Source organism: Erythranthe guttata, chromosome 9 (genome assembly GCF_056151865.1).
Source record: "Erythranthe guttata isolate IM_541 chromosome 9, IM_541, whole genome shotgun sequence".
Taxonomy (NCBI): Eukaryota; Viridiplantae; Streptophyta; class Magnoliopsida; order Lamiales; family Phrymaceae; genus Erythranthe; species Erythranthe guttata.
Genome location: NC_142541.1, coordinates 9,865,431 through 9,930,647, shown reverse-complemented (window position 1 = coordinate 9,930,647; position 65,217 = coordinate 9,865,431). Strand labels below are relative to the sequence as shown.

Sequence of the window (65,217 nt, the reverse complement as noted above, 5' to 3'; positions counted from 1 at the left end):
TGATTAGCATTAGAATTAGTGTTAGGGTTAGGATTACCATTAACATTAGAAGTAGAAGTAGAATTAACATTAATATATTAGCATTAGCGTATTAGGATTAATGTGAATAATAGCATATTAGGATTGACATTAGTATTAACGTATTTGGATTAGGATTAGCATTAACACTAGCATTAGGATTATGATTAAGATTATAATTGGTATTGACAATGGTATTAGCATTAACATTAGCATATTAGGATTATCAGTAGCATTAGTATTACTAATAGTAATAGTATTATTATCAGATTAGTATTAATATTTGTAAAGGTAAAGGTAATGGTAATGGTAATGGTAATAATATTGGTTTTGGTATTGCTATTTTTTTTGCTATTGGTTTTAGTATTAGTACATTAGTATTGGCATTAGTACATTAATATTAGCATTAACGTATTAACATTAGTAGTAGTATTAATATTAGTATTAGTATTAGTATTAATATTAGTTTTAGTATTAGTATTAATATTAGTATTAGTATGAGGAATATGATTAAGATTAATACTAATAAAATAATTGGTATTGATATTTGTATTGGTATTAGTATTGGTTTTGGTATTGATATTTGTATTGATATTGGTTTTAGTATCAGTACATTAGTATTGGCATTAGTACATTAATATTAGCATTAAAGTATTAGTATTGGTAGTAGTATTAGTATTAGTATTAGTATTAGTATTAGTATTAGTATTAGTATTAGTATTAGTATTAGTATAAGTATTTGTAATAGTATTAGTATTAGTATTAATATTAATATTACTATTACTATTAGTATGATGATTATGACTAAGACTAATACTAATAAAATAATTTTGAAATTGAAATTTTTTGACATGCTTATCCGTGATTCTGCAGATCCATTTTTTGATCTTATAGAGTTTGTTTACCTGGATATGGTGAGCAACCTGTTCAATCCTGAGTATTTTGAGGCCATAACAATTATTGCATCGACTAATGAAAGTGTCGGTTTTGTGAATGATCATTTTTTGTCGCTCATAACTGGAGAAGATAAGGTTTATTTGAATTCCGATAGTGTGTACAATGAGGAGTTAATATCATAGATCCGAGTTCCTCAACACCATATCGTGCTCCAGAATTCCACCTAGGTTGCATTGAAAAGATGTATTCCCGTTATGCTCATCAAAAATATTGATCAGGCTAGAGGATCGTGTAGTGGAACTAGGCTTCAGGTTATTAATATGGGAAAACACGTTCTCAAATGCAAGACACTACCCGATAAACATGTTGACCATATAGTTCGTTCATTGCTCAAATGATATTGGTACCGTCCAACTCTACATCGCCTATTAAATTTTAGCAACGTCAGTCTTCTGCGATGGTTTCCTTTGCAATAACAATCAATAAAAGTTAAAAGACAAACTCTTTCCCATGTAGTATTGCACTTGCTCAGACATGTTTTCAGTCATGGACAACTCTATGTCGCACTCTCGAGAGTTAATAGTTGAAGTGGCATAAGGATTTTGATCACGTCGGAATCTGGCGATACAACCAACTACAAATAATGTGGTACAAGTATGTTTTTCGGCATATATGAAGGTAACTATATAAAATCTTATACAATTTTACATAATGACCTTTATTTTGTATAACTTATATGTTTTGGCATTCCTCATTTGTAGGTTAATTTGCATTGTACTAGGAACTTGCTACGGGCTCCACTCAATATTTTTATCAAGGTAATTTATTGTAGAATGATTTTATGTCATTAAATATTTATATTTGTATTATTTTGGTAACGTTTTACTTATTTTGTATAATCATTGTACAAAATAGCAGGTCAATTGCATTGTATTGGATTCGTTACATGCGTTTAGGGATATTGTAGCTGAGACACGCTCAAATAAGCTTCAACGAATCAGTGAGCTCCATCCTCTTTACTTGCCTCTACAGTATCCTCTTTTATTTCCTTACAGGGAAGATGATTATCGAGACGATATCTGTTTGAGAGAATCTTCGCTTGCTGATAATAGAAAATGGAGGAAGGTAAGCATGCGAGAGTTCTTTGCATATCTAATCCAGAAAAAGGCGTTGATAACATTTGTTACTTTTGCATTTCAAGAAGTTATTTCAGCAGTTCTGTGTTGATGTATTTTCGATGGTAGAGTCACAGAGATTGAATTGCATACGGTTCAATCAAGATCAACTTAGGGTTGGCATGTACAAGGGTATCGAAGAAAATATTTTTAAAGGAGACACAGGGGGTAAATCAATTGGACAACGCATTATAATTCCAGGGTCGTTCACCGCAGGTCCAAGGTATATGTTTAACAACTTCGTTGATGCTCTTCAAATATGTAACTGGATTGGATCTCCAACCCTCTTCATTGCCATCACATGCAATCCTCAATGGCCAGAAATACAAAGGGTGTTGAAAGATACAAATCTCAGGCCGGAGGATCGGCCAGACATTCTTTGTCGTGTGTTCAAGATGAAGCTGGATAGTATGATGACAGAAATCAAGAAATGTTGTATATTCAGACGTATTACAGCATGTAAGTATTTTATTAGATCTCAGTTTATAATTATACATTTACTTCATTCATATAAATTATAGAATTTTCTCATGTGTGAGTTTAACTACTTATTGCTTTCTTAACTAAATTAATGCATATTTTTTTAATACCATATGTTTATATTTTCTATGCAGATGTATGCTTAATTGAATTTCAGAAACGAGGTCTACCGCATGCACATATTTTATTATAGTTTCATAATGACGATAAGCCCAATAACCCAGAAGAAATTGATAGGATCATATGTGCTGAAAATCCTGACGAAGTAAAGGACCGAAAGATGTACCAGTTAGTGGAGAAGTATATGATACATGGATCGTGCGGTCAGGCGAATTTGAAATCTCCATGTATGAAGGATCGAGTTTGCACGAAGCGATTTCCAAAGCCATTTGTGCAGCGCACTGAATCAGATGCAGATGGTTTTACTGTGTACAGGAGAATGGAAGATGGCAGAACAGTTACGAAGAAGAAGAAGACTACTCTTGACAATTGGTTTGTAGTCCCGTACAATCGTATATTGTTGAGTAAATACCGATCTCACATTAATATCGAGTTATGCAACCAGAACAAGTCAATCAAATACATGTTCAAATACGTAAACAAGGGGCATGGCCGAGTTACGGCGGCATTTTATGAAACACGCAATACAGATGGCGGTGCTGAGATTTGTGATGAGATAAAGATGTACTACGACTGCAGATATCTTTCGGCATGTGAGGCAATGTGGAGGTTTGCGAACTTGGGTTAAAAGAGGATTCTCGAACTTGGGCGCCAAGGAAAAAAAGATTTTCTATTGGTAGGCTTGCGAATGTTCCCCCTGGAAAGGGGAAAGACTAATACCTTAGATTGCTACTTAACATTCAGAGGGGATATACGTGCTACGAGGACATCAGAAAAGTTTTTGACACCGTCTACCCTACGTTCAGGGATGCATGTTATGTGTTGGGTTTATTAGATAACGACAAAGAATACATATATTCATTAATAGAAGTGAATACTTGGGCACCGAGGAATTATATAAGAAGGTTATTTGTAGTTATGCTTCTTTCCAATAGCTTAAGTCGGCCCGAACATGTTTGACAAAGTTGTTGGTTGGATTTGGCTGAGGGTATTGCTTACAAACAACAAAGTCTTCATACTAATCCAGGTATGGCAATTTGTATAACACATTATTCAATTAGATTTTAAATATTACTCATCCTTTTAATATTATCGTTTTGAACTAAATGCACATAATTTATCCATTTTTTTTTTTGAAAATTTACATATATCGGATGAAAGCTTGAAGAACTATACTCTCACCGAAATAGAAAAAATATTGCAAAGCAATGGTAAAAGCTTGCGAAATTACGCGCCCATGCCAGTTCCAATCGAATTCTCAGCGGATGACACAGTAAACATATTGGTGTTAGATGAACTGGATTACGACCGCTTTGAAATGGGTAGGGAACTTCAACGGTGTCTTGCTTGATTACAGACGTGCAAACAAAGGTTTATGATGTAGTCATGGATGTTGTATCCAATGATTGTGGTGGAATGTTCTTTCTATATGGCCATGGTGAAACGGGAAAGACGTTTCTATGGGTAAACTCTTTCGGCTGCAGTTCGTTCCAAGGGAGAGATTGTAATTAACGTTGCATCGAGTGGTATAGCATCGTTATTGCTCCCCGGTGGAAGAACAACTCATTCTCGATTCGGACTACCCATAAATGTACACGAGAGTTCCACCTGTAGCATATCGCAACAAAGTCCACAGGCGGAGTTGTTCATAAGGGCAAAGCTTATTATATGGGACGAGGCTCCTATGATGCATAGATGATGTTTTGAAGCGCTTGACAAGACAATGAAGTCAATATTACAGGTTGACAAACTCTTTGGTGGAAATGTGGTTGTTTTTAGATGAGATTTTAGGCAGATTTTACCAGTTGTGCTCAAAGCATCAAGGCAGGACATAGTACATGCTACGATAAACTCCTCTTCGCTGTGGAATTTCTGTCGTGTCATGAAGTTGACTAAGAACATGAGATTGCAGTCATGCTCTTCTCCATCTAACGTGGATGAGGTAAAAGAATTTGGAGACTGGATACTGAAGGTTGGTAGTGAGGATGTTGGGGAACAAAATCTTGGTGAAGCTTCGATAGTGATTCCTGATGACATGTTGATTGGTGATTCAGAAGATCCATTCAGAGACCTACTGGATTTCGTTTACCCGGATTGTTGAGTAGCATATATGATCCTGATTATTTTCAAGGGAGAGCAATTCTTGCACCAACTAATGAATGCGTCGAGTTTGTGAACGATCACTTAATGTCTCTCCTTCCAAGAGAGGAGAAGGTGTACCTGAGCTCAGATAGTATGTTTAGGGACGAGCAAACAATGGAGGATAGTGCAGAAATTTATTCGACTGAATTCCTCAACACAATAAGATGCTCCGAACTTCGTTCTCATGCGTTGAAGTTCAAGATTGGTGCACCCGTTATGCTAATAAGAAACATCGATCAAGCTAAAGGATTGTGTAACGGGACCAAACTTCAAATTATTAGAACTAGCATTCACGTTCTGAGTTGCAAACCTCTTTCCGGAAAAAATATCGGTGACATGGTGTTCATTCCTCGGATGACTTTAATACCATCTACCGGACTGCCAATTAAATTTCAGAGAAGACAGTTTCCATTGATTGTTTCTTTTGCAGTGACGATCAATAAAAGCCAAGGTCAAACTCTTTCGCATGTTGGTTTGTATCTTCCTAAGCATGTCTTCAGCCATGATCAACTATATGTTGCACTGTCCAGAGTTACGAGCAGAGGTGGCATTAAGATATTCATCAAGTTGGATTCGAGTGAACTCACCAATGTTACTAGAAATGCCGTGTACAAGGAAGTATTTCATCGAATTTGAAGGTAGAGAATATTTTCATATTTACCAATTATTATCGAATTTGAAGGTAGAGAATATTTTCATATTTACCAATTATTCATGTAACATGTCTTTTTTTTAACAACTTATTCTTTGGCATGTGTTTCTTCTCTATATAATTTCCCCCGTGCGATGTTATTTTCAATCATGTCCCTAGGATGCTCAGTGCAAATTTTATTATCTTTAAGATTTATTTTTGACAATATACTAATATTTTAATATTATTCTTATGATGTAACTATGAAGAACATGATGCTTCAATATTGCTGGTCGCTTTTTGTATTTAAATTCAATGAGCGTAATAATTTATATATGCGTAAATTTATTTTTCAGACATGTATTTCCAGTTGAAAATATGCCACCCCGTGCATCGCACGGGTGAATACTAGTTTGAAATAAACTTACAGAGTCTTTTTGTTCTATTACGTTTTATAATTCCTATTTTTTGTTTTGACAAAAGGATCACGTATAGGGCCGCTTTGGTGAAATACCGACTACGAAAATGTTGTTTTGAATTGTTTCAATCTACCAACTACGAAAATGTTGTTGGCGATGTGTATCACGACTTATATTTGTCTTAATTAATAGTGTTTGAGAGTTCTATTCATCTTGCATTCTTGCTATATAGAAAAAATATTTTTTAGAAATCTCAACAAACATGATCAACAGATGAGTATCAAAAACCAGAGAAAATAAACACTAGGGATATATATATATATATATATATATATGTATACACATGTATGTATATGTTACGAATAAGTACGTAGCACAAGTGAATGTTTAGACATCGCGAACGCCCATAGGTTCAGTAAGCATTGATTGGCTTGCGTGAGATTGTCACCTTCTTCTCTACAACATGTATCACTATGGACTCCAAATCTGCATAATTCATTAATAATTACTTTGTCTATGAAATATTAATCTTCAATATATATATATATATATATATATATATATATATATATATTACCATTAATGTTTTGAGTTGATAGTAGGTGTGCTACTCTGTCTTGGCAGTTGATGCATCTTAAATCAGCAGCCAACACAACCTCTGAGATCTGATTTCAAGAACCATTATACATGAAGTTAGAGGGCATTGTAGAAAAAAAAAATCTTCTTCTTTAACTGCAAAAAATTTTATTAAATTAGCACACAAGCACACAAAATTCTATTAGATTGTTTTTTTCTGTAATAAACACCCCGAAAAAAATAGAATTTTGTAAAATAAAAATAAAAATATCAAAGGGTACTTGTGATTTGTAATCTTGAATTTCTTTTCTTTTCTCTTTTATAAATAGACTAAACTTCAAAAGTAATTAATGTAGTTCACCAATAAAAATATTAATACTAAACTCCTTATAACAGAAATCAGAATATGTACCGGGGAGAGAGAGAGAGAGAGAGAGAGAGAGAGAGAGAGAGAGAGAGAGAGAGAGAGAGAGAGAGAGAGAGAGAGAGAGAGAGAGAGAGAGAGAGAGAGAGAGAGAGAGGTGCTGACCGGGGATGAGACGGCGTAATTCGGTGGAGTTTTTAATGTAGTTTTAGGAGGCAGCAACCTCTTTGGACTCTGATTTTTTAATCTTGCCAGCTCCTTCTTTGCCCAGGAAACCAAACTCATGCCTTATGTGCCTGAAATAACGAGAGAGAGAGAGAGAGAGAGAGAGAGAGAGAGAGAGAGAGAGAGAGAGAGAGAGAGAGAGAGAGAGAGAGATGGGGCAATTTACAATCACATGCTGCATATATAGATTAGACATAGCTATTGGAAACATGAAAAAGATGGTTAATTGCCATAGTGAACCCCACAGCTTCTTTACCAATGAATGTTGCTTCTAGTTCTAAATTGTCACCCACATCCACATGGGGTCTATAATCAATTCCATCTTTAATGAAATGATGACTTTTGCAAATTAACTATTGGATTACTTAATGAATTATATTACTACCTCTATTCCATAATAACCACTGTTTTGAAAACCGGACCGGACCGGCCGATCCGACCGGTTCAACCGCGAACCACCGCCATGTCCGGTCCGGTTATATGTGAAAACCCAAAATAGTCAAAAAAACCGGGTCAACTACCAAAATCCGGGTTCGACCGGTAAAAACCGGAAAAGTGGAAAACCGGCCCACGAACCGGTTTTTAGCTCAAAAGGAAATTTCTTGGCCGGATCTGCAACGATGGTGGTCGTGGGTGACTGAATCTTACCGGGAAAGGTTGTGGATAAACGGATCTAGGCGGATTTGGGTCATATGTGACTGAAGAAAATAAACGAAGAAGGTGAAAATGAAAGTAAATAGTAAAACGAAAAAAGAGGTAGACTTTGTCTTTGTCTGTGAGAAATTAAAAGAAGAAAGAACAACAAGAGGTTGAAGAAAGAAAGCAAAAGGGAAGAAGAGGAGGGCACAGGGCTGGGTTGGGGGGGCTCTGCGTGAACAAGAAAGAAGAAAGACGGAGAGGGGAGAAGAGAGAGTAGTGAGGATTTTTTTTTTAATATAAAGAAATGGAGTAAGTTGTACAATATACTCAAAAAAAAAAACCTGTACAATAAAGTAATGAAAGTGGGAAGGAAGTAAAAATATATATATATTTAAATTAATAAAATATTTATAAAAATTAAAAAATTAAAAAACTCGGTTGGACCCCGGTTGAACCGGTTCAACCGTGACCCGATAGTTTTATCGAGTCAATGTCCGGCCCAGTTTTGAAAACATTGAATTAATAACTGTCTCTTTTTTAAAAGGGACAAGTACAGATAAATCCCCAACTCAAAACAAAACATACGGGTCAGTCCCCAACATCGTTTCACAAGCGGGTCAGTCCCTAAAGCATACATAAACATGCAGTTCAGTCCCCGACCCCACTTTTTTTCACTTTATACACTCTCTCTCCTCTCTCTTCTCTCCTATTTCTTCCGTTTCTTCTCTTCTCTTTCTCTCTCCTCTCTCATCTCTCCTTTTTCTTCCATTTTTTCTCTTTCTCTCTCCTCTCCCTTTCCTCATATTCTCTGTTACTACCGCGAAAAAATACTGAAATTTCCCACAATGGCAGCAAATGGTGAATCAAACCCCATCACCGCTGGTATTATTGGAAGTTGTCGGTACAATGATTATTTGCACATCATTTCCATTAAGAATGATTCGACTTTAAAGGAGATTTATGAATCTATCTTAATGAAGTGGAACGATATACACCCCGACAAATTGGTGCTCCAATACCTGGCTCCTCGTGAAAGAATGTTTGTCACACTGACTTCTGACGAAGACGTGGTGAATATGGTTACATTGTCTTTGGTAATGCACATGAGTGTGGTCGACATTGTGGTGAGCCGCACTGATGAACTTGATGGGCGTAGAATGAGGTCCCCCAGCCACGGGTATGCACCCATTCTGTTTTGTATGCATTTTCAATTTGTTTATGTGATCATAGCATAGAATATAATACTACATAGTATCGTGTTAATATAGTGATAGTGTAGAATAACTACGCTCGTAGTATCATATAAGGATACTGATAGTATGGAATGATTGTATGTCAAGTATCTTATAAATTGAGTTCTCGTATGCAAGCATTCCACTCAAAGTACTTATTTCAATTGTTACAATTTATTTGTAGTCCACTGTAATAATCCAATTTGTTTCATTGTTTTTCATTTTTCAGTGAGTCTGTTAATTCCAACAGTCTGTTGCAAATTGAGTACAATCCGGTTGGAGATTCAATTAATGCATGGAGACATTGCATACGTGGGGAGAATCAAATTTTCAAAGATGCTAATGATATTAGGTTTATGCTAAAAAATTACTGCATTTGCTAACAATCGAACCTTTAAGTACAAGAAAAATGATCAACAAAAGATCATAGCCGTATGCATTGTTGAAAATTGCAAATGGAGGGTTTATGCATCAGTTCATAAATCAGACAAGTTATTCGGCATTCGCAAATGTATTCTTGAGCACAGTTGTGGTGATGCTACTCTTCGTACAAGGGGTCATCCCAAAGCCGATGCTACGTGGATTTCGCAACTTATGAAAAAAAAATTGAGAGATGAGCCAGGTTACAAACCAATTGCTATTTTGAATGAGGTCCAAAGAAAGTACGGTGTGGAGCTTAAGTACTATACGGCGTGGAGAGGTAAGGAAAAAGCAATGTATGACATTCATGGGGATGAGTCGAGCTGTTATGATAATCTAAGATGTTATTGTCGTGCATTAAAACTGAATAACCCTGGTAGTTGTGCCAATTATGAGATTGACCCTCAAATTCAAAAGTTACTTCGGATCTTTATTAGTTTTGGAAATTCTATTTTGAGTTTCCACCGTGGGTGTAGGCAAATGATATGTTTGGATGTGACTCGTATTAAAAATAAGTACAAAGGTTGCTTACTTTCTGCTGTGTCCAAAGATCCAAATGATGAGTTATACACATGAGCCTATGCAATTGTTGATGCCGAGAATGATAGAAATTGGGAGTGGTTTTGTAATAAGCTGATCCATGATCGCTTCAGAATTTAACAGACTCATGTATATGTCGATATGCTCCCCACTCAGATGCTGATCGAACAAAAGATCGCACATATGCTTTCCAGTCAATACATTTGGGCCTCTTTCGATCACAATTGCACTATAATAAAAATAAACATGCACTATTTGTTTAGTACGCCGATACTACATAAGAAGTTATTATATACCAAATGTTCAGTAAGTTAGTGATTTTACCTCAAATCAACATCAAGCAAGTACCCATCCAGTACTGCCATCTCTACATCAGTTAGTTCATCTCGACATACATAGTATGTTCTCCCCTGGTACGTAGAATTATCTACGACAACCTATATCCAAAGTAATCATTAGTGATAATAGTAAGAATAATAATAATAATAGTTATTACTAAATTATAATCATAATAACTGTTGTGGGCAGTTTAGTAGAGACTACGATGCGTTCTTGTCCTCGGCTTTTTCCCTCGATTGTCTTATCTTGCCTTCGACCTTCTTTCCCTCTCCATGTTCAGTACTTCTATCGAGGTTTCTTCTTCTTCTTCTTCTTGTTCTCCTTCTTGCTCTTTTTTTCCCTCATCTCCAAGTTCTTCAACAGCATTAAAAAATTTATCTTCCTCCTCCACTTCTTTTTTTCCTTCATCTTGCTCTTCTATTTCCTCTTCCTCATCCTCCTCTTCAAAAATAAGAGCTTTTCTTCTCTTCTTCCCTTCTGTCTCTTCCAATCTCACATTCTTCCTCTTCACTTGTTGTGCATTTCCAAAATGCTGCTGCAGTTCACATAAAATAAACAATGATTAGTGTAACGTTGGTTTACAAATGGGACATGTCCATCTCATTAATAGTACTCTTCACTTACATGCCTGACTTTCACTTTTCCACCGACCTCCAAAGCTGCAGCAATAGGACCAGATAGTTCTTCCACAGGTGAAACCAGAAACTTTTTCTCTTCTTTGTGCACGGAGAATGATATAACCTAATAAATATATAAACAAATTGTACATTTTTTTATTAGGTAAGCAAATAACACAATGAAAATGAATAAATCAAATTGTTACTGTTGGGTGCTAAATACCAACATGCAAGTGCACGTATCGCAAACAAGTAATAAAGTGGACTCGTGAGAGTCGGATGTCGATCCCACAGGGAATACGCAAATTACCTAATCCTAAGTACCAAATTCTAACAATTATGATTTTTATCCAGCCTACGCAAGTTTGTCAAATTAAATCAATTAAAAAACTAAACTAATTAAGAAAGCAAATAACACGGGAAAATATCAATTAAAACGGACCTAGGATTTTATCTTCCCCCTATGCAAGAATTGCTCACCCGAAACCCCTCAATTATGCAATATATGATTCATGATTATTAACCCGAGACACTAATTTACTCATAACCCGCTGTCGCGTGTATTATGAGTCTATTATTCATAAACGGTTCACTATATGTCTATGCAAACAAATTATGAATAAAGCATTAACTAACAAGTCTCGTAAATGGCTACCTAAGGTGATATCTGTATGTCTACGACACCACATGCAATTGACACACTCATCCGGTGAAAACTACTCGAAGGCTCTTATACTTACCGTCTAATTATCAAAATAGCTCTGTCGAGTCAATCCCAATAATCACAGATAAAGCACATAAATTGATCAAGTTCATGCACTAACAATCATAACAAGTATAAGAAATAATTATAAAATCATAATTGCATAATCTCAAGAAAACGGGTTCACCATCCCCACATAGGGTTCCAACAAAATCCTAGATTAAAAACTTAGCTACGCATGTTCTCTACGAAAAACATAATAAAAATATAAAAAGAAATAGATTAAGAAAAGATAGGTGAAAGAAGAATTGTGATGAAGATTTGTCAATTCTCCGTCTTCGATTCTTCGTTCTCTCGCTCCTCTTGCTCCAAGGTTGTGTCCAAAGTCCTTTGATTCGTGCTTGGTTTGGGATTAAATAGATGTCCCAACTTGGTAGATGATTCTAGGTTTCCTTGTGTGTTTAAAAGTCCAAAATTGTCTCCAGCGTGATTTGGCACGGCCGCGCGAAAATCAGTGCAATTCTCGCACGGCCGCGCGAGAATCGCCGAACCTTCTGCCCAAATTCAGCATTTGGCACGGCCGTGCCATTTTTAGGTGTAAATTTGGGACGGCCGTGCCGTGCCAATTCCTTCAGATTTTTGATTATTTCACTTTTGGCCCATATTTTCTTCAAAATTGCAGTTTTGACCCCAAACTTTTCCAATTCATCAATTTGTACCTAGAATTCCATAAATCAACTTTTTAAGCACCAATTATCGTTAAATCACACCAAAAGCTCAAATAAAAAGATACGATAAAGTGTAAAAATATACACTTAACAGTTACCTTGTCTGGTATGAGTTCCCTAAAAAGATGTTTAGCCTGACGTTCATTGGCTGGTATTTTGGAGTCGGACCATCGAAAAAATCTTGGGTATTCGAAAACGCTTATTGCGAACCCCAAATAAGTGATCATTTCACTCACCCATGCCAACAATCCAATGGTGCAACCATCAAAATACCCTCCTGCCCCAGCCAAGTGTGCCTCAATATTTTCAATGAGCACATCATACACCAACTTTCCCCACGCAAAATCTCCTACGCGCTCCAATTTGTCAACATGTGGATAAACGTACCTCGGCAGTTGAAAGTTGCCCTTTGGCAATAAGAAAGTATTGCAAGCGAAAATAATGTACAACCTATAAAAATCCTCAATGGATTGTTGGTCGGTCTTAACAGCATACTCTTCCAATTTTTCAGCAATTTGATGACGCTTTACTTGGGTCAATTTACCCCCAAAAACACGTCTAATGAAAAAAGTTTCTATTTCCAGGCTTTTATCGATGGGCACCCCCTTAAACTGTAATCCCATCATGATGAAGGATCAAATACGACGGGGATAGTTTTACCTCCAAACCAGAACGTACGTTCCACCACGTTGTATGTCTTCTTCAACAGAACAGACACCTTTAAGAAACTATGGTATATCTTAGGCATGTTTAAGAAATGCCCGAAAGGATTTTCCTCCAAGGCAACAAAATGTCTGGCCGTCATCAATGGTTTAATTATGTCCATTTGTTCTTTGAAGGCGCTAGGAGAGCACCTGCAAGCTTGTTGGGCGTCATCCTCTGCAAGTGTATTACGATTATAAAGGAAAAACAATAATTAGAAAAAATACAATTGTAAGATAATAATGGTACTATGTAGTTATTGTAATTATACATTCACTATATTGTATTAATACCATACACCTACATTAACTATACTATTAGGCAATATTACATATACTATTTAATTACATCAGAAGAAATGCCATTACCTTTTTTTATACCTTCTAACTACAATAGCACTACCGTTGTAAGACTTATATTATTTAAACACATCTAATGCCCAAAATCAAACCCTTGTTATGACCAAAAATGATTTGGGTAAATACTAATGTTTCAGACGAATGATACCCAAGAGTGAAAGTGTTCAAAATCATGCAATTCAACAGAAAATGAACAATTTTTGCAAACATAAACAAGAAAACAACATTTATTGGAACCAGTTGTTCGATTTTTTTATTTGAGAAAACCCCAATCTCGCCGTTGGATACTACCCACTACTGAAAATGTTCAAAATCATTCAATATGAGAATATACAGTTTGTTTTTTGCTAACCTAAGCAAAAAAACAACAACAAATTTCATAATCGATTCCTGAAAAAAAAAAAAAAAAACCTTGCTTCTCCTTCCCCTTCTTTGCCCGCACCATTCTTCTACTTCGAAAATTATTACTTTAGTTTCCTGTCAACTTTCCGCCTTGTTGTGGTTATTTATACAAGCAAACAAAAACCGAAAAACCTGAAGAATCGCTTGCACGAAGAAAAACTGTAGAAATCGCTGAGGAAATGGTTCGAAAATTGAATGACAACGGATAGTTAAAAAGGTGTGGAGCGTGACTCTCAACCGGCGCGTGAAAAAGTAGGTGAAAAGGTTTCTCAAAATTCGCAGGTAATTTCAAAATAAAGTGAAGGGTTTTTCGGTCTTTGCACACCAGTTAGGGAGTTAAGTGTATATTTATGTTTGATTTAGGGTCCAATACGCTTAAAAAATGTTGTTGGGGACTGACATGCACTTTATGTTTGGGTTTAGGGATTTATCAGTATTTGCCCCTTTTTAAAATATTTTTGTTTCATATTATCTATCACTTTAGATTTCCAATACTGCATTAAATGCATTTTTTCCTATTTTAACCTTATTAATTGAAGGGATTATTAGTGAAAACCCCCTCAATCATTTTTTTAATAAGGATGGATCTAGTCACTTTTTCTTTATTAGTGATAAACCCAACTTTTATTTATTATCAAATTTACCCTTTCCTACTATTTCTTGCACATATTTTTTTTATTTCTTTTCTATTTTCCATTTTAATTTTCGTTTTGTTTATTTCATAAAATAGTTTTTTAAATAATTTTTATAAATATTTTTTAATAACTAAAAAATATTATTTTCAACATTTTTTTAGTTTCGTTTCTCCAAAATCAACTATAATATTTTCGAAATCGACTAATTTTTTTCTGAAAATCAACCAAAAGATTCGTTTTTTTTTTCATATCATTTATTTTGAATCCAAAACGATTTTTTCCCAACTAGTTTACCAAATTGACAAATTACTACATATTATTGAAATAACTATAAAAAATCAAAATCAACTAAAAATGTCGAAAACAACTAACAATACATCAACTAATTTTTTTAATTCATATTTTTTGATTTTTATTTTTCCAGCATGTCATATAATTGGATAAAAACATAAAAAATCAAAATCAACTACCAAAAACTTGAAAATCAACCAAAAAAGTCGAAAACAACTAAAACTATCAAAAACAACTAAAAGAAATAGCAGGATAACGAAAACAGTTATAAAAAATAGCCGAATAACAAAACAACTATTTGCTGTAAAAAAACCTAACATCAAAAGCATAAAAAAAAATCGAAAAAATCAGAACTATGGCGATGACAGGGCAGAGGCGGGGGCAACAAAGTCTCTATATCGACGGTGGAGTTGAGGGGTGGAGGTAGGGAGGGATTTTTGAATTTTTTAAGTCGTCTTCTACAACTAAATCGAGATCGGAGCGATGGCAGCGGCGGCGGGACGAGAACTTCAGATCTGGCGGCTTGGATATCAATGTTGAGGGAGTGGAGAGCAATACAAGCGCGTCCTTGAGGCTGTTCCTAAAGTCATCGGCTCATGCTATGCTTTTCAATGGTGGGTGGTGGAGGCTATGATGGAGTGATTCTTTCCTTCACCATGGATTTATTCAGGAGAGAGAAAAGAGACGGAATGGGGCATGGAGAGAATGACAGAAATCAGAGAAAAGAAGATGGAGGCGGTTGAATGGCGTAATAAAATTAGGGCAGATGTGAAATAATATAGCATTAAGGGCAAATTAGATATTATTCATAGCAATTTTAAAAAGAATAATTAAATTTAATAATTAAGGGGGGTTTGACTAATATTGAAAAAGGGGTTATATCCACCCTAATATATATAAATGATGTGGGGGGTTTTCACTAATTATCCCTTAATTGAACTATAAGTATTAACTCTCTCTTATCACATCATTAAATAATTAAGGTAATTTTAGTCTTTCTAATATATTTTACCTAAAATCAAGATACATTTATTGAGCTTCTTAATACTTGTGCAAAGAAAAAAACGACACTTAATAGGGAACATAGGGAGTAGTTTATATGTATTAATTATATAAAATATGTTGAAGACCATTTCAAAATACAGTAGAACCTCGATTAAATAATAGTTTATCTCGGTTCCGACTCAGTGAAAATGTGTTAAATTATTAACTCGATAACTTAATAATCCACTTAATTAATAGAATTTCTCTAGTATCGACTGTGTTAATTTATAGAGATTTAACTGTATGTGTCATTTTAATTGTTGTCCACATATTAAAATAAATAATATACATAGATTTCAGGAAAAAATATATAGTGTGGGTATCTGCGTATCGGTAACAAATATCTGATATGTTATGTTTTACCTAAAATTTGGAAATTGTATTATATACGAATTACCTTGATATTATGTCCACATCTTTATTGTTGCATTTTTTTCAATTCTTTGTTAAATTCTCTTAATAAAATATTATCTGACTTGTGGCTAGATTTAAATTAATGTCTTTCATTTTGATTTAATTTGTACCTCAAGATCGTCCATATAAATTATTTTGTGCATCCAATGTTATCTTTTTTGTTGCTTTTATTTTTCAGTATACTATTTTTATGATGATTTTTTAGTAAATCAAAATTCTATGTCAACATGTGACATTAATTAACAGTAGACGGATCTACTATTTTCATAATTGAATTTGTGTAGAATAGGAGATTAGCAATTGCTGAGTTAGACTAGTAGGTTGTATGAATCTAATATATATAGAAGAGATTACAAAGGATTATTGAAAATCTTATTATTAACCATCTGTGTACAAGAATATATACAGAGGAGAAATAACAAACCCTAAACAATCAAGCTATAAATCTCCTATCTTCGAGGGATTTATTTAGACTAACATAACAACTAATCTCTACAATCTAAGGAATAATAAAAGATATTATAAGCTGAAATATCTATAGAAGAGGTTGGAGATAAGTGTTAATACGCCCCCCTCAAGTTGGGTGTTGAGGAACGACACCTAACTTGGACAAATGACGATGGAAAGCAGGCTTCGGAAGAGGTTTCGTAAGTGTATCTGCCAATTGGTCTGCTGCATGTATATGAGTCACAGTGACTTGATTCTTTGCTACTTGATCTCGCACAAAGTAAAAATCAACTTCTATATGCTTCATTTTACTATGCAACACAGGATTTTGACAGTGATAGGTAGCCCCAATATTATCACAGAAAATCTTCGGTGGTCGAAAGAGTGTTACTTGAAGCTCTTGTAGCAAGTTCATTACCCAATTAGTTTCCGTGACTGCCGTAGCAACAGCCCTATACTCCGCCTCTGTTGATGATCGGGCAACCGTTTTTTTGTTTTTTAGAAGACCAGCTGATGGGGTTTGATCCAAGAAATATAAGAAATCCCGTTGTTGATGTGCGATCATTCGGGTTACCAGCCCAGTCGGCGTCTGAGTAAACATAAAGATTCCGGTCATTCTGAGTGTTTATTTGAAGCCCATAAGTAGCTGTATGTTGGAGATATCGGAGAACTCGCTTCACTGCTTTCCAATGATTTTCAGATGGAGAGTGCATAAATTGGGACAATTTATTTACAGAATACGTGATGTCGGGCCGAGTGAAAGATAAGTATTGCAACTTGCCAATCACTTTTCTGTAGTTGGTGGCATCTGTCGGTTCATGTCCATCATTGGCAAAGAGGACTTGGTTTGAACTCATCGGAGTGAGAACGCCTTTGCTATCTTGCATATTGGAATCATGGAGAATATCCATAATATATTTAGATTGCGAGAGAAATATGCCGGCAGGTTTACGAAATACTTCAATACCCAAAAAATACGTAAGAAGACCAAGATCTTTGAGAGAAAATCGACTTGAGAGAGTAGATATAACCTCTCGAATGAGTTTTGTGCTGCTCCCTGTGACAATAATATCGTCAACATAGACTAAAATGTAGAGAGATACATTTGTTCTATGAGCAATAAAGAGCGAGCTATCAGATTTCGATTTTTCGAACCCCATTTGCTGTAACGAGTTGGTCAACTCAATATACCATGCCCGCGGGGCTTGTTTAAGACCGTAAATGGCTTTTTTTAAGCGACACACATGGCTCGGCAAATCTTCATGTTCAAAACCAGGAGGCTGCTGCATGAACACTTCCTCTTCCAAGTGTCCTTGGAGGAATGCATTGTTAATGTCTAGTTGATGCAGAGGCCAGTTATTTTGGACAGCAATGGACAAAACAAGACGTACCGTAGTAGCTTTAACTACTGGGCTGAATGTAGAGTGATAATCGATGCCGGCCCTTTGAGTGAAGCCCTTAGCTACTAACCTCGCTTTGAAGCGATCAACTGTACCATCCTGCTTTTGCTTGACTCGAAACAACCATTTGCAAGCAATAATATTTTGTGTGGGATCCCGTGGTACTAACTCCCATGTTTGATTGTTCAATAATGCATCAAACTCTACTTTCATAGCATCTCTCCATTGAGGAAATTGAATAGCCTGTTTAAGGGTGTTAGGAGTGCTGAGGGGGGAAAGTTTTGCTGTGAAGTCAAAAACTCGTTTCGGTTTAAATATTTTATTTCGGGATCGAGTGGTTATACGGCTTGGTTCAGCTGTAGAGGCTTTGGGATTTTGGGTTGTGGGTAATAAAGAAGAAGTTGGAGGAGCAATGGTGGGTGGGTTGGAATTTTCGGCTGTAGGTGGAGCAATGGTGATGGGATTGGAATTATGGGTTGTGGGTAATGCTGAAGAAGAGGCTGAAACAAGGTGCTGGTGAGTTATTGAATGAGTGGGAATATATGGGTTTGTGGCTGTGGTGGTTGTGAGTGGGGGTATATTAGATGATGGTGGTGTAGAATTACCTGGTAGAGAGAGTCCCGAACTAGTGTTAACTGGTGGCAATGTCGGAGCTCCGGAGTGGCGCCGCAAATAGTCTTGTGAAATGGTTATGGGCTGTGGTATGTCAAGCGACAAGGATGGAGATGGAATTTCTTTTTCGAGTGTATTTTGAAGAAAAACAATATCCCAATCTTTGTTTGAAATATCATCTTTCAAGTTCTGAAAAATATTTTCATACGGAAAAATATTTTCAAAAAAATTGACATCTCGAGACAAGAATAACTTATAGGTTTTTGGATCAAAACATTGATGACAATGGTGAGTAACAGAGAAGCCGAGATATATGCAAGGTTTAGAGCGAGGCTCAAGCTTGTTTTTCGTGTATGGTTTCAACCACGGGTAGCAAAGACAACCAAAAACTCTCAATGATTGGTAGTTCGGATCTTCTCCAAATAATTTCTTATATGGAGATTGATTTTGCAGATTCGGGGTAGGTAGGCGATTAATTAGAAAGGTTGCATGATGACAGGCAAACGACCAAAATTTAGAAGGCAACGAGGCTTGATAGAGTAATGTTTTGGCCGTTTCAATAATATGCCGATGACGGCGTTCTGCAATTGCAACTCTTTGTGGGGTATAAGGAGGAGATAAAAGGTGTTCTATGCCATGAGATTGAAGATAAGGACCTAGGCTTTGAAACTCACCACCCCCATCTGTATATAATGACACAATTTTGGTCTTGAAAAAATTTTCAACCAAGGGATGAAATTTTTGAAATATCGATTGAACCTCATTTTTTGTTTTGAGAGTATAAAGCCAGACATATTTTGTAAATTGATCGGCGAAAATACAGTAGTATAATTTTTTATCAATCGATAGGACAGGAGATGGCCCCCATAAATCACTGAAAAGTCGTTTAAGGGGGGCATCACTGGACAATGTATTTTGATAAAACGGAAGCCTATGGACTTTATTCGACGAACAGGAATTACAAAAAGAAAATTTTTCCTTAGCTGAGAATGGTAAGGAAAATTTATTCAACATAAAATGCAATGTTCGAGAGTTGGGATGACCCAATCGACGGTGCCACAAGTCAAGAGGATGTGTTGTAACTGCACTTAGAGACACTGGATTATTGAAATAGGGCCACTCATAGAGTCCATCATTACTCCTGCCGCACACTAGTGGGGTTCCCGTACTCAGATCCTTCACAAGAAATTTGAAAGGAAAAAATTCAATAGATGTGAAATTGTCTTGGCAAAATTTTGAGACAGAGATAAGATTTTGTTTGATAGCAGGCGCACATAATGTGTTAGAGAGTTTGAAAGTAGAATTAGATGCACTTAATTGAGTAGAACCAGTGTGAGTTATAGGGATCATGTTACCATCACCCATTGCTACTTCTGACGTTCCATGATACTCGTCGGTATTGGTGAAACCTCGAGGTTCGGAAGTCAAATGATGAGATGCTCCGGAGTCCAAGATCCATGGAGATGTCGGAGTATTGGTAGATTTGGAGACGAAATTGGTTTTTGCTTCCATATGATTGTGTGAGCGGGATCGACAGACACGTGCAGTGTGACCAAGTTTCTCACAAAGTTGGCATTGTACCTGTGAGAATTGTTGTGGAGCAGATGATGGAGACCACTGAGAAGATGAATTTCTCCATGTTTGGTTACGATTGGGCTGAGAGCGCCATGCTTGTTGTTGTGGATAGCTTCTTCGAGTATTACGAGAAGATGTGAAAGAGTTGTTGGCCCTTTGAGCGACGGCAGCGGTGATAGGAGGTACAGGTTTCTGAGCTTCATTGTGTTTGAGAAACATCTCATGATTAATGAGTTTGTCAAATAGCTCCTCATAGGATATGGCTGAGTCACGTGCTTGAATCGCAGCGGAAATGGCTTCGTATTCGGAAGTAAGGCCACTCAAAATTTTGACGACTAGTTCTTCGGTCGTAGTTGGCGCACCAGCAGTGGCAAGTTCATCGGCAATGCTTCGAATATCTCGAAGATATTCAGCGATGGATTTTGTACCCTTCGAAACTTTGGTTAAGGAGTTTCGGAGACTGAAGATTCTTGTATGAGATTTATTGGCGTAGAGTGTGTGAAGAGCTTCCCATGCTTGTTTGGAAGTGGCAGCGGCAACAATGGTGGAGGTGATGGTCGGATCTACTGAGGCCATCAACGCATTACGAATAAGTTGGTCCTGCCGAAACCAAAGTTTATATAGTGGATTGGGCACCTCCTGACTGTTTGTGGTGGTTGTCGGGGCTGGAGCAGGTGTGCTGCCATCAAGGTAAGAAAATATGTCATGTCCGTACATGAGCGAGGAGACTTGAGCCTTCCAATTGGAAAAGTTAGAAGCTCCTGTGAGTTTCAAAGGCAGTTGGGAAGCCGGATTAAATTGAACCAATTGAATGGTATTAGTTGCAGGAGTTGTGGTAGCCATGGGTGGGTGGTGGGTAGAAATAGATATTACTCGTGAGAGTGAGAAAGGCTCTGTACCATATAGAAGAGATTACAAAGGATTATTGAAAATCTTATTATTAACCATCTGTGTACAAGAATATATACAGAGGAGAAATAACAAACCCTAAACAATCAAGCTATAAATCTCCTATCTTCGAGGGATTTATTTAGACTAACATAACAACTAATCTCTACAATCTAAGGAATAATAAAAGATATTATAAGCTGAAATATCTATAGAAGAGGTTGGAGATAAGTGTTAATAATATAATCCCTGTTATATGAATTCTTGAAGATCCACGTGGATGACCACCATTATTCACCCACATTAAACACTATTACTCACCACCATTATTCACCGTCAATATTCATGACCTTTTATGGTTTTTCTTGTGCTATATATAGTATAATGTAATGTTCCTTTTACACACAAGAAGAACAAGAAGAGAATAATATACTTGTTTCTCTCTAAATTGTTATCTCAATTCTTCTTTGCTTTGTTGTTTCTTTATTAGTTTCTAAACGCGTTATCAGCACGAATATTGTTCTATTCTAATTTTCGATCAGTGATGATCCAAAGAGGATAACATCTCAGCCATATATGGAGAAAAATGAGTTCATTTTAAATATTTTATTCTTGTTTTGAGTTGACGAAAATTTAACAATTCTATTTTTGTTGTAGGTGAATTTTCGCACAATTCATGAGGTCAGATTTTGAGTATTGTTTCAAACCTGGTAACATCCGAATTTAAGAAATTGTAAAACACAAAGGTTAGGGCTCTTTCCATTGGGGCTCTTTCCATTGGTTGTTTGGAACATTTTGAATCATGACCAAAATCGGATCTCGATCGAGAGAGATGTGCTTAAAATACTCAGCCTTGGTAGGCTGTCCCTTGTTCGCATTTTTTAGATGAACATGAAGTTCTAAAAACAAAAGGGACGATTATAGGCCTAGAGCCCAGAGTAAATACGAGATTAAAATTCTCGATTGAATATATTAGACTCTAAGTCTAAATGATAAGACTCTTGAACATTTGAATTAGTGGGTATTCCATATTTATAGTACTATTATTTCACGATTAAGTACTATAACGATTTTTATTATATATTGAGGCTTGAGCCCAAATCGAGCACGTGCAATGAAGTGACTTGAAGATTTGAGTGGTATATTAAAGAACAATTTGCTCTCGAATTTATGCGACTTGAAAAGCTCCATCAATTCAAAGAGAACTCGAAATTCATAAATTTTAGGCTCGAAAGGGGGTGGCCACTATTCTTAGTAGAAGATGCCAGTCTAGAGGATCCAGAGAGCTAAGATTCGATAACGGAAATGACTGCTAAGACCCAGGACCATTCCCTTAGAATACTAAAAAATCATTAGGAGAAGAAAGTTCTGCCTCAGTACACGAAATAAATATCGAGACAGCTCAGCCTAAGGAGACGAAGACTACTTCACTATACAATAATCCCAGGGGTTATGAGCCACTCCCGACACCTCCATTAGGAAGAAGAGGCGCTCGAGAGACCTTCCCAGTTAGTCAATGTTGGCTTCCCACTCATTGATCAGGACAAAGGGGAGGTCTGATCTTGATCTTACTGAAGGTACTATTATTTTATGATTAAGTACCAATTATTAGGGCTTGAGACCCCAAATCAAGTACATAAACTCAAGGTATAAAACTCAAACCTTGAAATTTGAATGGTATATATGTACTAAAAATGAGTATTCATTTATGATACAATGATATTAAAAATATCATGAGGTTTGAAGTTATCTATGATTGTTGAAGAAGACAATATGAGATTTGAGTTACTGAAATTGAGATCCATTACATGCCGTGAAAACACAAAATATTTTATATTGTTGATATTTTTCTCGAAGAGAAACCAAATATTTCATATTGAAACGATGTCTAAAAGACACGAGCAAAGTATCTTTGTATCTTAAAGATACAAGCAAAAGAATTGGTGACATATATCTTGGACACACAAGTAAAAGTAACATATGATATAGTTATTTATGAATATATGTAAGTGAAAAAATTATCTAATTTATGAAACTAATTTATGGATTTATGTTCCCATATCGTGATTTGGCAGCCTCGGATCGGAAAATGCGCACAGCCTTTCCATATCAGGATACAGGAATGTTGGATATTGATCTGGGTCCAAATAAATAACGATATGTTAGAACCCCCAGATCGCGATACGGGAAGGCTGGATCACGATCTTGGTCTTGCGTCAACTTCTAACACTGCTTTGACCATTTTTCAGCCCAAATTTGACAAATATGCATTTTTTCAAAAGTTGTAGGCCTTACAGTTGACTTTCTACTTGGATCAGAGCAATCGAAGGTATGTATAAGAGAGTTATGCTTGAAATACGAAACATTGTCACAACCTGCGAGAATGCACTTTTGCAAGTGTTTGGTTTGATTCTCGGCTTCGCTTCTAAAATCGTTTCGAATGGGCAAAAATAGCTTCTCTTTACCTAAAACTGAAAAAATAAATAAATAAAACATAATATATACAAATAAAGCCGAAAACTCGGACGAACGAAGACCAAAATTCAAGTATTCGATAAGTAAAAATCGTGCAAAACGAATACTTATCCATAACGATAAAAGGGACTAAATTTTTATTCAAACTTGGTAGATAAGAAATACGATGGCTGTTAGCCGGTTCACAAACATCACAATGAAAGTGATACGATCCAAGCAAGCTTAAATCGGAAGAAGAGAAAACGAGTGAGATTCATGGAGCCGTTCCTGTTTGAGTTGAAGAATAAAGGCTTGAATCGGGCCTTTAAAAAGTCCTTACATAGGAATTGATAGAAAAGGATGAAGAGAGTTCGTTAGACAAGTCGAATTCCATACATGCGAGATTCTCGCCTATTTCTCGCAGTTTTACTATTCGGGTTATAATTCTTTCATATGACGTCCAATTAAGGTGATTCTAATTGCTACAGAACGCCAGCTTCAATATATAAAACTTCGATGTTTTTGATCCGAGAGAGATTCGGAGGGGAAAAGGTCAGAAATCGAGCTTCAAGTCAAGATACGTGCACAGCCAAGTGTCTACTCGAGTTGTGAAGAATGTTCATGTCGTCGACTTGATGTTTGGAGTTTATATTTTATTAAATTACGTTTTTATTTAGTATTTATTACATTTCATTGTTTTAGAGTTCTTTATGATTATGATTTTCTTATTTATTAGTTTCGTTATTATAGTTTAGGTAGGAGTCATTTTTCTTGTGAAAAAATAGTCTTTTTAGGCTTTATAAATAGGTTACCAATTTTGCATTTTATTATAGACCAATTTTAATGATATTTTGAGTATTTGGTGCGATTAATTCTCCTTCGCTGTTCAACAGCAACCTTCGGGATTTTACAAGTAGATTCTTGTAATTTTCTTAGCGACATAATATTGGTTTCTGGTTCTTTATAACCACGGGTCAATATTTCACCTTAATAACAATTGTTTCTAGCTCTTTATAGCTATGGGGTCATTATTCCATGCTTCCGCCAAATGTGAATCCTTTGTTTTTGGATGTTTTCGATCCTGCTTCCGCGAAGGTATTGAGTCTCGTAACGAGTTCTACGGGGTTTGCATCAGAAAGTCTGAATCATTTAAAGATGAAAAAAGGTTTAACCGTAATTTCTTTAATTATCCTAAAGAACCGTATCTTAATCTTGGATGCCATAACCAAATAGTTGCTAGAGTTTTATTTTCGATGCTTGTATGATATGCTTGGCTAGATTTTTGTTCCCCGCTCCCTGTCAATTCCATGTAATAGAGTTTTCCTTGTTTAACACCATAACCAAGAATCATCCGAGTTAGAATGTCCTGGAAAACACAAAATGAGCTTAGGGCCAAAAAGTAACGGTACAAGCAAGAGTGGTGGTTATTTGACTAACAGATAAACGATTGTATTCAAGGGATGGAACATCTAGGACTGTATCTAAACTGAGAGTTGTGCATAAAATCACCAGATCCTTCTCCAATAATTGGAGAAGTACTACCATTAGCTGTAGAGATAACAGACTGAGAAGAAAATGAAAAGAGTATAACTGATTAAAGTCCCTAGTCATATGGTTGAACGAACCTGTAACTATTATCCAAGTATTATCCCTAGAAGTTGTCGAGAATACAATGGCATTATCAAAAATACCTGGATGGGTAACATTTGATGGGCTTGTGTTTTGTTTGTTCCTTGTCAGTGTATGTTGTCATAGCTTTCACGCCAACCTTCTTTCTTAGCTTTTTGGTAAAGTCCCACCACTCGGGATAGCCCACAATTTCGTAACATGGTTGTTTTGAATGACATGTTTCACCACAATGATCACAAACAAAGTTATTAGATTTACCAAGAGATTGTTTATTTTTTGTTCCTGTACGAATTGGAAGATGACCCTTTTGATTTATTTCCTTGACAAATTCGTTGTAGTACATTGCCAGAGGTCTACCACTTTGATTTGTTGAAAATGATCTCTGGTTAAGTTTGAAAAGACAAGTTTCATCTGATCCATGGTATAAGGTTTTCAATACAACTTCCCACATCTCCTTTGCCGTTAGAAGGCAGATGAAACTATGCATGAGTGATGGACTCATTGAATCAACTAGCCAAATTTTCACTCTTTGATTTTCGATAGTCCATGTAGCCAGATTTGGATCTTCAAGTGCTCGTTTTTTCGCTTGTGCGTTGAGATATCCAGCTTTGTTTCGAGCGCCAATACACATCTCCATGAGTTGAGACCATAATGGACGTAATTGGTTTCATCCAATATTAGGCTGGTACGGAATTAATGCAAAGTTGTCTTGTTGGAAAATAATATTTCTGGGTGGGATTGTTTGTAGCAGTTGGAACAATGGAGGAATCGGGGTTCACCATTTTTCCAAATTAGCAAGAAAAAAAATGACTTTAAAAATAAGTTTATAGAATATAGAATCATATTAAGTTCTATGTATTTCACCTCCAGAGGTGTCAATGCCTTGACTTTGTTTACACTGGGAGCATGAGTGAGTTTTTATTTGACAAAGAATATTTGACAATTAGCAATTTCATAGCGGACGTATTTGCAATTAACTCATGTATATATAATATATATGTGGATTCATGCATGCATTTTGATTGAATATAAGTATTTGTGTGACCACTAAATATATTCAATGAATCCATTTATGAACTCCTTTAATTAATGTAGTAGTTTCTCTATTTACAAAGAATGTAGATAACAAATTGATTTACAGAAATTAAAGAGTCTTATTACTTCTTATTAACTATGCTGCTTAATATTAATTTTTTATTAGTAGTCTATTTATTAATTGAATCCAATAGTATGACTTGATTGCTCCTATAGATTTTGTAAATGAAGGGATGTGTGTCTTTTCAAAAAATAGATAGATAGATAGAAATAGATGAAATTTTGAACACCCTTGGAAAAATTCCTGAATTCGTGAATTCGTCACTGGGTTCGACATTTGACTGTCTTGAGTCTAATTTTACAAATTATTTGCGCTACGTGCATGTACTTCCGTGTTGTTTTCACCCAAAACAAACATTTTATACACAAAAAAAGTTTGAAAATTACATGTGAGAAAATTGCACTATCAAATAACTATTGTGTAGCTCTTGCATAAACATAATTCATAGTAAAAATTATGTTACTAGATTTTTCAATGAAAATTATATGAAGGTGGCAGGAAATAGCTAGAGAAAGTCTTGACTGCAATTTCCTCTTTTTCATGTAATAGTTGGTGTACCACTTGGTAGTGTAGCTTAAAAGACAATGAAAACCAACAAAGTCGCCTCGTAAGGGGTGTCCTAGTTGTTGGATTAAGAGAGCGTATTGTCAAATAATCCAGTGCAATTATATGTTTGGATGGAGTCCCTTCATTATAAAAAGGAAAAATATTGAAAAAGAACAAAGTAAATAAACCAAGAAACTGTCCTTTTTATGAACCTAATTTATCACCTCCTAATCAAATTTCCTTTGGGACAAAGGCAAATTCAAGCGTTGCAGGCCCAATGTAGCTTTCTCACTCCATGAATGTGTTTCTGCAATAACAAATTCTCTATAAACTTTTCTCATTTTACATTCGTTAAAATTCAACATTAAATTCGGTAAGATATTTGTTCTTGTTTCTACAGATTGTTTTTCTATGCTAATAGTACGGGATTTGGTTGTCATTACAGTGCTGAAGTGAGGTTGGAGGCAGAAGGTCCATCATTGATACAACTACGGACTGTAATTTTTACAGTGTTGATAAAATATGTTGAACAATAAAATCTCAATCAAGCTAGCACTCGTGTTTTCAGTTTGTTTCTAACATAAATATAGTTGAATTCAGAGGATCCCTCTTTAAATTGGTAACTAAACAGAAATAATTTGAATGACGCACACGTTTAGGAAAATCCAACCTCCTGCATTGGATTTCTACAGAAATAAGAAAGCAATTCTGAAACGAAATTGTGGGTTCATTAAATCATAGTATCATATAATTTGGTTCGATACTACATCTTTCGAAGATGCGGTTTCATGGGGCATGGGTCCGAGAAATTAAACACATATTTGACGTACTTTCATCTCTAAATATTCGAAATAACACGATCGTAATTAGAAAGGATAAAGTACAACGGAATACTTGAGACTACTTTTAATATTTGTTTTTTTTGTAACAATAACATAAAAAGGCACTTATAGTACAAGGGCTACTACATCCCATCCCCCAAATGCCTGCCCATTTGATCTTTTTCTTTGTGGTTGTATTTTCTCACACAACATTAGGTTTAAAAAGTCCATTTTATATTATTACTCCAAAGTAGGTGCTTCTTCGGTTGGATTTGACTCGAAAACATCTGGTTTAGATGCATCTGGTTCTTCAAGAAGATCTCGAGATTGAATAGCTTCCTTGTAAACTGGTGTCTCCTTGAAATCTGTTGCTCCTTCGTTGTATGTAGCTACAGCAATCCCACATGCAGTTAACTGCACTCGTAAATAATATATAGTCAACATCAAAATCCACAACAAACAACATACAATTAATTTGCAGTAACTGGATCCGAGGTACTTGCTTATCTTTAACTGTTTACAACGTATAATACTAATTAAATCCTTTGAACAACAGGTTTTAATCATATTACGACACTATGTCTGGTCTCGGATTTCGGCAAGGACAAGTTAAAGAAACAGTTTTATTATAGGATTACCTTCACTCGAAACACTGATTGGTGATTACACATAAAAATCTAAAATAAACATATTGCCAGTTATAGTCGCATTTCATATCAAATATAGATTTTGTCGCAAGAAACTATGATACGAGAATAATCTTGTGCAGAAAAGAAGTAGAAAAAGAAATTTCAGTGGTTCGTAAAGCATAACCGGTAAACATAGAGAAACACAATTACATTAGTTTCTGGAGTGCAATGCTTTGAATCCGATTCTAGACATCAACTAAAGCTCCTACCAATTACATTTACCTATATATCCAAAGCATTCTAAAATCGATTTGTTATGACCGTAAATAGCCAACTTAAATTATTTTCCGATCAATGTTCGATATGGGTTCGAAACGGTAAACATAACGAGGCTAGAAGCAAGAGCGTAATACGATGGTGCTATCGATAGCTCCAATGTGAGCACCAAATAAACATGCAGTTAAATAATGGTAATCATTCGTAACATTAGCTTTAAGTTCAAAGATGCAGACTAGTTTACATTCTTCACCGAAATCCCGTGTAGCTCACGGCTGCCTTAACCAAATACAAAATTCAGAGTCACTTAATAATCCATTTCTTAAGTTGAATATATACAGTTAGTTATGCAGAATTGAAAAACACAAGAGTAACTATACCGCAACTTCATTCACCATCACCCAAATACTAAGCAGACAATCAAGAATGTTATACATATAGGCCCCGTTTGGTTGGGGAGATTATCCATGATTAACTAAATAGTTGGACTTTGTTGAATGTTTGTTATCCCCAATAACTTGCCAGGTCGACCCGCAAATATTATGTTAGCATGGTTATCTAGCATTTTAAGCATGTTTTAATTAGTTGGACCTTCCAAGATTCAATAAAACAATTGGGTTTCATTAGATTATTTAGGCCCGGATTGGTTGACAAGATAAGATTAGCAAGATAAAATTAAATAATCTAATGAAACCCAATTATTTTATTAGAGCTTGCAACGTCCAACAAAAAAAACTCATTAGAAGGCAAAATAAGCCATGATTATATAATTTTGGCGGGTCGACCCGGCAATTTATTGGGATACCAAACATCAAATTAAATCCAACTATTTAGTTAACCAAACGGGGCCATAGTCTATTTGTCAAACAAAGCAAGCTCTGATTAATCATGAGTAAGAAAAAATAAAACACCATATAAGTAGTACTGAAGTGAAAGATAAGAAAAAAAAATTACCGCAAAAAGGATGCCGAAAGCCCACATGTACTGGACGAAGAAACCAAGGCCATCCCACTGAGGGCCTTCCCAGAAGTTGGGCTCAAGGCCAGGGAGGTCAGGCATTACAAAGCCATCGTCAACAGCAAAACTAGTGTTCTTTTCATCTCCGCCAATTTGAAGCCATGATTCAACAGTTTCAGGTTCTTGAGGAGTTGTAAGAGGGTTGGTTCTCCTGTTCTTGCTGTCAAATTTTCCTGTTTTGGGGGATGAAGAGGTTTTCTTAGGAGTGGCTGATACTGTGAAAGGTGATGTTGTTGTTCTTGAAGGGTTCAGATATGGAAGGCGGGCATGGATTTGGGAGCACGGTCTCCTGTTGTTGTTCACGCTGTTGCAGAGGATCCGGCTGCTACTGCTACTAGCCAGAGCCATTTTTACTCTCTTGAGTCTGTGTGAGAGAGAGAATGGGGGGAATTATTTTGGGTGGTATGTATTTGTGTGGATGACAAGATAATTATTTGGGTGCTATCTTCATGTACCCCTCCCCTGTCAACTCAGTTTTTTATTTATTTCTTTTTTAATTATTCTTTTTAAATATGTCTACTCTCTGATAATGTTTTCCTAAAAGAATAGGGCTTCAGATGTATATCTCTCACAATTTTTCTATTAGAACTAACCGGTGCACTTGTGGTGATGTAAAAGGGTTTATAATATATTGTCACCCTGATTATGTGCAATAATAGGATTCCATTCATATTATGGCACGTGGATAATTTAATTAATAAACTCTAAATCTAACTAAATTAAATTAAATTGCCGTGATTGTAAATTTGGGGTTTTATGACATAACCCCTCGTATAATTTCTATAACCCTTCACTTAGCATAATACCCCTATGCCTATTATATTCATTAGTAATTGTACCCGTGCGATGCACGGGATAACAAATTGCATATTTTACTGTTGAATAATTTTCCAAATGCATTGAATCAGTTAGTATCACTAGATTGAAAAATTAAATCAGGAACAAAATCATCAACTATGTCTTTCATCTTAAACGTAATTAAATTTTTAATAACTTAGTGAACATAGTCAAAACTAAACTATCGACAACATACCATCGAAAAAGGCCATCTCTACATCTTGCATCATAACTAAGCTCTTATCCACTACCTCGTCGTGGTCCTGTTCTTACACAATCAGAACGTTATGAAAAATAATGCAATTTTGCGAGGGGTAGAGTGTTCATACAACTGCATATAATGATATATATATATATAGTAATACGCTTAGATACTTAATAACCACAATCAAGAGACATAATAGTTCTTAACAAACTTATGATTAAAATCACAGCACAATTAATTGGAAATACCAAAGCATATACATTAAATTTACCTCAGATAAAGCAATGATAGCAATCTATCTAATTGCAAAGAAACTGGAGATTAACAACAATAAAGTTAAAGATTATTATACCTTGCTTGATAATATAAATGAATTTTCATGATAGGGTCGTCAACAACTGGTTTCCTATTTGCCACTGTAAATAAAAAGCAACACATTATTTATTTGATCATGCTACTCTAATAAAAATGAACAAAAAATGGAGGAGACCATCAATATTGAGAAAATAACAAACATGCTATTTATTTTAAAGGCAAAACAGACTATACATGTAGTCCAACTTTTTATTCAAACACTATTAATAAATATTTCAATTTCAGAAAAAAAAAAAAAAAGTTTTATGTGCTTTGAAAAAAAACACTACTACTGATCACAACTCTCAGTTTTACAGGCTAATATGACGTAACAAATTCAAATTTCACCAACATAGTTGGTGATTATTAATTTTGAATTAATAAATAAGCGAGAAAAATAAAAATCAAAACTGCAACTTAACTACAGATAAACTTGATTATTGATCTATATACCTCAAAATATTGAGCAATTAGTAAATAATCACCGTAAATTTTGAAATACTTCTTTGTAAACAACATTAGTTGTAAAAAAATGAACAATATAATAAGTATGTAATAAAGAATTTGTTGAAATAAATATGTCAAAATACTATATCATATCAATATCATTTATGATGGAAAAAGATGCAAACTAGTTACCACACAATCAATAGGATGAAGAAGAAAATAAGACAAAAATTCTAAAGTCGGGTTACCAAAAGACAAAGCCGTACGTAGGATGAATAGATAAAATTCAATTATTGCAAACATACCGTAAAACGCTGTCAAAAAATCCGCCATTGATGAAAATCAGATTTATTTATCTTTTTTTGTTTTTTTTTTGTAAAAATCAAACCACTGCATGAACTATATATGAACAAAATCAACTCCATCATTTAAGACATTTTCCATCCATACAACCGTTCGTTCAAATAGCCAAACTCCATAACCTAAAGGAAAAATTAACTCCAATCGGCATAGTAACAAATGAGAGAGAGAGAGAGGGAGAGAGAGAGAGAGAGAGAGAGAGAGAGAGAGAGAGAGAGAGAGAGAGAGAGAGAGAGAGAGATCAGCGAACAAAACAAAAAACGTAAAAATTGAAAAACCCTAATCAAACTCCAGTCACTACGTTTAAGCAATCCAATTCAAACATATGAGAAAAAAATAAATGCGAATAACATGTACAGAGCGAGTGAAAAAAAAGGTGAAAGGGAATACTTACAAAAAGGTGAAAGGGAATACTTACGGTGTCTTCGGGTTTCACTTTGCAAAATAGCGAAATATGAATGGGTGGAGAAGTTGGGAGGTGGGATTTAAATAAGAAGAGAAAACACAAACGTATTGAAGTGCAAGAGAGAAGTTGAATGTGTTGAGAGTCTTAGTGGAAGTCTTTGGGAATCGGGACTCGTTCTTTGGGATGTGATAATAATTAGTATTTTATCATCAGAAAATAATATTTAGTGTTGAGACATTTTCCATCCAAACAACCGTTCGTTCAAATAGCCAAATTCCATAACCTAAAGGAAGAATTAACTCCAATCGGCATAGTAACAAATGTGAGAGAGAGAGAGAGATATCAGCGAACAAAACAAAAAACGTAAAAATTGAAAAACCATAATTAGACTCCAGTCACTACGTTTAAGCAATCCAATTCAAACACATGAGAAAAAAATAAATGCAAATAACATGTAAATAGCGAGTGAAAAAAAAAGGTGAAAGGGAATCCTTACGGTGTCTTCGGGTTTCACTTTGCAAAATAGCGAAATACGAATGGGTGAAGAAGTTGAGAGGTGGGATATAAATAAGAAGAGTAAACACAAACGTATTGAAGTGGAAGAGAGAAGTTGAGAGTCTTAGTGGAAGTCTTTGGGAATCGGGACTCGATCTTTGGGAATGTGATAATAATTAGTATTTTATCATCAAAAAATAATATTTAGTGTTGAGATGTTTATGGCTGAAAATTAGGATATAAATTAATATTTAGGAGATACAAATCAAAAATAATATTTTGGGTGATTTAATTAGTTTTGCATTAGAGATTTTATGAAAATCGGATAAAACAATTGAGATCGAAAATAAATAAAAATTACAAATAATATGCAGGAAATAAAAACGAAAATAATTAAAAAAAAATTCAAATAATATGCAAGAGATAAAAATGTGATAAAAATCAGAAAAAAAAAAGTTGAGATTTTATTGCTGAAAATTAGGATGATCGAATATAAATAAATAAAAAATAAATAAAAAATACAAATAATATGGAGGAGATAAAAATGTGATAAAAATCGGAAAAAAAATTTACAAAAAAAAATTATAAATATAAAAAAAATTACAAATATGCCATTAAGGTTTTTAGGGTTGCCCATCGTTTCTTTCTTTTATATATAAGTGATGATGCTAGAGATAGATCACCTTAGCGAGTTGAAGTAGGATGAGCTGGAAGAGCAGAGTGGATCACTGGCTCACGAGCTTGATGACCTTGAGATACATGCGATCATAGAACACGTGAACTAGGTCGGGGGTTGATCCGGCGGAAACCCCTCCGACGCTCAAGTCAGACGTGCGGATAGTGGAATTAGTCCAGAGAATACATGTTGTAGTATTGCTCAGTTAATAGGACGTACCTTAAGGAATGAGTTCAAACGTTTATTTATAACTTAGTTGAGATTGTCAGGCCCAAACCTTACTTGAAGGTGATTGGACCTCGGTGATAGTGGTCTTAAATATTGGGTTTATGAAAATTCACTATCTAAAAAAAATAACGTAAAATCCACTGAAAGATTATCGTAATCCACTGTAAAATTAACGTAATCCACTATTCAGTGCCTGAATTTGAAATCCACTATTCACTGTACGCGTTGTCAACCCCATTCCTCTAACGTAATCCACTATTTAATGTCGCGTAAGAATTCGAAAACCACTATTTACTGTAAGCGCATCAACACCCCCTCCTCTATTGCACGCGCCTGCATCAGGTATATTTTGTTTGAGATCCACTACAAGTTCATCAAAAACTACTACAAAAATATAGAAATCCACAATAAAAGATCCCTTTACAAAGAGGAAACCCACCAAAAATTTGCCTAAATTCACACAAAAAAAAAAAAAATTCACTTTAACAAACAATGTCATCGCAGACAATAGTAGAGTCACCCGAGCATCATCCAACCTCGTCCCACTTGTTGCCATCACTCCGTTTGTGCAAAAATCTGAACCAAATAAAAAGAAGACAACTACGTGTAAATTTAATTCATTCAAAACAAAATCGGTTTACAAAGCAAGAATTTTAAATCTATTACAATCTCATCTAAACCTACTATACAAAGTTAGAAAGAGAAATAAACATATGAAACTGACTAAACATATGAAACTCACCAAACATTCTCCCCCACGAACATATGAAACTGACTAAACATTCTCCCCACGACCAGAATACGAGTTTCCATTCAAATGGAAGGAAGTATGATATTAAATTAAATTATTATTAAAAATTGTGCATTCCCATTCATTGAATAAAAAAACATTAAATTAAAATTGAAAGGCTCCGAAAAATCAAGTAAAAAAAATTGAACAAGAAATAATCAAAATTCTGCATACTTTTCAAATTACCCGTACATCTCGTCAATCCCATCGCAAAAAAAACACAGGCCCTTTCTGTCCCGTATGAGAAGATGGAGATCTCCGCCCTAGAGGACGAAGGAGCCGCGGCGGCTGATGTGGTGGATAACAAGGGGGCAGACGCAGACGGTCCATCAAGAAGGTGATGATGGCGAAACGGTGGAGGTCTCACGTAGGCGAAGAGGACCGAGATTTGGGGAAAGAGATCCCTGCTATTGTGGAGGAAGAGAGGGGGGCGCCTATTGAAAGAAAAAAGAATCGAGAAAAAACGTGTGGTGGAATTAGGGTAGATGTAATTGAATTATTATAATTTAATCTTAAATTATAGGTTTTTTTAAATAGAAAATTGGGTCTATACAAGGAAATACTTAAGGGTATTACGGTGAGATCGTAATAAAAATAGCTAATAAATAAATTTTGGGATTTATCTCAAAAGGAGGGAAAACAAATTGGGTCTACACTAATTGTAAAAGGCATATTGGAGGATTTTCTAAAATAATCCCCGTAAATTTAGGGTTAACACTAACATTTCAAAAAATGGTTAACAACTAACGCAGCAACAACAACAACAACAACAACAACACAATAATAATAATAATAATAATAATAATAATAATAATAATAATAATAATAATAATAATAATAATAATAATAATAATAATAATAATAATAATAATAATAATAATAATAATAATAATAATAATAATAATAATAATAATAATAATAATAATAATAATAATAATAATAATAATAATAATAATAATAATAATAATAATAATAATAATAATAATAATAATAATAATAATAATAATAATAATAATAATAATAATAATAATAATAGTAATAATAATAATAATAATAATAATAATAATAATAATAATAATAATAATAGTAATAATAATAATAGTAATAATAATAATAATAATAATAATAATAATAATAATAATAATAATAATAATAATAATAATAATAATAATAATAATAATAATAATAATAATAATAATAATAATAATTTGGTAATTACAATTTACATCCTTGAAACTTTTTCATAGCAATTTGTACTCTTAAAACATAATAAATCATCTACAATGCAACATGAATTGAACATTTAAACTTAATGAGGATAATTTCATTTTTTATTGGCTTCTTTTTTTCAAGGTGAGAGGCGATTTTTCTCTCCCTGGTGAGAGGCGATCTAGAAGGATAAAACAACATTTGGATCCGACATCGGCGGAGGCTAAAGAAGAATTAATGACAATGGAGATGGCTATCTAGAAGGATAAAACAATATTTGGATCCGACATCGGCGGAGGCTAAAGTAGGATTAATGGCAATGGAGATGGCTAAAATATTCCACAATTGGGAAAATATAATATTAGAAGGCGATTCCTTGGTCGTAATATCAGCCATTAAAGATGCCTCGAGTTCTCGAGCAGAATATGGTAACATTATAGCAGATATACAGAGGTTGGGAGCAAGTTTACCGAAGTTTAGAGCTCAACACGTTCGGCGAAATGGTAATAAAGCAGCCCACGAAATAGCAGCTTTGTCAAAGAAAAAACCAAACTTTGTTCGTGAATTACCTGATGTCGTGTTGGATATTGTATCATCTAATATGTCTTGAATGAAAAGCTCTAATTTTTTTCTGAAAAAAAAATAACAAATTAAATTATTATTTTCTTCCACTCCCAACATAATTTTGAGCGTACAAAATGCCAAGAAAATATCACATTGAATTACTGAAGTAAAAAATCCTCACTAAATTATTTGATTGATGGATTTTCTCTTATAATTAGTGAAAATATTTGGTAGAAATCTTTAAAAAAAATATAATTTTCAAATAACTTATACATAAATAGCTGAAGAATATTTTTGAGTTCTTTTTATTTTTTGTAAAAATATATTTTATGGAAAAAAAACAATTTAATATGTTAATGAGATTTTTATTCTTTTTTCTTTTTTTTTCAATTTTGCACTTTTTAGTTTCAAATGATAGATGAATAAAAAAATGATTTGGTATCCTAAAAAACATTATTAAAAATATTAAGTTACCTTATTAGTTTTAAAAATTCATTCAAATCTTTGAATAATGTTAAACAAAATCAGTTCAAATTTACGCTTTGATAAAATCTTACGATTTACAGTTTGATTCTTACGTGTGTTAGGAATTTATTTTTTTATTTTTTCTGATAAAATTGAATTAAAAAGATATTAGACTTTAATTATATATAGTTAATTAAATCAATATGTTCTTGTCTATAGGTGATTTAATGGATTCAAATCTTTGTAATGTTTACTAATTGAAAGAATTTGAGTCTAATCGATTCAAATCTTACTATTTGATTAAACTAAATATTCAAAGAAAAATCACAATATAGTATTTTGAGTATATAGTTTTATTTTAAAGTAAGAAAACTAATTTGAGTGTGTTATAATCTATTTTTTTTCTCAATAAACATCTTATTTTATTTTTTTATTCAAATTTGTCAGAGTATCGATTTAAGAACATAAGTGAACTTGTCTTGCGTAATGTATTTGTTTATATTTAATCGTGTATTCTTTATATTTTTCAATACTGGAGTTTATGAATCTATTTTTAATAGTATATAATTAATGATAGATGGTTCCGGGTATGACAACAATTCTTTATATTTTTCAAACTTTATTATATTATTTTAATATTTTTCTAATATTTTTAATTAATCATAATGAATGTCAGAATTAATATTTTATTTGAAATTTTAATTTTTTTACTAGTATATATGTATATATAATTTATTTCTTCTATATTGTGTTCCTATGATTTTTAACAATTTAATTTTATATAAAAAGTAAAATTAAGTATTTGTAATTGAAGAAATTATAGAAAAATAATAAAGGAGTCTACTCATCTACTCAAGTCCATCCTCAATTGAAAAAAAAAATCCACTAGATTATACCTACATAGTCCAATCAATTTTTATTATCTAGTCCATCCAAAGTTCGAAATCATGCAAAAAAATATCCTAAAAGATTTTAGTTTTCGTTCTTCTGGTTCTGTCAAAAAAAAAATCCTAATTTTTTTCCAGGAGCACTGCCGCGAAACCCTATAATTTTTACTTGTTTTAATGTATACTAGCATTTTTCCCCGTGCGATGCACGGGATATTATTTCAAAGTTGAAAAAAAATATCAATTAATACATAATAAGAAAATATAACACATTAACATAGTAAAATTTAATAATGTAGTATTACTCATATTTTCTATAACATTAGTTTTTTTAAATCTTACATATTAAGATTTATAATCCAAATACATAGGTATAGATTTAATAAATCGAATTTCTATCTTTATATATTAAGATTTGAGATATATTGATGAAAAATAGGAGATTGATAAATGTTGAAAATTAGTAAAAAAAAATATTAAAAATAAATAATTACAGAAATACCATTAGGTTTTTTTAGGGTTGTCCAGCGTTTCTTTCTTTTATATATAAGATACGACCCCCTAGTTATAAAAATCCTAGCTTTGTAACTGTGTCTTACCAATATATAAAATAATTATTAGATATATTTTAATAAGTTAATGTGCCCCGACTGTTAGGAGTGTTGGATGCACTAAGATGTCTCGAGTTTCGAACACGAGGTATCTCACCCTAAACAAACCCTTGTTTAGTACTGTATTCGTCTCATATTATATGTCGTTTTTTGTGGTTGAGCGAATATTAAGAAACGCAATGAATATGCATAAATTATACCTAAAATAATATCGTAAATATTAAAATACCCCTGTCATTAATTATTTTTCAATTACCTAATTAAGATTAATAAATGATAAAATTGAAAAAAATGCAATTATGGCTTTAATGACAAATAATTTGGGGGGAAAAAAAAAAAGAAAAAAGACAAATAATATAAAATAGAGGCAGTAGTAGTTATGATGTTAGTCACACGCAAAGTTATGCCTTGATGGGCGCGTGAGAGATGGCTGCTATTGGCTACGCGAATGCATGGCGTCATTGGGTTTACGTCAGCCATCGAATCCTATGGTCGAAAATGACTTTGATTGTATTCTCCCATAGTCTATATGTAAATAAAGATAGAATATTATAATACTATACAATAATGAATGCTAATTGCTAAAGTAAAGCCACCAGTTATATATATTCAGATATAAAAGTATAAATATATTCGTCGATATAAACAAACAAGGAACAGAACGACCATATATCCCAAAAGTCAAGTCGTCGTCCTTTGTAAGTATATATATATACATAATAAATCTGTGAATGCTTACATAAGAGAAAATGAAGGGAGAAAGGAAGAGGAAAAGGGCTGCAGGGAAGAAGGCCGATGATCGAATGAAGACTAGAGAAAGAGAGTCGGCGGCGGCGGTGATTCCATCCCCGACGGAGGAGGAGGTTGACGAATTCTTTAGTATTTTAAGAAGGATGCGGTTGGCCGCCAACTACTTTCACAAAGGTAATTTTAACAGTACTAAAGATGGCGCCAGCAATGGGCGGCATCAGGATCCAACGATTTCGGTGGACGGATCCAAGTCTGGTGCCAAAACTGGATTATTAGATCTTAACGCTGTTCCAGAGGCCGATATTAATAGTTTATAGTAATCTAATTAATATGCGGATGTTACTTACTTTTCTTAATTATTATATTGTCTAAGTTCAATAAAATTATTGTACAGCTTAATTTACAGTTACCGTCCGATCAGGCTGAGAATCAATTTACCTGTTCTAATTATTCTGTAAGATTAGTATTTGAATTTAATGTGTTTCTATGAATACAAAACGTATTTATAGCGTCTATTGTCCTATGAGTGTGAACGAGCTGAGCTCGGCTGTTTTCGACAGCTCAAGCTCGAGCTAGGACTCATTTAGTTTTTTTTTTTTTTTTTTTTTTTTTTAAATTTAATTTTTAATTAAAAATCATTTATAGGAAAATTATAAGAAATTATACAATAAATAATGAACTCTAGTTATATATTTTTTTTAATTTTTATATTATTATAATATTTTATATTATTATTAATTATTAAGTAATATAGATTTATTTCTATTTAAATACTAAAAATATTTATTATTCTAGACTATTTACTATTTAGTTAATAATATATATATATATACATATATATATATATATATATATATATATATATATATATAAATATATATATATATATATATATATATATATATATATATATATATATATATATATTAAAACAAAAAAAGGCAGCTCCCGAGCCGGCTCGCGAGCTGTCGAACAACTAAATTTGGGCTCGAGTTCGAGCCTTTGTCAAGTCGGCTCGCCCGAGTACGCGAGCCGATTCGGCTCGTTTACCACCCCTAATTGTGCCACCAATATTTTCCAATGTTCTTATAACCGGACCGGTTCGACCATGTCCCAGCGATGAGGCCGTCCAGTCTGACCTCTAAAACCAAAAAAAGTGAAAGTCGGGGTCAAATGATCAAAATCCGATTCAACCAGGTAAAACCGAGAACCGACGAGTCGGTCAAGGAACCCGATTTTCGACCAAAACATCTTAACCCACCACTGAGTTGCTTATTTGTGGCTAGATTTGAGCGATCCCCACATACTTAGATGTGGATGGCCGGATCTACCATAGGTGGTCGTCGGATTGCCGGATATGGAGAATAAAAAATGGAAATATAAAGTGTAAGCAAAAGAAATAGGGCGCAAATTTAGACCAGAACGCGTATTTTAATTGAAAAATCGGATGCCATAGGATGATTGACACGTGGATAGATTAAATAAAAACAACTGTTGTTGTAATCCTAATTAGTACATATTGTTTTAGAATATAAAAACCGTTTAACTAGCCTAATTAAGAGGGGTGTGTAACTCCAGTAACACCCATATTGGTATTATAAATTTTTGGGGTTTTTATGCATAAGTCTCTGACAAACCATCTTTATTATTCTAGGTTTAGGGGTTATATCTCTTTCACCACTAGTCCATCCCTTTAATATTTAGGGTTAATATTGGAGACACCCCTCAAACCAAACATAATCAGATCTGAGACACAACTTCAAATAGAATGTTTTAACTAAATCCTTATTTAAAAATACCCTTATATACCTAAAAAACATTGTATTTGAAGTTGTGTCTCAGATCTGATTATGTTTGGTTTGAGGGGTGTCTCAAGGCCCCTAATATTTATTATAAATAAAGAAAAATTTAATGTATATGACAAAATTACTCTCAATCTTTTACACCCAATTCTTAATTGTAATCCCAAGTTAATCAATTTTGAATTTTTTTTAAACTTTTCTTTTTCAAGAATTATTTTTTGCCGGGCATTGATTTTTCAAATTTTTTTTTCTAGTCTGTTTTTCCCGCCGCGGTTTCCGGCATTGACCGCCGGTCTCGGTGTTGACTTTTTTTTTTCTCTTTTCTGGTCTTTTTTCCACCGCTAGTTGCGGCGTTGATTTTTTTTCCTCATAAAATTTTTATCCATTTTTTTACTTCCGCAGCTAAACGTTAACCGCAATTGTACTATCATTAGCAGTAATTATATTGTCACTGACAGTACATTAACGTAATTATACTGTCGTTGACAATACGTGTTGTGTCGTTGACAGTGCATTTGTGTAATTGTATTGTCGTTGACAATACAATTAGAGTCAACGACAATACTATTATTTTTTTGTTTTTTCTTTAATTTTGTTTGATTTGAAGTCAATGTAATTATATTACTATCGTTAGGGGTGGAAATCGGAACGAGATTTCCGATTTCCGCCGATTCCGATCCGAATATTTCCGATTTTGGAATGATTTTTCGTAATCCGATTTCCGAAAATTCCGAAAAAAATCGGATCGGAATCGGAAATTAATATAAAATTTTCGGAATTTCCGAATTCCGATCCAAAAATAATTCCGATTATTTCCGATTATTTCCGAAAATTTCCGATTTTTTTATGTATTTAAAAATTCGTTTATGTATATTACATACAGTATAAGGCTAGTATAAGGACTGGGCCATAATTTTATTTCAATATATTAACATTTTGACCCATTTAATTTTGGCCCATTTAATTTTGGCCTATTATATAAGTAACCCTAATCTCATTAACCTAATTTTTCATTTTCCCTTTTTCATAACAGCGCAGCTTCAAGATTGCTTCTCTTCCTCTCTTACTTTTTATCCGCCGCTCTGCTTCTTCTTGTCAAGTGGCCGCCGCTCAGCTTCTCTTTGTCAAGTTGCCGTCGCACAGCAGCTCCGCCTCTCCTTGTGAAGCCGCCATCTGCTCTTGGTGCAGTTGTAATCGATCATTATTTTTACTTGAGAACCTTATAGGACATTTCTCGTTTATTTCGATCGACCACAAGACCTCAGCAAATCTGTGGTAAAATTTTAACATATGAGATGTTTTCATTGGTGATTGTCAGATTAATGAAAATGTTGAGATCTGTGAAAAAATCCGAAAAAATTGTGTTTGTGTATTTTTTGTGGGTTTGTCTGTGTTATTTTTGTTGTTTGTTCAAGAAATTTGCAAAATTTTTGAAAAAAAAATCGAAAATGAAAGATTCTGAAAAAATCCGATTTTCCGAAATTTCCGAAAAAATCGGAATCGGATTCTGTTCTTGAATTCCGAAAAAATCGGAATCGGAATCGGAATCGGTATTACGGTTCCGAAAAAAATCGGAAATTTTCCGAAAGCCCCGTATCCGATCCGATCCATCCGATTTCCACCCCTAACTGTCGTCAATATTATCATTTTTTGGGGTTTTTGGTTTTTATTAAGTTGTTGACGGAGTAATGTAATAATATTATTGTGGTTCACGGTACTATTACTGTTTTTATAGTAATACTACTGTCAACGACATAAATATTAATTCTTTTGGTTTTTTATTATGTTTACCTTTATTAAATGATCAACATATTAAAATTACCCTATTACAAAATAATAATGACTTTTGTTTGTTAATATTACTGTGTTTAACAATAATATAGTTAATATTGTTGTCAACCGCAACAATATTGTTGTTTAAACGGGGGCAAAAAGATGTTAAAAATATATGTGTATATATATATATATATATATATATATATATATATATATATATATATATATATATATATATATATATATATAATCGAAAAGGTTAATGGCGGAGACTCAGTCAACGCCGGAAACTGGCGGCGGAAAAATTAGGATTCAAAAGAAAAAAAAGAAAAAGTCAACGGCAGCGACAGCGACGGACAAAATTGTCCATAAACTTGTGTTATTGATCAAAATTGAGTAATATATGAAATTTGAGGTTAAACTGAGGTCAGATTAAATTAATAGATGAAATTGGAACATATTAAAATGTGAGGGCTATTTTAGTCTTTTATAAACCTCTGGACAATGAGTGAACTTTCTTGTAAAAAGAATTTTGTCTGGACCTTTTTATGATTTTTTTCTAAGTACTTATTGATGAGCTTATTTGTAAAGTGCCCTATTTTTTTTTTTCATTTTCCATTCTCTTTCTTTTCTCCATCTTTTAAATACAAATTAATTATTGAAACATATTTCTTTTGGGTGTAGTTTTTCAATATAATTATATAAAATTCTAAAGTTTTAAACTAGAGAATAAATATGCCTACTTGTACCATTCTAATGGATTTCACTGTTTAATATGCAATTTAAATTTAATTAAAATCAATCCATCGTGTAATTTTACTTCTATTTTTTTTTTCCTTCTTTTTTTTTTTACTTTATCATCTCAATTAAGCTTATTCGATCAAACTTTTAATACAATGGGTAATTAGAAAGAAAAAACGTAAAATATAATATATAATAAATTGTACTAATAATTGAAAAGAAAACCCTAATTATAATTAGGGTGACTTACTAAGAGTTAAGAGTGTCAAGATATATCAAAAATTTAGTGGAGTCCGATTTTTATTAAATATCGGTTCATCCGCTCAGAATTTAATCTCAAAGAAATATAGTAAAATATGGATGGGGTAGATAAAAGTGAAATAATAGGTTGAAGATTAAAAATATAAAGATAATAATTCTTGTAAGACATTAAATTAATATAATAACAAAATATTAAAAAAAAAATCATAAACCCGGTTGAACCGGTTCGACCCTATAGAACCATGACCCAAATGATCGTTCGGTACGGTTCTGATAACATTGATATTTTCTATTAACTAAGCTAGCGCTAAGATGACAGGGTACGTTTATATAACATCATATATCGAAATAATTCAATTCCTTCCAATTCGAGTAAAATAATATAAGTCTACTAGATCATAGTTATACAAAAGGTTTTATAAAAAACTTGAGTAAAAACGAGTATTGCAGCGAAATTAAATCAACACAAGTTTTAAATCATTATCCATAAGTATAAACAGTATTCAGAGAATACAAAGAGAGAAGCCAAGATCTTCCCTTTAATGAAGAAATCACAAGTTGTTTTCTTCGCAAACTAATGCCTAGAATCTATAAGGATATTGTTTAACAGCTCTCTAGGAATACAAATCAGCATTCAATGTTATTGAATACAAAACAGACTCAATTATGTATTGAGAGAATGATAAGAAAAATTAGGTGTTGTAGAAAATATTCCAACACCCAAAGCTCTGTGCTCTCAACTCTCTGCAGAAAAGGTGAGAAATGAACTGAGCTTTTATCCTATTTATAGACAAGATCTCTTGTCAAGCATGGAATAAACACACTAGGAGAGGTAATGGATTAGTGGGATGATGAGTTAGTGGATTAATTAAACATGTGTTTAAATATTTATCCACTAAATTAAAAATAACCGCCCACTTACTATAATAATATAGCCGGTTATTATTTAAATAAAAATATAAAATTTGTTTAGGAAAATAAAAACAATAAATTATATTTTAATTTAGGGAAAATTTGTCAAAAGCCCCTCATTAAAGGTGTGGTGGTACGATAGACCCAAAAAAATATTCAGATTTTAAGCAAAATCCAAAACGTATTTAATTAATAAAAATATATTAGAATTCACTATTATACCCTTAATTCAATTTAGCATATCTTATGATTGAAAATATGTAATTATGTAATACAGTAGAACCTCGATAAATTAATACCCGATAAATTAATAACCTCGCTTAAATAATAAATTTTCCCGGTCCCGACTCGGGGACAACGTGCTAAATTAATAATTCGCTAAATTTATAAGATAATACACATTCGAAAATTTTAAGAAGCCCCATATAATATATAAATTAATAATGCATAAAAATAATTCTTAAATTACATGGTACAATATATTTTGTAGATCTATGAAAGCTTTAATAATATATCATTTAATTGTCGCTTGTTTCTTGTTGAAGTTCACATGCATTACCATCAATCTCGTCCCTCACTCTTCTTAACATGGTTATAATTTTCGGTATAGTTTTCTCATAACTGAACATAAAATCATTCTATACCATTGCTGCTTTAAGAGCTTCCGCTCGTGAAACGGGCTCTCTAATGCATTGAACTAATGGTACAATGAATAACACGTAAAAGAATTAAAAAGTAATTTCATAAATTACTTTTTATGAAATTTATGAAAATAATAATAAAAGTAATTTCATAAATTAATAAGTTATTAATTAATGTATAAATTAATAATTATTAATTTATCGATAAGTTAATATTTCGCTAAATTAATGAAATTTTGATGGTCCCAACTGTATTAATTTATAGAGGTTTAACTGTATCTTTTCCATAATTAATAGATCACGTAATCATATTTTGAATGATGTGAGACCACGAATCTCTCTCCTTAATTGTAGACATATGGTTTTGTGGAGGTGGGAATTTTAATTGCAGAAAAAGGGTCCCATGATATTTATTGAGTTAAGAATAGCGAGGTTCGTGTTCAGATTTTACAGAGTGGTTTTCACAACCCTTAGTTATATTTGCGATTGTAAGTAACAAATTTCATATATTTGATAAATCATATATTTGGTACAAGAACATGTTTGTTATTGTTGCAGTATTTACAGTATTTTTTCTTTAAACGTGTTCTTATACATAGTGGTTTTCAAAACTTTTTGATATATTGTTTGCATGTCTTATACAGAGTGGTTTTCGCTAATCTTTGTACAGAGTGGTTATATACAAGTGGTTTTCGCAACTCTTTGTACTGAGTGTGTCTTATAGAGAGTGGTTTTCGCAACTCTTTGTACTGAGTGGTCTTATACAGAGTGGTTTTCGCAACTCTTTGTACTGAGTGATCTTATACAGAGTGGTTTTTGCAACTCTTTGTACTGAGTGGTCTTATACAGAGTGGTTTTCGCAACTATTTTCGAAATTCTTGTAAAATACTTGCAATATTCAAATAATCGTTTTAAATCAAAAAACAGAAGGCCGTAAATCACTTACTTTTTTATGTCGATTTTTAAACCATTTAGCAGTGATACAAATCAAGAAAAAATGTTTTTTCGCGAATAAAACAAATATGGTTTAGCCTCTAAACAATGTCTTCCTTAAGAATAGTATCTGTTGTTGGATGGGCGTTGAAAGCGGTGCACAGAAGATGATGTTGGAGTGTATTTCGGGCGTGATTTGGGGCAGAATTATGAGGAAGATTTGGGTGTAGATTATGGGTAGAATTTTTTTAAAATTAAATAATTATACTAATTAATAGTTAGTGGGGGCATATATGGTTTTTCAGGCCCATTGGATTTATCTTAAATATCATTTATAGAGAAAGGATTTATCAAGAATTAAAATCCCAATAAAGGGTGTTTGGCATATTGCATCCAGCAATCTCCCCATTTTTGATTTTTTAATCAAAATTAATTTTAAGCAACTCCCCCTACATTAAACACTTCAACTCTTCAAACTCTCCCTAAATATCAGATTAGATACAATATATTTAAAACAAACATTTATTACAGATAAAGAAGAGTTTAAGCACATAAGGACCTAAAAACAAATGCAAGTACAGTAGTTCTGCAAGTAATACATCCTACAAAAACAAGTGCAGTGAAATACACTAAAACAAAATCTTACAAAAGTTCAAAATAACAGGCGTAATTGACACTTTGCATCCTTCAATTACAAACTTCTTGATACTTTGCACTCTCCTCCACTTTTAGGCCAAAAATGTGATGGTCAACCTGTTCCAATAAGGGCATATTTGTCTTTCTCTTATTTCTCAGTTAAATAAAATCGTCTTCACCTCTTTTTTCACTAGTCGTTTCCTTATACCCTGGGCAACACACGTGCTATCTCGTTCTCTGTACAACCAAAAAACCTAGAAACTTTATTCTCCCCTTCTGCTTTTTTTCTTCAATTCTTTCTTTAGGGGTAAAACGAATTCATCGACCAGTAGTAGTAGTTCTTGGTATTGGCACTACGGGGAGCAAATGCCCGTTGTATATTGTGATTGTGGACATGTTCTTCCTCTAGTAACATGTTGGAACAAGGATAACCTGGGTTCACAATTTCATAAATGTTTGTCATATGTGGTATGTCGTAATTCTATTATTTATCTAAATTTCTTTATTTTTTTCCCGAAATTAGGTTCTTAATTTTAAAGAAATATGTTCTTATTTTTAACAAAATTTAGTTCTTATTACTTTATAAATTATTTTCAAATTTTTGGAGATTGTGGATATTTTTAAGTGGTTTGATCCACAAATATGTGAGATATCAAGAAGAATAATATCTTAGCTTGCTAAAAAAAATTCAAAAGTTTGAAGAAGACAAAGTGATTGCTCGTAAGAGAGTGAAAAAGATGGAGGAAGAAATTGGTAAACCCAAGAAAAAGGTGAAACAATTAAAGTTGCAGATACAAGCATATAAAGAGAAGACCAATATATATAGTTTTAAATTCAAATTGTTGGTAGGAGTTTCAATTTTGGGATTGATATTTGCAGGGGCGGACCCAGGGGGTTTTGGGTGGGGGGGCGAAAAAAAAGTTTTGGGGTTAAATGGTATAAAATTTTAACTTTGGGGGGGCTAAAGTGTATAAATTAATACATAAATAAGCCAAAATATTAAAAAAATACAAAAAAAAGGTAAAAAATTTTTTTTCTGCAGGGGCGGGTGCCCCCCCAACAGAAGCCTTGGGTCCGCCCCTGGATATTTGGTTGGCTGAAATGTGTTTGTCCTGTGCAAAATCGAAAATCTGCAAATTTTATGAATATTTATAATGTCAAGTTTCATCCTATTTTTATTTAGTTTTTTTTTTCGTTATGCGATTCGATCGAAAATCTGTATTTTTTATGAATTGTAAGCTACGGTTCAAATTTTCCAAATTTAATGAATTAACTCATGTTTAGAAAGTTAAAAATGGGTAGCAAATTTAGTCGATTCTAAGTTTCATCCCATTGTTTTAGGTTTTTTATTATCATGAGAATAAAGTGAGTATTTATGCAATGATTTGCTAATTTAGGCATACTGATCTACACCAATAGGTGTGAGCAAAATAGATAAACAAGAATAGACATAACAAAGCAGAGATCAATAGTCTGCCAAAAACATTAAAATAGAGTGTATTGTTTTTTTTATTTCTAATGTTTTTATGTACCAAAAACATTAACAAGAGTATAGTGCTATTTATTTATAATGTCTTTATATGAAAAAAATATTAAAATAGTACTGGTCAAACTCCCCAAGTTCAACCAAATAACATTAGAAACCAAATTCAATACATTAATTCTTCGAACATTTAAAGCATAACATACTTCTCAAAATAAAGCTGAATCAAAGGCAAACTTTTCAAAAACACTGGAATGAGGAAAAAACAAAAGCACACTTCAAGCTTCTCAAAAGTAAACTTCTTAAAAACTCCAATATACTACTGTTAAAAGCAGATTTTTTAAAACCCACTTATTAAAAACTTCTCAAAATCTTTATCATCAATCGTACACCCGTGTTACTGTAGAATGATTATCAATTTGTCGCGTTACAAGTCTATTTGACTCATTTCTGTATATCGTTGTCGCCGCCAAAGATGAAGCTGTTTCAGACAACGATTTGAACAAATAATAATAACATCTCAAAAATAATAAAATTAGCATATGATAGTGTATATGGTATAAATAACATGTGTTTACTATTAAAATACAATAAAAATAACTTGTGGTTGTGATTCAGAACCTCTAACAACAAAATTTGATTTCTCAACATTTCTCTTTACCTACAAAAACATGTTTATCAGCAAAAATGTATTAAAATGTGAGATAGAGATAAAATTTAATTATTACCGACAATTTTTGCCTCTTTGTTATTTGACTAGACTCGCATGTACATTGATTTGTAGATGCCTCTTTACACCCTTTCTTGTTATGTGCTAACTTTCCACATTTTGAGCATGAATATTTGGGACCAATTCTTTTTGCAGTCACTTGTTTTTGGCTTGATTCATCAGGATATTTCCTTCTAGCATGCTTCAACGGCCTTTCTGATTTTTTTGGTTTTTCGTACCATGGCACTAATTTATTCAAAGTAGAATTAGGCCATTCTTTTTGCCTTTTCAAAGGGTTGAGCATGTGTGAATATGCTTTAAAAAATGTATCCTTTATGTACCAATGCTCAACATAATCATCAACATATTTCCTTCTATAAAAGATACAAGTTGTATCATGAACACAAGGAGTTCCAGAGATGTTTCATTTTCTGCAACTGCAAGTTTTTAATGTCAAATCAACTCTTCATTGATCACCAATCCATCCATTAACCTAAAATTTATCATGCCCATTCCACTCTAAAATCTACTCGTATGTTTTTTTCTTGTTGTTTTCTAAGGTCCTCTACACTAACGGACAAATGTCTCTATTGGATTTTTTCACTTTATCCCTTTGAGAATGAATTCTTCTCATCATAATCACCATGATGATTTCCAACATGATTATTATAGGTTTATCACGTGCTTTTATGATAACCTTGTTGAAACTTTCACAGAGATTGTTGAGCAATAAATCACACTTCGGCCAGGTACTAAAGTGAGACGTTGCCCAATGCATTGGAGGTCTTTCTCTTACCCAATCATAAGCAGCTCGATCATATGCTTTCAATATTTTCATCTCCCTATTAAAATCCATAACTCTAGTTGCTGAAGCAGCTTTCGAAAGAAAATCTTTCAGCTGCAAACCCTTGTGCTTTTGCTTGTAACTATTGTACATATGCCTTACGCAAAATTTGTGCTCAGAATGTGGTAACAAATCCTCTATTGCTCGGATCAACTCATTTTGCTTGTCAGAAATGATAGTCTATCCATAGATGCTTCTCATCTCCAAGTCTTCGATGAGAAGACTCACAAACCACTCCCAAAATTTTATGTTTTCTTTCAAACCCATAGAATATGCAATAGGATACATACTATTATTTCCATTTATACCCACTGCACATAACAAAACTCCACCTCTTGAAGTCTTCAAGTGTGTTCCATCTAGACCTATAACTCTAGTCTCCATCCTGTCTTGAACCCTTTCTTTAAGGCTCCCAACAAATATAAGTTCTTTTGAATTGACATGTCTCAGAAACTGCATCATACTTGCAATTAATCTTTTATTGTTGTGTCGGGATTGGTTCTAAAAATTTCCTCACAGTATTGCCACAACTTAGCATATTGCTCCAACTCTATGCCTTGGTTAAGCTTTGTTGCATGTTTTTTAGCTCTGTACATCTTCCAAATGGATAAATAAGTGTGATTTTCCATCTGCATTATTTCTTGCTTTGAACCAGCAGGCCACTCTGGAATAATTCTGAGGTGGTGCTAATACTTTTGGGATTATTTTGGAGACTCTTCATTTCGAAATTATATATAACTAACTACCATGTGGATTACATACTAGTGCAAACCCCCTCCATTTCGATAATAATTTGACATACCCCCTCGGCCACCCTGAAGTACTTAAAATGCCCTTTTGAAATCAGTTTTAAACACTAACCACTAACAGTCGTCTCTCTCTTCCTCTCTCAACTCTCAGATTCAAATCCCACCCCCAAATATCTCCAACCGGCGAAGTTGCTTCCCGGAGTCATAACTCTCTCACTGATGGTCGGAGTTCGATGGTTTAACTGCCGTTGGATTCCACTTGTCGAGTTCTTTATTTTGGTGGTTATTTCATTCAGTTTGGAGCACTCGATCTATTTCTGCAATTATTTTTCAGTTTATGCGTATTTTGATGACGATGGGTCTTGCGGAGGTGTAATTTGTCTTCCGGTAGTCGGAATTTGATGGGCTACCCACCATTGGATTTATCTCGTCGAGATCCATATTTTGATGGTAATTTAGTTCATTGTTTTATTGTCATATTTATTTTTATATTTTTTTTTCATTTGGAGGGTGGAACCTTGGGTGATTGGCGATGGCTACGGTTTTGGTAGGAGGCGCTTGGGGTGATGAGTCATTGGCGGATTGGTCTAAAATTCGTAACATTTCGCAGTTATGGCCTCTCTCTCTCTCTATCTCTCGGTCACTTTGTGTTTGTTGATTTGAGTGTTTTGATGTTTATTCATTTTTAATTTATTTGCACTAAAATATTTTTTTTTTGTTTTGATTTTGCTATAGCAGCTTAATGAAAGCCATTGATGCTCTTCTGAAGTGTCAAAAAAATTGGTTGAAGTTACATCTGCTTCAACAGACTGTATACATTACTGTAGATTACTATACATTACTAGTTACATATAGTAACATGTAGTTACATATGCATATATTTGTGTATTTTTTATTTGTATTTTATTGGTACTGAGGTGAGTTATGATATAAATATTGATTTCTTTTTGTTGTTGTTGGGGTTTATATAAATTTCTTTTTGTATAAGCCAGTATTCGTGTGTGTAAATAATTGATCGACTAAAAATATGGAGTAAAAAAAAAAAATATAACTACGAATGACTATAGTTTACTACAGTTACATATAGTTGCATATGCATATATTTGTGTATTTTCAATTTGTATTTTATTGGTTATAATGTGGTTTATAATATAAATATTGAAATTTGTAATTTTTTGTTGTTGGTATTTATGAATTTCTTTTGTATAAGCCAGTATTCGTGTGTTTACATTATTGATCGACTAAAAATATGGGGCAAAAAAAAGAACATAACTACGAATGACTATAGTTTACTACAGCTACATGTAGTTATTTTCGGTACAGTAAACATATTGATTTAAAAAAAAATTAATTTAATAAAAATATAAAAAAATAATAGGAAATATATAAATTAAACAAACATGTCTAAAAAATAAATAATAATAATAAATAAATCGGTGAAAATGCTAAATGCAGGACCAGAAATGTTGAATGCAGTTTGACCGAAAATTGCATATGAGGGTAATATTGTACTTTCGCCTCTCCAGAGGGGTATGTCAAATGAAGATTTTGGATTGAATTTATCTCTAGTTTATTTGGTAACTAGAGGGGTATGTAAAATAAGTCCAGTATTTTATTGCAAGAAATTTAGAAGTGCAATGCTTAGAGCTTGGATCTCTGGAACAAGTGTGCTCTCTCTTGATTGACTTTACTTGGAAGGTATTATCAATTGTAGATATAAAAAAAGCATAAATAACCCATCTACATGCACAAATAGCTTGAACGTTGTCACTACAATTCTTATTAAACGAAATAGGCCTCCCTTGCTTGTTCGAATATTTCTCACAGCCTCCCTGAAGTCTGTAGCAATTTTGAAACACAACACTACCTCAAATTCAAAATCTGACTCATCTGCATCATCTCTATATATTTTATACTTTGAACTTTTGGCTTTTGCAGATGAATGACATTAACTTAAAGGCCTAAAATGCTCGGTAGCTTGATATTCAATAATTCCCTTGCCTTTATCAAGTCCTTTTAACGATTCGTTGTTGATACCTACTCATTCAGTCTCTTTATCAATATTCTCGTTATACAAGACGTCATCATATTCAAAGTCACTATCTTCAAAGCCATCACTGAACGTAGAATCACTGTCATCAGTTTCTTCTCCATCGCTTTCTTTATTTTCATCAGCTTCATAGTCAACTTCTACAATATCTGCCAAATTTCTGTAAAAACACAAAAATAAATTAAATATGCATGGCAGCGTAATTTAAATTAAATATGTAGAGCAGTTTAACTCTATGTCTTGTTAACTTGCTGATACACATAAGGAGAAGAATATAATATTTTTTTTGAACAAAAAAAATTGTTGGGGAAAAAAATATCTTGTTACAAACTGGTATACACAAGTAGAGAAATATAATAATATTATTGAACAAAAAATGTGCCAAAAATAATTAATAAAAATAAATATAAATATATAAAAACTTGATATATATATATATATATATATATATATATATATATATATATATATATATATATATATATATATATATATATATATATATATATAAATAACTTGCTGAATACGACATTCAAGCCATTATAAAAAATAACTCGCTGAAATTTGGAAAAAAGAAAAAACAAAATAACTTAAGTATTCAGCCGTTTTGGGTTGGCTTATGCTGTAAGAAATATGTATGTATAATAATATAATACTTTAGATAAATAAATCTTTAGAAGAAAAAATGTATTACCAGGAAATGGAGATTGATAATTCAAAGGTATATCAAATAGCATCTCATGCTCGATTTCTTGTGTAGATTCTTCAGTCATTCTTGAGTAGGGGTTGAAGAGAAGATGTTAGGGGTTTTTTTTCTCTGTTTTATCGATCGATTTATTTTTTACCTAGTGTTTCATAAATAGGGCCGGCCCTGGGCCGGTGCAAACTGGGCAACCGCCCAGGGCCCATTAGTGCTAGGGGGGCCAATGTTTTATGTAGTTTTCCTATATATATTTATATATACGTATAAATAATTATATTTTATTTATACTTTTCCCCTACACCTCTCAACCACATTAAACGGCTGCAACTCCAAACATGCAATAACTCTTAAACTTCCGCCCATAAATATCTCCAACTAAATCCATAAATCTCTTCAAGAATTTCTTTAATTTTGTTCAATTCCAACGTGCACCTTTTAAATTACCGATATTTTTGCACCCATCTGTCAATTTAAATGAACTCAATTTCATTTTTTACTCACTTATTTTCAGTCGTTTTAATTAAACTTTTCCCCATCTTCTCTGATTTTCTCCTGTTCCAAGCCATTCTCAAGTTTTTCACATCTTCCTCAAAATCGAGATCTTTGAAATTGGGTGACTCTAGTATTGATTTTATATTATTTGTTTTCAAACTCATGGAGATTATTCTATGTGTTCAAAGTACTCAATTCTGAAGCTTGTGCGAATTGTGGTTTCATCAATCAATTGGGCAAAGGTAACCAATACCCTCACTGTTCTTATTAATAAAATACACTACTTAATTTATATTTTCTTTTGTTCTTAATATCATTTATGTATTTTTGATTATTTATTACTAGTATCTCACCCGTGCGATGCACGGGGATCACCTTCAAGAACAAAATTGATATTCAACAATTTAGGGTTAGAAAAAACTAATATTTCAACTTAAATATAAAACTAACATAAGTCAAGATATTGTATGAATAAAAATATCGGTCCCAAAGCAAGTTGAAATTTTATAAAACGAATGAATAACATAGTCCGTTCGACATGTCTTCTAGAGAAAATTCTAGAACTAACTAAAACTAATGGAATCAAACCCACTGCACTATCTCAAAGATCCACATAAATCAAACAGTACATAGCAGTTAACCTGCAAAGTTTTCGTATTTTGCAAGAATCCAGTGCATTACTGAAACAACATTCAGTGCGTAATTAAACAATATTTCGATTATAGTACTTACCAAAAGCGACTATACCGGATATGCTAGACAAAAAAATCACTTGCAAATATACCTAAACATAGAGAGCACATACACACATTAATAAGACAAAATATGATAATAAGTTGAATAATGAATGGCACACATGATATATACCTTCATATACGTTGAAATACTTCTTTGTACATCACGTTGCTAGTAGAACTCGATGATTCACCGGATTCAGACTTGATTAGGATCTTTATGCCAGATCTACTCTTCACTCTCGAGAGTGCAACGTACAACTGACCGTGGCTGAATACAGGTTTGGGTAGATACAAACCGACGTGTGAAAGTGTTTGACCCTGACTTTTGTTGATGGTCATTGCAAAGCAAACCATCAACGAAAACTGTCGCCTCTGAAATTTAATGGGCAAAGTAGAGTTCGATGGGACCAACGTCATCCGAGTAATGAAAACAACATCACTGATATTTTTGTCGGATAGAACCTTGCAGCTAAGTACATAAACTCACATCCTAACAACTTGAAGTCTGGTTCCATTGCAAAGGCCTTTTGCCTGGTCGATGTTTCGTATAAGCATAACAGGAACATTTTCCTTCAGTTTCAACATATGTGAAGGGAGTCCGGAGCAAGACACGGTGTTGAGGAATTCGGTCGAATATATTTCAACATTTTCTTCCGAACTCAAGTCATCCTTGTACATACTATTCGCGCTGAGGTACAACTTTTCTTCGCCGGATAGGAGAGAACACAAGTAGTCGTTGACAGACTCCACGCAGTCATTAGTCGGTGCAAGAACTACCCTCCCTTGGAAATAATCTGGATTTGATATGTTACTCAACAAATTTGGATACACAAACTGCAATAGCTCCAATAATGGATCTTCACAATCGGGAATTAGCATGTCCTCAGGAATCTCAACGGAAGCTTCACCATCGTTCTGCTCTCCCGCCTCCCCATTACCGATACTCAGTATCCAATCAGCAAACTCCTTTATTTCTTCAACTTCAGATGGATTAGAGTTTGATTGAAGCCTCATATTCGTATGCAACTTAAGAACCATACAGTCTTTCCAAAGCTGAGATGAGTTTATCGTAGCGTGAACAATGTCTTGCCTTGATGCCTTCCGCACAACAGGTAAAATCTGTCTGAAGTCTCCGCCAAGAACGACCACCTTGCCGCCGAACAGTTTGGGAACATGCGTGATAGACTGCATCGTCTTGTCTAGCGCTTCGAAACTGTATCTATGCATCATCGGGGCCTCGTCCCATATAATAAGTCTCGACTTAATAAGCAATTCTGCCTGCGGACTCTGTTGTGTAATGTTGCAGGTGGAACCATCGTGCACAATGATGGGCAGTCCAAATCTGGAGTGAGCGGTTCGGCCACCGGGCAGCAAAGATGCTATGCCACTCGAAGCAACATTAAGAACTATTTCTCCCTTTGAACGAATTGCAACGGACAACGTTCTCCATATGAATGTCTTTCCGGTTCCTCCGTGACTGTAGAGGAAGTACATCCCGCCGCTATTTTTCGATACAGCATCAATGATAGTATTGTAAACCTTTCTCTGCTCGTCTGTGATAGAAGATAGATATTGTTTCAGTTCTTCAGCCATCGCAAAGACGTCGTAGTCCAAGTCATCGAGCACTAATCTATTCTCCGTGTCATTCGACGAATGTAGTGGCATTGGCATAGAGTCAAAATTCCGCAAGCTCTTGCCGTTGCTTCGTAGGATTTTCTCGATTTCAATCAACGCATAGTTCTTCAAACTATCATCTGATAGAGTCAAACCTGCAAAAGGTATAGTTAGTAGGACAAATGCGTTCACAAAATTGAAAAATGCAACTTAAAAATTGTAAAACAACATAAAAATAATCGATACCTGGATTATTATGGCGCCTTTGGTGCTTGTATGTAATGTCATCGGACAAATTCGACAAACAACTCTCCCAAACATATTCCGGTGTGCTCAAACTGTTAGAAATCAGCATAACAACAAACCACAGTCTGAGGAAGTGGCCGTTTGCCCAACCATACGCCTCTTTGATTGCACCAATGTACTCATTGTCATCCTCAAGCAGCCCCAAAATATAGCATGCATCCTTAAACGTCGCGTAAACATTGCCACTAACCGTTCGTATGTCTTCGTAACTGGTGCACCCTCTCTGGATGTTGAGCAGCAATCTCAGATAAAAGTCTTCTCCCTTTCCCGGGGGTAGAGTGGTGACTCTTCCAATAGAAAACTCTTGCTTTCTCGGCACCCACACACGAGAATCCTCATTGTACACATAATGCTGGGGAAACTCTCCATACCGTAATTCCCTAGCTGGTGGGTACTTCTTGTTCGCCTCGAACCACGCCAAAAACATGGTTTGGTTTGTTGTTGGTCTTTCCAAGACACTCTTTAAAGGTTGGTTCTCATTGAATATCAACGGCTGATTGTCGGGAGATGGAAGCTCAATCTAATGACAGGGGGATCCCTGTAGTGTATATCGAATGCAAAAATCCTCCACATCGCCTCGCACGCAGATAAATATCTAAATCACAGTTTATCTTGATTTCATCACGTACAACAGAAGCGGCGTCCGTAGAGGGAGGTTGAAAAAATGTTGTTGTGACACGATTGTGTCCTTTGTTGACGTACTTGAACAGATACTTTATTGACTTGCTCTGGTTGCACAACTCGATGTTGATGTGGGCTCGGTATTTACTCAATAATGTACGGTTGTAAGGAACCACAAAACCATTGTCAAGAATTGTGTTTTTCTTCAAAACCGTTCTTCCATCGTCCCTTCTCCTATATACAAGGTAACCATCATCATCAGCCTCAGTTTGCTGTGCAAACTTCTTTGGAAACCTTTTCGTGCAAACGCCATTCTTCATGCAAGGTGAATTTAAATTCGCATGACCACACGGGCCGTGTATCATGTATTTCTCAACCAAGTCGTACATCTTTCGGTCAGTTTTTTTGTCAGGAATTTCCGCACAAATCATCCGGTCGATGTCGGCGAAGCACTTCGGTTTGGCATCGTTATCCAACCACAACAATATATGTGCGTGAGGCAGACCACGTTTCTTAAATTCGATGGTACATACGTCTGAAAAAAAATGATGAAGTCAAATGATATGGAAGCAATAAACCATTATTGATGTAATGAATATACCACATATTGAATTTTTAACATTAATGCATTATTTACGCGCTCTAATTCGTCCGAAAATATGTCCATTCTTGAAATCCGTCAGCAAACTGTCCAACTTCATTTTAAATAGGCGACATAGAATATCAGGACGATCCTCCGGTCTGAGACTTGTGTCATTCAAGACCCTTTGTATTTCAGACCATTGTGGATTGCATGTAATAGTTATGAACAACGATGGAAAGCCAATCCAATTACAAATTTGCAGTGCATCGATAAAATTGTTGAACATGTACCGCGGTCCAGGAATGAATGAGCCGGGAAGAACTATGCGCTTACCAGCTGATATGCCCTCAGTGTCCCCTCTCAAAATGCGTTCTTCAATGCCTTTGTACATGTCCACACGCAGTTGGTCCTGGTTGTATCTAATGAAATTCAACCTTTGTGACTCAATCATAGAATAAGCATCCACCCCAAACTGTTGGAACAATTTTTTTGAATTCAAAAGTACTGAACTGTCGCTGCTTCTTTTTTGGATTCGGTAAGCAAAGTATTCTTGCATGGTTAATTTTTTTCGTTTTCCCTTGTTACCTGGAAAAGAGTCTCTCAAACCAATATCCTCTCTATAGCCGTCTTCCCCGTAAGAAAATATGAGCGGATATTAGAACGGCAGGTACAGTGGGTGTAGCTCACTAATGCGTTGCAACTTCTTGGACTGAGTCTCCACCACAATGTCCCTAACCCCTTCTTGCGTATCAAAATCTCCAACTATCAACGCTGCAATTTCACTCGCGTTAGGGAGATTATAAGTCATGCCATCGGTGCTACGACTTTTGACCAGCTTTAGCTTAACACCTTGCAAGCCTTCACTGAAAAGTCGATCCCGGGCAGCTCTGTACGACTGACCAAGTACATTGTTCTCATCGATCATATCCTTCAAGTATGCAACAATTTGAGGATCAAGATTGTTCGAGTTATTTCCAGACCTGCAATTTCAAGTGATTAAACAATTTCACTCGGCTCAAAATGCATCATATGTATTGCGAACGTAAGCACAAAATGAAATGGATTTTACCTAACAGCGTCAATTCTATTCTGAACTTCATTCTATGTATCGAAGATGTAAAGTTGTGCAAATTTTGGTCTTGCGCCTTCCTCCGGCAACATACTTCCCAACAGATGGTAATTCTGACCTTGAAGCAGAAATGTGTATGGTCCAACACCAGTATTAATAGATGTTTGAACCTTTCCGCCAAGTGACGTAAACGCAAACATCAAGTTGTAAGAACGGATGTTTTCTTGGAAATGTTTGCTCTGCCTATCCGTACCGAAAAATAAATTGGCTAGAGAAGGTGGGGGATTTTTCATATCAGGCAGTTGTACTTTATCCTTTTGACAACATAGAGAAAATTTTGGTCTCGATGTGTTCCTATGCTTATCAAGACGTTCAGCATGCACCACACGATTGACATTCGTACGACTGGTCTCCCAGATCGTCGTAATCTGTTATAGCGCAACATCGAGTATAAGTAATTCATAAAGTTCGAATACAATATAATAATATAGTTTTAAAGAATATAAAACGTTAATACCATCATAATCAAATGAATCGTCGCTATTGTTGTCGTTGGAAACATATTCAGAATCTGTAAATAAAAATCATTTTTTTAATCATTCAATGAAATCTCGTTTTTTTGCATTTGAATGACCTATTTCGCCAACCGTGTATGAATGTAAAAATTAATAGTTACCTCTACTGTCCGATGTAACATCTCTTAGTATTTGAGATCGAATCCTCGTCCACCAATATAGCTGGTGTACTGTCCATACTTAATCCACGTGCAACCGACTGTATCGTTTTTTGAATCCTTGCAACTCTCTTTCCAATCCTTAACATTCGAAATGATAATTTAATAAATATATGGAGAACACATAATTAGAAAATTTATAATATTCACTATATAAATTAATACGAACGTGCATAAAAAAATACAAACGTACCTTTTTTGTGGATTCGTAAAATGAATCTAGATAGTTAACCGGAATCTCATAAGTGTCAGATTCAGGATTGTAAGAGTGTCGGATTGTGTCTCTTTCAGGATTTAAAAAAAGCAAAACCACTTAATAACTAAGGTCTGTAATTGTATGTGTTATTGCAGTTACAAATATTAATTAACAACTTCACCTTCGTAGTGTAACGTGCTCCCACTGACAGCCATATGGATATTTTGTGTAGCTAAATTTATACTATTCAATTTGTCGGCTGATGAAAAACTTGCATCATACTGTCTATACGTAGGAAATTGGATTTTTCTCTGTCTACTTGATGGGGTTCGAACAACACCTAGTCCACTAAAGGCCTCATCAGTCAATTTTGTGTTTCCAACTTTTAATCCTTGCACGTCATTATTTTGTCGGTTTTCTACAGACTTTTGATGACCTGAATTACCTGTATTGTTATTATGATGAAACAATATATTATTAAATTTAATTATATAAATAACTATTTTATATATGTTTGATTTTCTTGATATTGTTGTACAATGTTTTTTATATAAAAGAACAAAAATAATGATGTATGGAATCATGGTTAGTTTTATTATGGTAATAAAAGTTTAATAAGAACGAATTATGTAGCGTGTGTGCATGCCACGATTAAAAGGTTATTGAATTCAATCTTACCATTACTTATGTCCCATGTAGCACAACTTGATGGAGTATGAACTCCCCCATGAAATGCGTTTTCCTGCGATTTTCCGTGTTTTGCGATAATTCCCTTTCCTTTTCCAATTACTTGTTTTTCCCCTTTTGGATGACGAATATAATAAATAGTAGGGAATTAAAATAAATATATAAGAACATAATCGTCACCACGCGAAATATATTTAAAGCAAACTGGTTTAAAATATTAAGTATAACCAATTGACTCATCAATTGATACATCACTTAGAATCCAACTCGATGGTGTCCGAACAACACGTCGTGTATTAAAAGCATTATGTAACAATTTTCTTTTTTCAATAGGAATGTGTTGTCCCTTTTCCTGATTATCTATAAAAATAAACATGTCACATGTTTAGTTCAATATAATTAAAAAATATGTAAACAATCTATATAATTTAAACGTGTCCATGTTGTTTATCAGAAGGTCGATTTCGATTTCGAAGATGATGTGAAATAAAATTATTATTCTATTCCTACGTTTTAACATTTGATTTATGGTTTAAAACATCATGTAAATATAGATGGCATAATTTATTTATCATACGAGTTCAATAACTAACCATTCGTTATGTCTGTAAGAACGCGACCCGATGGCATACGAACACCACTCATTCCACAAAATGAAGCTTCTTGAGATTTTATGGACTCGTCCATGATTTTTTTTCCCTTTATGTTAGCAATCTGGTCTAAAGTGGGATAATAATATATAAAACATTATTTGACAATGCACAATAACAATAAGTCAATATACCAAACTATATTGGTAAGTATTCGTATAGTATACATACCATTGGTCACTTCGTGTGTATTCCGTTCTCCTGGGTGCTGATTCTCCTTCATGGAGTATTGATGAGCAGTCAACACATAAGAATTGTTGAGAACTGTACACAGGTAAAAGTTGAAATTATATGAATAGTTATACAATAAATCAAAATAGTACAATTCTTACTTTGTGACGTATTTTGTGATAACATATTATTATCAAAAGCAATTGGTCTCCTTATTATTGATGATCTCTTAGCATTAGCGCTAGCTACCTGAATGCAATTAATAAGTATTATTACATAATATATTAAAACGTACAAAATATATTGTAAAATATGAAGAGATAAGTTACTTATTGTCAAAAGTTACCAGAAATATAGATCTTTCTCTTAGGTTTTGGAATATTCTTGTCAACGGGTTGCGATGAACATTCTAAATAAATACAAAAAAGAAGAAAAAATATATTGAAATACAGTATCATGTAACACGGTAAGAAATTGACAAAAATTAAAATTGTTTGAAAAGTTATTTGGACCTTTTCAATTACCTATAGGAACATCAAACAGGTGAGATGTGTACGGTGATGTCGGAGTTTTGTTGGTTGAATCCATAAGAGAATGTGTTGTCAGAGAGGTACTGTTGAGAAGTACAAATTAAAGCACAATTTGCATTGTATAAAGTGAATATAGAATACTTTATATACATAAATTAATATAGAAAAGTAATTAAGTGGAGCAAAATGGAAATAACTTAGTCGTACTGTAAATTCATGAGCAGTCAATAATATAATTCTCACATACGTAGCTAATCCGACGGAAACTATATGGACAAAGAGTAAGGAAAAGATCAAGAACTCATAAAAATGCAAGAAAGAAGGTTCAACAAAGTATTTAATACAAACCTTCTCGGTGCAGATGAATTACAGCAAATGTTGATGCAAATAATGAATGAGATCTCATGAGTGGGTATTTGAGATTATATAGATACATGGATAGTCAAGATTTTGTGAATTTGTTACAATAAATTACACATGATATTTATAGTGAATCAAATCATTTGCTTCCAAATTGATCGGATTTCATTGCTTAATTAAATAAAATCTGTAATTTCCTAAAATAACTTGAACGTAATCAAACAATTACCTTAATTCTTTGTTATATGATATGTTTTTGTTACCATATACAGATTAATATAACCCGATGTTCATTATTATTGTCATTAATTATAGTTAATATATTGGTAATTATTGTTAATATAATAATGAACTAATATCCAAAACAAATAATAAAAAAAAAACATTGGAAAATAAAAAATACACGGACTACTTAAAATATAGTCAAGCTTAATCAGTTTTGTGATATGGTGATTGCTATATCATAGATTATATCAAATGTTTATTTGTAAGTAGATATAAATCCCACAAAATTTCAAACAATGTATAATGATTAGATGATAAATCCAATATGTATTTATAAAAAACGTCTATCAATATATTAGGAGCAAGGAAAAAATTTATTAATGAAACAATAATATCAACATGTCATTTAAAAGATTTGATTGTGATATTAATGAATTAATCTTTGAAACCGATTTTTTTAGTGTTACCGTAAATTAAGAAAAAAATCATGCAATTTAGAAAAATTTAAAAATGTCAATGGAAAATTGAAACCGGTTTAATATATCAATTAAAAACGTGTGGAATAGGGAAATTACAATAATTGTGAACACAAAATATTAGTCTATTTACATTAATGTATAAAATGTGGAAATCCTATTATAAAAGGCAATTAAACTCAATTGAAATCTCTCCTAAACAACGTGTGATATGCATTTATATTCAAATTGTCAAACTTGTGGAATATAATTATATAAGGTAAATAAATTGAATTGAAAATAAAGAAATAAATGTGGAGTCAAAATTGGAGATGTGAAAACATCAATTGTGTACCTTGTCTTTATATATTATATTGATATTTTGCAGATTAACATATTCAACAATTGAAAGTGTAAGAAGTTGACTCTATCACAATTCACTGGTTAAATACAAGAAGCTTGCCTATATCAGGTTTTATTCCTCTTTTATTTTTTTATTAATATTTTTTTGGTGGTGTCTTTTTTCATCTTTATTTATGTGCTTCGTTTGATTGGGTTGTACTATTTAATTTACTTCCATAAGCATGAAATAATTATCAGGAGCTCAAAAAAAGCAAAGAAAAAAAAACAAGAAAAGATTGCCAAATGTTTAGAGTATTCTTTGAACAGATATTTTGGTCCGACAAATTTAGTTCGTGGTCAACAAAATAATTTTGATGCAAATGAAGAATTATTAAATAAGGAAGATGCCATAAATGTTGAATTTGTAGAAAATGAAAATGTTGTGAATACTGAATTTGTTGAAAATGAGAATGCAGTGAATGCGGAATTAGTAGAAAATGAGAATTTTGTGAATGAAAATGAAGAAAATAAACATATAGATGAGAATGATGGGAATGAAAATGACCATTTGAAAACAAGCTATGTGTTACACATTTTTGACCCAAGAGTTTCGGATGGTTTGGATACAAAAATGAAAGATTTACTTGTAGAAAAGGGTCCCGAAAAAAGAATATGATCTCAAGTTTCCTTTGGATAAAGAATCTAGACATTTTTCATATACATATTATGTGCAGATGCTACCAAATGGTGAAACTCGGGATAGAAAATGGTTGGTTTACTCAAAGGAGTTAGATAATGCACACTAGAAGTAATTTAGCAAGCGAGGGGGTTAACGATTTGAAACATTTGGGTGATAAGTTGAAACAACATGAACACAGTGTTGAACACCTTACTAATTTTTAAGCTTGTGTTGAATTAGAAATGCGATTAAATAAAAATAAGACAATTGGTAAAGATTTGCAAGAACAGATTGGAAAAGACACAAAACATTAGAAACATGTTATGTTGAGAATAATTGTTGTTGTTAAATGTCTTGCTACACATAATTTGGCATTTCGTGGTACACATGAAAAAATTTATGAAGATAGTAATGGTAATTTTTTAGGCATGCTTGAAATGATTGTGAATTTCGATCCAATAATGCAAGAGCATTTTCGCCTAATTCGTAATAAAAAGATACATTATCACTATCTCAATCATAAAATTCAAGATGAGTTATATCTATCTTATCTTGTAAGGTGAAAACTGCAATAATTAGAATGATCAAAGAAGCAAAGTATTTTTCACTGATTCTTGATTGTACACCAGATGCAAGTCATAAAGAACAAATGACTCTGATATTGAGATGTGTAGTTTTCTCATCTTCTCCAATTAAAATAGAAAAGTACTTTCTAGAATTTTTAAATGTTGACGATACAATAGTATTAGGACTTTTTAATGAATTACTAGTTGTCTTACAATATTTATGACTTGATATTGATAATGTGAGGAGGCAAGGGTACGATAATGGATCTAATATGAAAGGTAAAAATCAAGGTGTGCAAAAAAGATTTCTTAATATTAATCCAAGAGCATTTTACATGCCATGTGGTTCTCATTGTCTTAATTTAGTTATTGTGATATGGCAAATTCTTGTACTCGAGCAAAATTATTTTTTGGAGCATGTCAATGTATATATAATGTGTTTGCTAATTGAACAAAGAGATGGAATGTTTTTCTTGATTATATTGATAAATTAACTTTGAAATCATTGTCCATGATAAGATGGAAAAGTCATATTGAATATGTTAAGGCAATATTGTCCCAAGTCTCCCAAATAAGAGAAGGTTTATTTAAATTAGCAGAAATTAGTGAAGATGCCAAATTAAGTAGGGATGCTTGCACTTTGGCCTCTGGTGAACTTTCAGGTTTTGAGTTTATTTTGAGCTTGGTTATTTGGCATAGTATATTGCAAAAAATTAATTTAGTTAGCAAAAAGTTACAATCCGATGATATGCGTCTTGATATTGCTATAAAACAATTAACTGGGCTTGTTTCTTTTTTTGAAATGTACAGTGAAAATGGATTTTCTTCTGTTATGATTGACCCTAATAAAATAGCATCTCAAATGGAATTGAACCAATTTTTTTCGAGAAACGTAGAATTGCTAGAAAGAGACATTTTGATGAGGTTTCTAATACCGAAAGGGAAAATCAATCTGCGGAAGAATCTTTTAGAACTGATTATTTTCTTTTAGTAGTAGATATTGCAATTGGTCAATTGAGAAGCTGGTTGAACAAATGCAGTGTTTTGAATCAATATTTGGTTTCTTATTTGATGTTGCAAAGTTGATTTTGGATGGTAATGAGTTTATGAGTTCTTGTGTGAATCTTGAAAATGCTTTAAGACATGGTGAGAGTTCCGATATTGATGCAAAATAT

General features: G+C 33.5%; 3 protein-coding genes and 2 long non-coding RNA genes across 5 annotated transcripts; 1 reads left to right on the top strand and 4 right to left on the bottom strand.

The window, feature by feature from the left end:
* Nucleotides 1–4,590: 4,590 nt before the first annotated feature.
* Nucleotides 4,591–5,468, top strand: LOC148768039 (uncharacterized). Its single transcript, XM_088822747.1, has 2 exons — nucleotides 4,591–4,735; nucleotides 4,822–5,468. The coding sequence occupies exons 1-2, from the start codon at nucleotides 4,591–4,593 to the stop codon at nucleotides 5,466–5,468; spliced, it is 792 nt and encodes a 263-aa protein (XP_088678873.1).
* A 632-nt stretch (nucleotides 5,469–6,100) lies between these two features.
* Nucleotides 6,101–7,286, bottom strand: LOC148768038 (uncharacterized). The gene is made up of 3 exons (XR_016033422.1): nucleotides 6,988–7,286; nucleotides 6,460–6,547; nucleotides 6,101–6,368 (listed from the first exon to the last, which is right to left on the bottom strand). It is a non-coding gene; the product is annotated as an uncharacterized LOC148768038 (long non-coding RNA).
* A 20,282-nt stretch (nucleotides 7,287–27,568) lies between these two features.
* LOC105948974 (AT-rich interactive domain protein) lies at nucleotides 27,569–29,990 on the bottom strand. The gene is made up of 2 exons (XM_012972237.2): nucleotides 29,440–29,990; nucleotides 27,569–27,994 (listed from the first exon to the last, which is right to left on the bottom strand). Exons 1-2 carry the CDS (start codon nucleotides 29,848–29,850, stop codon nucleotides 27,821–27,823), a joined length of 585 nt encoding a protein of 194 aa, XP_012827691.2. The 5' UTR covers nucleotides 29,851–29,990; the 3' UTR covers nucleotides 27,569–27,820.
* A 3,810-nt stretch (nucleotides 29,991–33,800) lies between these two features.
* LOC148768037 (uncharacterized) lies at nucleotides 33,801–34,778 on the bottom strand. Its single transcript, XR_016033627.1, has 2 exons — nucleotides 34,475–34,778; nucleotides 33,801–34,086 (listed from the first exon to the last, which is right to left on the bottom strand). It is a non-coding gene; the product is annotated as an uncharacterized LOC148768037 (long non-coding RNA).
* Nucleotides 34,779–54,738: 19,960 nt separating this feature from the next.
* On the bottom strand, nucleotides 54,739–61,821 carry LOC105969906 (uncharacterized). The gene is made up of 13 exons (XM_088822745.1): nucleotides 61,764–61,821; nucleotides 61,623–61,681; nucleotides 61,232–61,294; nucleotides 61,047–61,134; nucleotides 60,886–60,978; nucleotides 60,658–60,783; nucleotides 58,958–59,019; nucleotides 58,551–58,876; nucleotides 58,051–58,359; nucleotides 57,713–57,798; nucleotides 56,805–57,331; nucleotides 56,116–56,695; nucleotides 54,739–56,024 (listed from the first exon to the last, which is right to left on the bottom strand). Exons 1-13 carry the CDS (start codon nucleotides 61,819–61,821, stop codon nucleotides 54,739–54,741), a joined length of 3,663 nt encoding a protein of 1,220 aa, XP_088678871.1.
* Between the last annotated feature and the right edge of the window lie 3,396 nt (nucleotides 61,822–65,217).

What these genes read in the sequence shown, in the direction of transcription:
- LOC148768039 (XM_088822747.1), top strand. Translation starts at nt 4,591, where the DNA reads ATGAGATTGCAGTCATGCTCTTCTCCATCTAACGTGGATGAGGTAAAA. An exon ending in TCCTGATGACATGTTGATTG is followed by an intron (nt 4,736 to 4,821) that starts GTGATTCAGAAG and finishes ATTATTTTCAAG; the next exon opens with GGAGAGCAATTCTTGCACCA.
- LOC105969906 (XM_088822745.1), bottom strand. Translation starts at nt 61,821, where the DNA reads ATGAGATCTCATTCATTATTTGCATCAACATTTGCTGTAATTCATCTG. An exon ending in CACTGAGGGCATATCAGCTG is followed by an intron (nt 57,332 to 57,712) that starts GTAAGCGCATAG and finishes ATTTTTTTTCAG; the next exon opens with ACGTATGTACCATCGAATTT. An exon ending in AAGGCGCCATAATAATCCAG is followed by an intron (nt 56,025 to 56,115) that starts GTATCGATTATT and finishes TACCTTTTGCAG; the next exon opens with GTTTGACTCTATCAGATGAT.
- LOC105948974 (XM_012972237.2), bottom strand. Translation starts at nt 29,850, where the DNA reads ATGGCTCTGGCTAGTAGCAGTAGCAGCCGGATCCTCTGCAACAGCGTG. An exon ending in CTTTCGGCATCCTTTTTGCG is followed by an intron (nt 27,995 to 29,439) that starts GTAATTTTTTTT and finishes TTACGAGTGCAG; the next exon opens with TTAACTGCATGTGGGATTGC.